This window comes from Oncorhynchus keta, unplaced genomic scaffold (assembly GCF_023373465.1).
Source record: "Oncorhynchus keta strain PuntledgeMale-10-30-2019 unplaced genomic scaffold, Oket_V2 Un_contig_142_pilon_pilon, whole genome shotgun sequence".
Classification (NCBI taxonomy): domain Eukaryota; kingdom Metazoa; phylum Chordata; class Actinopteri; order Salmoniformes; family Salmonidae; genus Oncorhynchus; species Oncorhynchus keta.
In genome coordinates, this window is record NW_026278666.1 from 4,679 (window position 1) to 76,767 (window position 72,089).

Below are 72,089 nucleotides of genomic sequence, written 5' to 3' on the forward strand. Positions count from 1 at the left end.
CTCCGGTGTCAATCAAAAAAGAACCAGCCATTTATCTATCGTCATTTAAAAGAAATCGTACAACGACAGATTGGTGATGTTCACAGATAGGTTTTTTTTTTCAACGGTTACAGATCCAGTTGCAACGTGTTCTTACGAATCTTTTTAAAGTGTGCTGCGGAGCTCTGCGAGACTTCTGTGATTTTCTATGATTTTCTGAAATAACACACACTCACTAAACCCTCCGTAAATAACTCAGTTCTTAACGTAAAGACTTAAAACTCAGGATTCCGTAAAGGCATACCCCAATCAGTATATGAGTTTATTTATAGCTTCCTGTGCCAACCGGAAGTGCCTTAAATGGTGTCACAGTGGCAGTTTCCAAGGGTTAAAAATGTCAGATCTTTTCAAAACTTCATATGTGTGATTAGGCAACCCCCATAAACTGTAAATCAGTCATTTCTCCCAACAGATGTCAAAGAAAAGCTCTCTCTCACACACACACACAGAGAAACACACACACAAAGAAACACACACACAGCAAGGATGGAGTGACAAAGTGCGGTGCTTAAAGACACACAAAGCCTACAAGGGCATTTCCATATTCTCTAGGCCGTGCCGAGTTCAACAAGATGCCCCGCTTGACCGTAGCTCGCTCGGTCTAAGCACAGCGACCATTAGAAAAGTAGGCCCAAAATGAAGGCTGGCCCTCAATGTCATTTGCTTTTGGGTGACAGTGAGAGAACCGTAAAGGTGAGAAGCACAATTCGACCTCAGGTACGTTCCCAAGGTCCTCCCGATCCGTGCAAGCCTAACCTTGACCCTGTGGCATTAACCCTTAATAGTTAAAAGAAGGTGTTTACATCAGGGAGTTTGCATTGACTTCTCTCCCCATAGGAATACATTGCCTGCACCTCTGAATTCAACCTGAAGCCTATGTGGGTTATGAATGCCTTATGAACCTGTATTCTATGACAGTCCATCAGACCACTATGAGGTCTACCTGTGTCGATTCTAAGCTTCCTGGAGCAACCGGAAGTGGTTAAATTGACCCAAAAGGTGTTTTGATGTACATAACCTTCAATGGTGAAAATGACTACATTCAACCCTGTGTAGATCGGGTAGATCAGTCAATTCTTAACTTAAAGACTTAAAACTCAGTATAAAACGAAAGATTCTGTAAGTGGCTATGTATCAATCAAGACATGTGTTTACTTATAACTTCCTGTGCCAACACGGAAGTGCCTTTAATTGGGTCACAAACTGTCTGCAAATTTTGAAGGGTTAAAAAAAATTCACATCTTTCCTAAACTTCATATGTGTGACTAGGTAACCCTCATGAACTGTAAATCAGTCATTTCTCCCAACAGATGTCAAAGAAAAGCTCTCACACGCACACACAGCAAGGATGGAGTGAAAAGTGTGGTGCTCAAAGACACAGAGAGCAGGCAACGGCATAAACATAATCTCTAGGCCGTGCCGAGTTCAACGAGATATCCCCTTACCAGCTCGCTCGGTCTAAGCGCAGCGACCATTAGAAAAGTAGGCCCAAAATAAGCCTGCCCCACAACGTCATTTGCTTTTGGGTGACAGTGAGAGAACCGTTAGGGTGAGAAGCACAATTCGACCTCAGGTATGTTCCTAAGGTCCTCCCGATCCGTGCAAGCCTAACGTTGACCGTGTGGCATTAACCCTTAATAGTTAAAAGAAGGTGTTTACTTCAAAGAGTTTGCATTGACTTCTCTCCCCATAGGAATACATTGCCTGCACCCCTAAATTCAACCTGAAGCCTATGTGGGTTATGAATGTCGTATGAACCTGTCTTCGATGACAGTCCATCAGGCCACTACGAGGTCTACCTGTGTTGATTCTAAGCTTCCTGGACCAACCGGAAGTGGTTAAAATCACCCTAAAAGTGTTTATCCATACCCTGCCTGCAGTTTGATAGACATAGTGCATTCAACCCTGTGTAAATCAGTCAATTCTTAACGTAAGGACTTAAAACTCAGGATTCTGTAAAAGCATAGCCCAGTGAGGATATGTGTTGACATATAGCTTCCTGTGCCAACCGGAAGTGCCATAATTGGTGTCTCTTGGGCTGTTTTGAGGGGTTAAAAAGTCAGATCTTTCCAAAACTTCATATATGTGATTAGGCAACCCCCATGAACTGTAAATCAGTCATTTTTCCCATAAAATTTCAAAGGAAAACTAAATCACACACACACACAGCTTGGAAGTAGGGAACCATTGGGGTGCGTAGAGACATACACTGCCTGCATGAGTTACGTGGCTCTAGACAGTTCTCGGACCGAGAAACAGCTTCGTACATTTGCAATGACTTCAATTAATTTTTGCATCACGAAAATGGCGACATTTAGAAATGTCCCAGAGTCGCAAGACTAGGTGCATTGCGACCGTCTCGGCCCATATAGACAGACCCCAACGTTTCTGTCCGATAGATCATTCAAGGACCCCGTAGCAAGTCATGGAAAAAGTGGATTTTCAGCACCAATTAGGGTTTTGCTCGGACACCAAATGACCGATCGAGCCGAAACTTGGGATTCGGGGTCGCCTCAGCTAGGCCTACACGTAACATAAGAAATGGACCCGCAGCTAAAACGTAACTACGTGTTTTATGTTTTTTTTATGGTTTGAACCGAAGGCGTTGTGAATTTTGGGCCAGCTCTGAAGTATGTGATAGTTGGCTACTAAACGAGTTGGAAAAAGTGGGTTTAGTGTCAGTTTGTATCAGTTTGGTGTCAGAATGATATCAAATGATATCTAATTGACTGATGGACGGTGACTTGCTGGTGACTCTTGTCCATTTGCAATATGTTTAAACAGTGAGGTACCACGAGCGATTGAGATGAACCAGAATCACTGCCCAGCCATCCCGAGTTCATCGGGCCAGTCAATTTCACATTCCTGCAGGATTTTTATAGCATGACAAATTTGTGATGGTACCTGCCCATTGAACCATATTGCAAATGCACAGTGACTTTGCAAAAGTAAGAAAACATAAACAACTGGACATAATGAAATCACCATATTTTTATTTTTGGGTTACCAGTTGCACAACAATGCACGTGCATTTGCAATATGATTCTATAGTGAAAAAACATCACCTAATGGACATTCTGAAATCAACCCTAACGAGCGATTGAGATGAACCAGAATCACTGCCCAGCCATCCCGAGTTCATCGGGCCAGTCAATTTTGCATTCCTGCAGGATTTTTATAGACTGATGGTCACTGAACCATATTGCAAATGCCATCCTGAAAACATAAACAAATGGACATGATTCATCAGGCCAGTCAATTTTGCATTTTTGAGCATGTCAAATTTCATATGGTAAAAATGCATATTGCCATTGAACCATATTGCAAATTTTTGAGCATGTCAAATTTCATATGGTAAACATTGTGCACTTGCAATATGATTCTATAGTGAAAAAACATCACCAAATGGACATGATGAAATCAACCCAACGAGTGATGGAAAGGAACAACTATCACTGCCCGGCCATCCTGTGTTCCCATAGCGGGCATTAATATCAGAATGACCGGTAAATGCATTCACAACCATATTTTTATTTTTGGGTTACCAGGTGCCTATTTTCAATCACCAGTTGCACAACAATGTGTATCCATCAGAATATTTTAAACAGTCCATAAAGCACTCAGGACTGCCCCCATAGATAGAGGGCCGTAGTAGGGTACTCCCATAGCGGGCATGGACAATAGGAGTGTCATGTATTGTCATATATTGTCATGTCTTGTCCCTGTGCTTTCTCTTCTATTCGTTTCCCCCTGCTGGTCTTATTAGGTTTTTTTCACTCTCTCTATCCCCCTCTCTCTCTATCGTTCCGTTCCTGCTCCCAGCTGTTCCTCATTCTCCTAACGACCTCGTTTTCTCTTTCACACCTGTCCCCTATTTTGCCCTCTGATTAAGTCTCTATTTCTCTCTCTGTTTCTGCTTCTGTCCTTGTCGGATCCTTGTTTGCTGTGCTGTGTTCTTGTTCCGTCCTGTCGTGTTTTGCCTTCATCAGATGCTGCGTGTGAGCAGGTGTCTCTGTCAGCTACGGCCTGCGCCTACCCGAAGGGACCTGCAGTCTGTGGCCGCTTATCCTGTTATTCCCCTCTACAAACTAGAGGATTTCTGTTATCCCCGTTTGGACATTTCCTGTTAAGGATTCAGGATTTGTCATTTTCTGTTTGGACTTGAATAAACTCAGTTTCTGTTAAGTCGCTTTTGGGTCCTCACTCACCTGCATAACAAGGAGTCCCGGTAAATGCATTTACAACCATATTTTTTATTTTTGGGTTACCAGTTGCACAACAATGCACGTGCATTTGCAATATGATTCTATAGTGAAAAAACACCACCAAATGGACATGATGAAATCAACACAACGAGTGATGGAAAGGAGCAACTATCACTGTCAGGCCATCCCGAGTTCATCAGGCCAGTCAATTTTGCATTTCTGCAGGATTTTTGAGCATGTCAAATTTCTTATGGCATTTGGCCCCCAAAAAAGTGACTTTTGACTTCCTATGAAATCATATTGTAAATGGACAAATCATATTCCTTATGCACAAGTAAAAAAAATAAAAAAAATAATGATAATAAAATACAACTAAAGTATGTCGATACAGTTCTCATACGTGTGTAATTGACACAAAATTTGAAAGAATTTAAAAAAACGGTCGAGAAAGCACTTTTTTAAGGGTGTGTGAAGTTTTTTACAAAATTTTGACATTTTTGACTTTTGACTTCCTATGAAATCATATTGAAAATGGACAAAACATATTACTTATGCGCATGTCAAAAAAAAAAATATGATCATAAAATTGGACAAAAGTATATTCATACAGTTCTTATACATGTGTAATTGACAAAAAAAATCGAAAGAATTTCGAAAAACGGTCCAGAAAGCACTTTTTTAAGGGGTGATAAGTTTTTGACAAAAAAAATCATTTTTTCAAAATTTTGCTTTTGGAGGTTGACTTGGGTTACATTTCCAACATGAAAAACCATGGTGGAGCGGATTCGCCACCTGTTGAATTTTTAAAGTGTTACAACTGGCAATTGCCATATGGCATTTGCAATACACTTTGCATGAATCAACGCCGAATTGGGTGGTATTGGACAATGTGTATATGGTTTGTCCGATGCCAATGACTTCCCATTCATTTTTGTCCAATACAGGGGGGTCTTCCCTTACTTTAATAAATGTATTATACCAGGTGGCACTAGGATCCTAAATAAGGCCATATATTACTTTAATAAATGTATTAAACCAGGTGGCACCAGTAGTATGATGTAAGATGTGATCCTGGTGTTCCAATGAGCTGCAAGATTATCTCTGATTCAAAATATTATTCTTATTTACAAGAGCTGTAAAATGTGGACAGTGGATTAATAGTTTATAATGGGTTGTGTATTTACTTCCAACGGCCACACGGGGGCGGTATTGGGATCTGAAAAGAAACGTTTGTGGATGACCAAGTTCGTAACACTACAATTAGGCCTAGCTGAATGAAATTATAAATACAGTATGTCTTGATAAAAAACACAAATCAATCTATATAGATTGTTCTCATGTAATATTTGTGTGTGTTTGTATCTTAAGTTTTGTTTTATGAATGTTAATAAATACACAGACGACCTTGTTCATTAGTGTGATGATTTTATTGGTTTGTGATGATTAAAGTTAAAACCAAGCAGCTGCAGGGATCATCTCAACAGACAGTAAAGATTATATTTTGGAATGACTGGACAGCAGAACACCCAGAGGAACAGAATGAGAGTACAGTTCTAGAGAACACCAGCTAGAGTTCTACATTCTAGGAGGATTCCAGCCTCCAGCCAGTAGTGTGCAGGATCCAGACATGACATCATGCCATAGATAGATAGATAGATAGATAGATAGATAGATAGATAGATAGATAGATAGATAGATAGATAGATAGATAGATAGATAGATAGGAGGCTGTTGAACAAAAATGTTTCATGAGCTGAAATAAAAGATTCCAGAAATGTTAATTAGCGGGGGAGTATTTCTGTTTGCAGTAAAGCCCTTTTGTGTGAGGGGGAGAGAGAGGGAGAGGTACTCCAAGGTAGCGTAGGGTGGGGTGCTCCTGCATTTTGTCACATTGTTGGACTCTTCAGAGTGGTGTTGCTAGGGGTGTTTCTACGGGCCTCCAGCCTCAGTTTGATTGGTCGTTTTGGCATCAGCAGACCCTGGTTGTCCATCTCCAGAGGGATCTATAGAGAATAAAATAACACAACATAACCCTGGTTGTCCATCTCCAACAGGATCTATAGAGAATAACAGACCATGTTAAACAAGGTGCTGACCATGTTAAACAGGTGGTGACCATGTTAAAACAGGTGGTGACCATGTTAAAACAGGTGGTGACCATGTTAAAACAGGTCCATGTTAAAACAGGCAGTGACCATGTTAAAACAGGTGGTGACCATGTTAAAACAGGTGGTGACCATGTTAAAACAGGTGGTGACCATGTTAAAACAGGCAGTGACCATGTTAAAACAGGTGGTGACCATGTTAAAACAGGTGGTGACCATGTTAAAACAGGTGGTGACCATGTTAAAACAGGTGGTGACCATGTTAAAACAGGTGGTGACCATGTTAAAACAGGTCCTTGTAAAAACAGGTGGTGACCATGTTAAAACAGGTGGTGACCATGTTAAAACAGGTCCATGTTAAAACAGGTGGTGACCATGTTAAAACAGGTGGTGACCATGTTAAAACAGGTGGTGACCATGTTAAAACAGGTGGTGACCATGTTAAAACAGGTGGTGACCATGTTAAAACAGGTGGTGACCATGTTAAAACAGGTGGTGACCATGTTAAAACAGGTGGTGACCATGTTAAAACAGGTGGTGACCATGTTAAAACAGGTGGTGACCATGTTAAAACAGGTGGTGACCATGTTAAAACAGGTGGTGACCATGTTAAAACAGGTGCTGACCATGTTAAAACAGGTCCATGTTAAAACAGGTGGTGACCATGTTAAAACAGGTGGTGACCATGTTAAAACAGGTGGTGACCATGTTAAAACAGGTGGTGACCATGTTAAAACAGGTGGTGACCATGTTAAAACAGGTGGTGACCATGTTAAAACAGGTGGTGACCATGTTAAAACAGGTGGTGACCATGTTAAAACAGGTGGTGACCATGTTAAAACAGGTGGTGACCATGTTAAAACAGGTCCATGTTAAAACACAGGTGGTGACCATGTTAAAACAGGTGGTGACCATGTTAAAACAGGTGGTGACCATGTTAAAACAGGTGGTGACCATGTTAAAACAGGTGGTGACCATGTTAAAACAGGTGGTGACCATGTTAAAACAGGTGGTGACCATGTTAAAACAGGTGGTGACCATGTTAAAACAGGTGGTGACCATGTTAAAACAGGTGGTGACCATGTTAAAACAGGTCCATGTTAAAACAGGTGGTGACCATGTTAAAACAGGTGGTGACCATGTTAAAACAGGTGGTGACCATGTTAAAACAGGTGGTGACCATGTTAAAACAGGTGGTGACCATGTTAAAACAGGTGGTGACCATGTTAAAACAGGTGGTGACCATGTTAAAACAGGTGGTGACCATGTTAAAACAGGTGGTGACCATGTTAAAACAGGTGGTGACCATGTTAAAACAGGTGGTGACCATGTTAAAACAGGTGGTGACCATGTTAAAACAGGTGGTGACCATGTTAAAACAGGTGGTGACCATGTTAAAACAGGTGGTGACCATGTTAAAACAGGTGGTGACCATGTTAAAACAGGTGGTGACCATGTTAAAAAACAGGTGGTGACCATGTTAAAACAGGTGGTGACCATGTTAAAACAGGTGGTGACCATGTTAAAACAGGTGGTGACCATGTTAAAACAGGTGGTGACCATGTTAAAACAGGTGGTGACCATGTTAAAACAGGTGGTGACCATGTTAAAACAGGTGGTGACCATGTTAAAACAGGTGGTGACCATGTTAAAACAGGTGGTGACCATGTTAAAACAGGTGGTGACCATGTTAAAACAGGTTTGACCATGTTAAAACAGATCCATATAAAACAGGTGTGACCATGTTAAAACAGGTGGTGACCATGTTAAAACAGGTCCATGTTAAAACAGGTGGTGACCATGTTAAAACAGGTGGTGACCATGTTAAAACAGGTGGTGACCATGTTAAAACAGGTGGTGACCATGTTAAAACAGGTGGTGACCATGTTAAAACAGGTGGTGACCATGTTAAAACAGGTGGTGACCATGTTAAAACAGGTGGTGACCATGTTAAAACAGGTGGTGACCATGTTAAAACAGGTGGTGACCATGTTAAAACAGGTGGTGACCATGTTAAAACAGGTCCATGTTAAAACAGGTGGTGACCATGTTAAAACAGGTGGTGACCATGTTAAAACAGGTGGTGACCATGTTAAAACAGGTGGTGACCATGTTAAAACAGGTGGTGACCATGTTAAAACAGGTGGTGACCATGTTAAAACAGGTGGTGACCATGTTAAAACAGGTGGTGACCATGTTAAAACAGGTGGTGACCATGTTAAAACAGGTGGTGACCATGTTAAAACAGGTGGTAACCATGTTAAAACAGGTGGTGACCATGTTAAAACAGGTGGTGACCATGTTAAAACAGGTGGTGACCATGTTAAAACAGGTGGTGACCATGTTAAAACAGGTGGTGACCATGTTAAAACAGGTGGTGACCATGTTAAAACAGGTGGTGACCATGTTAAAACAGGTGGTGACCATGTTAAAACAGGTGGTGACCATGTAAAAACAGGTGGTGACCATGTTAAAACAGGTGGTGACCATGTTAAAACAGGTGGTAACCATGTTAAAACAGGTGTGTGACCATGTTAAACAGGTGGTGACCATGTTAAAACAGGTGGTGACCATGTTAAAACAGGTCCATGTTAAAACAGGTGGTGACTATGTTAAAACAGGTCCATGTTAAAACAGGTGGTGACTATGTTAAAACAGGTCCATGTTAAAACAGGTGCTGACCATGTTAAAACAGGTGGTGACCATGTTAAACAGGTGGTGACCATGTTAAAACAGGTGGTGACCATGTTAAAACAGGTGGTGACCATGTTAAAACAGGTGGTGACCATGTTAAAACAGGTCCATGTTAAAACAGGTGGTGACCATGTTAAAACAGGTGGTGACCATGTTAAAACAGATGGTGAACATGTTAAAACAGGTGTGTGACCAGGTGTTAAAACAGGTCCATGTTAAAACAGGTGGTGACATGTTAAAACATGTTAAAACAGGTGGTGACCATGTAAAACAGGTGGTGACCATGTTAAAACAGGTGGTGACCATGTTAAAACAGGTGGTGACCATGTTAAAACAGGTGGTGACCATGTTAAAACAGATGGTGACCATGTTAAAACAGGTGGTGACCATGTTAAAACAGGTGGTGACCATGTTAAAACAGGTGGTGACCATGTTAAAACAGGTGGTGACCATGTTAAAACAGGTGCTGACGATGTTAAAACAGGTGGTGACCATGTTAAAACAGATGGTGAACATGTTAAAACAGGTGCTGACCATGTAAAAACAGGTCCATGTTAAAACAGGTGGTGACCATGTTAAAACAGGTAGTGACCATGTTAAAACAGGTGGTGACCATGCTAAAACAGGTGGTAACCATGTTAAAACAGGTGGTGACCATGTAAAAACAGGTGGTGACTATGTTAAAACAGGTGGTGACCATGTTAAAACAGGTGGTGACGATGTTAAAAAGGTGGTGACCATGTTAAAACAGGTCCATGTTAAAACAGATGGTGAACATGTTAAAACAGGTGGTGACCATGTTAAAACAGGTGGTGACCATGTTAAAACAGGTGGTGACCATGTTAAAACAGGTGGTGACCATGTTAAAACAGGTGGTGACCATGTTAAAACAGGTGGTGACCATGTTAAAACAGGTGGTGACCATGTTAAAACAGGTGGTGACCATGTTAAAAACAGGTGGTGACCATGTTAAAACAGGTAGTGACCATGTTAAAACAGATGGTGAACATGTTAAAACAGGTGGTGACCATGTTAAAACAGGTGGTGACCATGTAAAAACAGGTCCATGTTAAAACAGATGGTGAACATGTTAAAACAGGTAGTGACCATGTTAAAACAGGTGACGATGTTAAAACAGATGGTGACCATGTTAAAACAGATGGTGAACATGTTAAAACAGGTGGTGACCATGTTAAAACAGATGGTGACCATGTTAAAACAGGTGGTAACCATGTTAAAACAGGTGGTGACCATGTTAAAACAGATGGTGAACATGTTAAAACAGGTGGTGACCATGTTAAAACAGGTGCTGACCATGTAAAACAGGTCCATGTTAAAACAGGTGGTGACCATGTTAAAACAGGTGGTGACCATGTTAAAACAGGTGGTAACCATGTTAAAACAGGTGGTGACCATGTTAAAACAGGTGGTGACCATGTTAAAACAGGTGGTGACCATGTTAAAACAGGCAGTGACCATGTTAAAAAGGTGGTGACCATGTTAAAACAGGTGGTGACCATGTTAAAACAGGTGGTGACCATGTTAAAACAGGTGGTGACCATGTTAAAACAGGTGGTGACCATGTTAAAACAGGTCCATGTTAAAACAGGTGGTGACCATGTTAAAACAGGTGGTGACCATGTTAAAACAGGCAGTGACCATGTTAAAAAGGTGGTGACCATGTTAAAACAGGTGGTGACCATGTTAAAACAGGTGGTGACCATGTTAAAACAGGTGGTGACCATGTTAAAACAGGTGGTGACCATGTTAAAACAGATGGTGACCATGTTAAAACAGGTGGTGACCATGTTAAAACAGGTGGTGACCATGTTAAAACAGGTGGTGACCATGTTAAAACAGGTGGTGACCATGTTAAAACAGGTGGTGACCATGTTAAAACAGGTGGTGACCATGTTAAAACAGGTGACCATGGTGACCATGTTAAAACAGGTGGTGACCATGTTAAAACAGGTGGTGACCATGTAAAAACAGGTGGTGACCATGTAAAAACAGGTGGTGACCATGTTAAAACAGGTCCTTGTTAAAACAGGTGGTGACCATGTAAAAACAGGTGGTGACCATGTTAAAACAGGTCCTTGTTAAAACAGGTGGTGACCATGTAAAAACAGGTGCTGACCATGTTAAAACAGGTCCTTGTTAAAACAGGTGGTGACCATGTAAAAACAGGTGGTGACCATGTTAAAACAGGTGGTGATCATGTTAAAACAGGTGGTGACCATGTTAAAACAGGTGGTGACCATGTAAAAACAGGTGGTGACTATGTTAAAACAGGTGGTTGACCATGTTAAAACAGGTGCTGACCATGTAAAAACAGGTGGTGACCATGTTAAAAGGTGGTGACCATGGTGTGACCATGTTAAAACCATGTTAAAACAGGTGGTGACCATGTTAAAACAGGTGGTGACCATGTTAAAACAGGTGGTGACCATGTTAAAACAGATGGTGACATGTTAAAACAGGTGGTGACCATGTTAAAACAGGTGGTGACCATGTTAAAACAGGTGGTGACCATGTTAAAACAGGTGACCATGTTGTTGACCATGTTAAAACAGGTGGTGACCATGTTAAAACAGGTGGTGACCATGTTAAAACAGGTGGTCCATGTAAAAACAGGTGGTGACCATGTTGTTGACCAAAACAGGTGGTGACCATGTTAAAACAGGTGGTGACCATGTTAAAACAGGTGGTGACCATGTTAAAACAGGTGGTGACCATGTTAAAACAGGTGGTGACCATGTTAAAACAGGTGGTGACCATGTTAAAACAGGTGGTGACCATGTTAAAACAGGTGGTGACCAGGTGGTGACTATGTTAAAACAGGTGGTGACCATGTTAAAACAGGGTGACTATGTTAAAACAGATGCTGACCATGTTAAAAACAGGTGGTGACCATGTTAAAACAGGTGGTGACCATGTTAAAACAGTTGGTGACCATGTTAAAACAGGTGGTGACCATGTTAAAACAGGTGGTGACCATGTTAAAACAGGTGGTGACCATGTTAAAACAGGTCCATGTTAAAACAGGTGGTGACCATGTTAAAACAGGTGACCATGTTAAAACAGGTGGTGACCATGTTAAACAGGTTAAAACAGGTGGTGACCATGTTAAAACAGGTGGTGACCATGTTAAAACAGGTGGTGACCATGTTAAAACAGGTGGTGACCATGTTAAAACAGGTGGTGACCATGTTAAAACAGGTGGTGACTATGTTAAAACAGGTGGTGACCATGCTAAAACAGGTGGTGACATGTTAAAACAGGTGGTGACCATGTTAAAACAGGTGGTGACCATGTTAAAAAGGTGGTGACCAGGTGGTGACCATGTTAAAACAGGTGGTGACCATGTTAAAACAGGTGGTGACCATGTTAAAACAGGTGGTGACCATGTTAAAACAGGTGGTGACCATGTTAAAACAGGTGGTGACCATGTTAAAACATGTTAAAACAGGTGGTGACCATGTTAAAACAGGTGGTGACCATGTTAAAACAGGTGGTGACCATGTAAAAACATGTTAAAACAGGTGGTGACCATGTTAAAACAGGTTAAAACAGGTGGTGACCATGCTAAAACAGGTGTTGACCATGTTAAAACAGGTAGTGACCATGTTAAAACAGGTGGTGACCATGTTAAAACAGGTGGTGACCATGTTAAACAGGTGGTGACCATGTTAAAACAGGTGGTGACCATGTTAAAACAGGTGGTGACCATGTTAAACAGGTGGTGACCATGTTAAAACAGGTGGTGACCATGTTAAAACAGGTCCATGTTAAAACAGGTGGTGACCATGTTAAAACAGGTGGTGACCATGTTAAAACAGGTGGTGACCATGTTAAAACAGGTGGTGACCATGTTAAAACAGGTGGTGATGGTCCATGTTAAAACAGATGGTGACCATGTTAAAACAGGTGGTGACCATGTTGACCAAAACAGGTGACCATGTTAAAACAGGTGGTGACCATGTTAAAACAGGTGGTGACCATGTTAAAACAGGTTAAAACAGGTGGTGACCATGTTAAAACAGGTGGTGACATGTTAAAACATGACCATTAAAACAGGTGGTGACCATGTTAAAACAGGTGGTGACCATGTTAAAACAGGTGGTGACCATGTTAAACAGGTGACCATGTTAAAACAGGTGGTGACCATGTTAAAACAGGTGGTGACCATGTTAAAACAGTCCATGTTAAAACAGGTGGTGACCATGTTAAAACATGTTAAAACAGGTGACCATGTTAAAACAGGTGGTGACCATGTTAAAACAGGGTGACCATGTAAAAACAGGTGGTGACCATGTTAAAACAGGTGGTGACCATGTTAAAACAGGTGGTGACCATGTTAAAACAGGTGGTGACCATGTTAACAGGTGGTGACCATGTTAAAACAGGTGGTGACCATGTTAAAACATGGTGACCATTAAAACAGGTGGTGACCATGTTAAAACAGGTGGTGACCATGTTAAAACAGGTGGTGACCATGTTAAAACAGGTGGTGACCATGTTAAAACAGGTGGTGACCATGTTAAAACAGGTGTTAAACAGGTGGTGACCATGTTAAAACAGATGGTCCATGTTAAAACAGGTGGTGACCATGTTAAAACAGGTGGTGACCATGTTAAAACAGTGGTGACCATGTTAAAACAGGTGGTGACCATGTTAAAACAGGTGACCATGTTAAAACAGGTGGTGACCATGTTAAAACAGGTGGTGACCATGTTAAAAAGGTGGTGAACATGTTAAAACAGGTGGTGACCATGTTAAAACAGGTGGTGACCATGTTAAAACAGGTGGTGACCATGTTAAAACAGGTGTGACCATGTTAAAACAGGTGGTGACCATGTTAAAACAGGTAAAACAGTAAAACAGGTGGTGACCATGTTAAAACAGGTGGTGACCATGTTAAAACAGGTGGTGACCATGTTAAAACAGGTGGTGACCATGTGGTAAAACAGGTGGTGACCATAAAACAGGTTAAAACAGGTGGTGACCATGTTAAAACAGGTGGTGACCATGTTAAAACAGGTGGTGACCATGTTAAAACAGGTGGTGACCATGTTAAAACAGGTGACCATGACCATGTTAAAACAGGTGGTGACCATGTTAAAACAGGTGGTGACCATGTTAAAACAGGTGGTGACCATGTTAAAACAGGTGGTGACCATGTTAAAACAGGTGGTGACCATGTTAAAACAGGTGGTGACCATGTTAAAACAGGTGGTGACCATGTTAAAACAGGTGGTGACCATGTTAAAACAGGTGGTGACCATGTTAAAACAGGGTGACCATGTTAAAACAGGTGGTGACCATGTTAAAACATGTTAAAACAGGTGGTGACCATGTTAAAACAGGTGGTGACCATGTTAAAACAGGTGGTGACCATGTTAAAACAGTGGTGACCATGTTGGTGACCATGTTAAAACAGGTGGTGACCATGTTAAAACAGGTGGTGACCATGTTAAAACAGGTGGTGACCATGTTAAAAGGTGGTGACCATGTTAAAACAGGTGGTGACCATGTTAAAACAGGTGGTGACCATGTTAAAACAGGTGGTGACCATGTTAAAACAGGTGGTGACCATGTTAAAACAGGTGGTGACCATGTTAAAACAGGTGGTGTTAAAACAGGTGGTGATCATCTTAAAACAGGTGGTGACCATGTTAAAACAGGTGGTGACCATGTTAAAACAGGTGGTGACCATGTTAAAACAGGTGGTGACCATGTTAAAACAGGTGACCATGTTAAAACAGGTGGTGACCATGTTAAAACAGGTGGTGACCATGTTAAAACAGGTGGTGACCATGTTAAAACAGGTGGTGACCATGTTAAAACAGGTGGTGACCATGTTAAAACAGGTGTGACCATGTGACCATGTTAAAACAGGTGGTGACCATGTTAAAACAGGTGGTGACCATGTTAAAACAGGTGGTGACCATGTTAAAACAGGTGTTAAAACAGGTGGTGACCATGTTAAAACAGGTGGTGACCATGTTAAAACAGGTAGTGACCATGTTAAAACAGGTGGTGACCATGTAAAACAGGTGGTGACCATGTTAAAACAGGTGGTGACCATGTTAAAACAGGTGGTGACCATGTTAAAACAGGTGGTGACCATGTTAAAACAGGTGGTGACCATGTTAAAACAGGTCCATGTTAAAACAGGTGGTGACCATGTTAAAACAGGTGGTGACCATGTTAAAACAGGTGGTGACCATGTTAAAACAGGTGGTGACCATGTTAAAACAGGTGGTGACCATGTTAAAACAGGTGGTGACCATGTTAAAACAGGTGGTGACCATGTTAAAACAGGTGGTGACCATGTTAAAACAGGTGGTGACCATGTTAAAACAGGTGGTGACCATGTTAAAACAGGTGGTGACCATGTTAAAACAGGTGGTGACCATGTTAAAACAGGTGGTGACCATGTTAAAACAGGTGGTGACCATGTTAAAACAGGTGGTGACCATGTTAAAACATGTTAAAACAGGTGGTGACCATGTTAAAACAGGGTGACCATGTTAAAACAGGTCCATGTTAAAACAGGTGGTGACCATGTTAAAACAGGTGGTGACCATGTTAAAACAGGTGGTGACCATGTTAAAACAGGTGGTGACCATGTTAAAACAGGTGGTGACCATGTTAAAACAGGTGGTGACCATGTTAAAACAGGTGGTGACCATGTTAAAACAGGTGGTGACCATTTAAAACAGGTGGTGACCATGTTAAAACAGGTGGTGACCATGTTAAAACAGGTGGTGACCATGTTAAAACAGGTGGTGACCATGTTAAAACAGGTGGTGACCATGTTAAAACAGGTGGTGACCATGTTAAAACAGGTGGTGACCATGTTAAAACAGGTGGTGACCATGTTAAAACAGGTGGTGACCATGTTAAAACAGGTGGTGACCATGTTAAAACAGGTGGTGACCATGTTAAAACAGGTGGTGACCCATGACCATGTTAAAACAGGTGGTGACCATGTTAAAACAGGTGGTGACCATGTTAAAACAGGTGGTGACCATGTTAAAACAGGTGGTGACCATGTTAAAACAGGTGGTGACCATGTTAAAACAGGTGGTGACCATGTTAAAACAGGTGCTGACCATGTTAAAACAGGTGGTGACCATGTTAAAACAGGTGGTGACCATGTTAAAACAGGTGGTAACCATGTTAAAACAGGTAGTGACCATTCTGAAACAGATACTGATGTTTGATGATGTCATATTCTGTCTGCTCAGGTGAGAGTCTCACCTCGGTCTCGTCGCAGACGGAGAAAGTGAAACTCTGGAGGATCTCGACCATGGCCAGTTTGATCATGATCAGGGCGAAGCGCATCCCGATACAGTTCCTGGGCCCCGCCCCAAACGGCATGTACGTGTACGGATCAATAGTCTCCTTGTTCTCCTTACTGAACCTGGACAGGGGGAGGGCAGACACATTACACATTGTATTGTAGTTGATTTGTGGTTGTGGTTCAGACACATTAATTAAACATTGTATTGTAGTTGATTTGTGGTTGTGGTTCAGAAACATTTCACATTGTATGATGATATAATGATGCACTGTAGTTAAGTTGAAGCAAAATGTATTATGATGATCTTGTGTTTGTATTGTGGTTGTGTTATGGTTGGTTTGTGGTTGTCGTTCCCATAGCAACGATAAAAACATTCCCTAACCAGAAACCGTGGATTGATGGCAGCATTCGCGTGAAACTGAAAGCGCGAACCACTGCTTTTAATCAGGGCAAGGTGTCTGGCAACATGCCCGAATACAAACAGTGCAGCTATTCCCTCCGCAAGGCTATTAAACAATCTAATCGTCAGTACAGAGACAAAGTAGAATCTCAATTCAATGGCTCAGACACAAGAGGCATGTGGCAGGGTCTACAGTCAATCACGGACTACAAGAAGAAACCCAGCCCAGTCACGGACCAGGATGTCTTGCTCCCAGGCAGACTAAATAACTTTTTTGCCCGCTTTGAGGACAATACAGTGCCACTGACACGGCCAGCTGGCTGGTGTGTTTACGGACATATTCAATCAATCCCTATACCAGTCTGCTGTTCCCACATGCTTCAAGAGGGCCACCATTGTTCCTGTTCCCAAGAAAGCTAAGGTAACTGAGCTAAACGACTACCGCCCCGTAGCACTCACTTCCGTCATCATGAAGTGCTTTGAGAGACTAGTCAAGGACCATATCACCTCCACCCTACCTGACACCCAGACCCACTCCAATTTGCTTTCCGCCCAAATAGGTCCACAGACGATGCAATCTCAACCACACTGCACACTGCCCTAACCCACCTGGACAAGAGGAATACCTATGTGAGAATGCTGTTCATCGACTACAGCTCGGCATTCAACACCATAGTACCCTCCAAGCTCGTCATCAAGCTCGAGACCCTGGGTCTCGACCCCGCCCTGTGCAACTGGGTACTGGACTTCCTGACGGGCCGCCCCCAGGTGGTGAGGGTAGGCAACAACATCTCCTCCCCGCTGATCCTCAACACGGGGGCCCCACAAGGGTGCGTTCTGAGCCCTCTCCTGTACTCCCTGTTCACCCACGACTGCGTGGCCACGCATACCTCCAACTCAATCATCAAGTTTGCGGACGACACAACAGTGGTAGGCTTGATTACCAACAACGACGAGACGGCCTATAGGGAGGAGGTGAGGGCCCTCGGAGTGTGGTGTCAGGAAAATAACCTCACACTCAACGTCAACAAAACTAAGGAGATGATTGTGGACTTCAGGAAACAGCAGAGGGAACACCCCCCTATCCACATCGATGGAACAGTAGTGGAGAGGGTAGCAAGTTTTAAGTTCCTTGGCATACACATCACAGACAAACTGAATTGGTCCACTCACACTGACTGTGTCGTGAAGAAGGCGCAGCAGCGCCTCTTCAACCTCAGGAGGCTGAAGAAATTCGGCTTGTCACCAAAAGCACTCACAAACTTCTACAGATGCACAATCGAGAGCATCCTGGCGGGCTGTATCACCGCCTGGTACGGCAACTGCTCCGCCCTCAACCGTAAGGCTCTCCAGAGGGTAGTGAGGTCTGCACAACGCATCACCGGGGGCAAACTACCTGCCCTCCAGGACACCTACACCACCCGATGTTACAGGAAGGCCATAAAGATCATCAAGGACATCAACCACCCGAGCCACTGCCTGTTCACCCCGCTATCATCCAGAAGGCGAGGTCAGTACAGGTGCATCAAAGCTGGGACCGAGAGACTGAAAAACATCTTCTATCTCAAGGCCATCAGACTGTTAAACAGCCACCACTAACATTGAGTGGCTGCTGCCAACACACTGTCATTGACACTGACCCAACTCCAGCCACTTTAATAATGGAATAATGGGTATTGATGGGAAATGATGTAAATATATCACTAGCCACTTTAAACAATGCTACCTTATATAATGTTACTTACCCTACATTATTCATCTCATATGCATACGTATATACTGTACTCTACATCATCGACTGCATCCTTATGTAATACATGTATCACTAGCCACTTTAACTATGCCACTTTGTTTACTTTGTCTACATACTCATCTCATATGTATATACTGTACTCGATACCATCTACCGTATGCTGCTCTGTACCATCACTCATTCATATATCCTTATATACATATTCTTTATCCCCTTACACTGTGTATAAGACAGTAGTTTTGGAATTGTTAGTTAGATTACTTGTTGGTTATCACTGCATTGTCGGAACTAGAAGCACAAGCATTTAGCTACACTCGCATTAACATCTGCTAACCATGTGTATGTGACAAATAAAATTTGATTTGATTGATTTGATTTGGCTACGGTGCGGTCCAGTACCTCTCTGGTTTGAACTCCTCAGGGTCGGACCAGATCTCTGGGTCACGGTGGAGGGTCCACGTGGGAACCAGGACAATGCAGTCTTTGGGGATGACGATGCCGTTAATCTCCACCGTCTTCTTGGCGACCCTCTCCAGTCGCGGGGCGATGGGGTACAGTCTCAGAGACTCGTTCAACACACAGTCCAAATAGTCCATCTGCATCAGAGCTTCGTACTGGATTGGAGCCTGCACCGTGGTTACATACACATCAGTACCTCACCTCATCTGACACCGGGGATACACACACATCAGTACCTCACCCCATCTGACACCGGGGTTACACACACATCAGTACCTCACCCCATCTGACACCGGGGATACATACACATCAGTACCTCACCCCATCTGACACCGGAGTTACACACACATCAGTACCTCACCCCATCTGACACCGGGGATACACACACATCAGTACCTCACCCCATCTGACACCGGGGTTACACACACATCAGTACCTCACCCCATCTGGCACCCAAACAGGATCTATCTTCATCTGACACCAGGGCAACACACAAATCACAATATCTATCACCACACAGTATCTATCTCCTCCTGCAGTTTGGTCATGGTGTGGGGGTTACCTTGTTGGGGAACACAGTATCTATCTCCTAATGCAGTTTGGTCATGGTGTGGGGGTTACCTTGTTGGGGAACACAGTATCTATCTCCTAATGCAGTTTGGTCAGTTTGTTGGGGAACACAGTATCTATCTCCTCCTGCAGTTTGGTCATGGTGTGGGGGTTACCTTGTTGGGGAACACAGTATCTATCTCCTCCTGCAGTTTGGTCATGACATGGGGGTTGGTTGCCAGGTTGTAGGCCAGGAAACTCATAGTACTGCTGCTGGTTTCGTAGCCAGCGAAGATGAAGATCATGGCCTGAGACAAGATCTCATGATCAGTCAGTCCTGTTGAGGGAGAGAGAGAGAGGAAAGGAGAGAGAGAGATTCCAGGTGTGTGTAACAGTAGTTTACAGGCGTGTGTTGGTAACAGTAGTTTCCAGGTGTGTGTTTGTAACAGGTGTGTGTTTGTAACAGTAGGTTACAGGTGTGTGTTTGTAACAGTAGTTTACAGGTGTGTGTTTGTAACAGTAGATTACAGGTGTGTGTTTGTAACAGTAGATTACAGGTGTGTGTTTGTAACAGTAGATTACAGGTGTTTGTTCGGCAGGTACCTTTAGTCTGTTCCTCTCCTGTCTTCGTGTCGTTGCCTTTCTGAGAGTCGATCATCAGCTGTAAGAAATCCACCCGATTCTGGAAGCAGAAAGACATGAGGTCAAATCCGTCCAATCACATCCAACACAAACAGATTCTAATTGATCTGGACCAATCACAACCAACACAAACAGATTCTAATGGATCTGGACCAATCACAACCAACACAAACAGATTCTAATTGATCTGGACCAATCACAACCAACACAAACAGATTCTAATGGATCTGGACCAATCACAACCAACACAAACAGATTCTAATATGAATGTAGATATTTGGGTCCCAATAATAGTCGTTTTAAATTCCAACAAGATATCGATATGGACGTTTCATATTGATGTCCATCACTAGTTACATCACATAGTTCCATAGTTATATAAATAATAAATACAGAATATTCCAATACAAATATAAATGTACAGATGAAAATATCAACATAATCAAATATAAATATAAAACATGTTTACAGTTGAGTTCCCAGAGTCACGTCCAGATTTGATCTTCGCCAGCGAGGCGTAAAAGAAGTCTGTCACCGCAGTCGGGAAGAAAGAAAACTTCATCTTCTCCAAGATCGGACCAGTGAAGGGAAACAAAGCTGGAGAAGGAGAGGAGAGGAGGGGAGGAGGAGAGGAGGGGAGAAGGAGAGGAGGGGAGGAGAAGAGGAGGGGAATGGAGGGGAGGGTGGGAGAGGAGGAGAGGAACGTTTTACAGAAAGTTTTAGTTTAGTTCATTAATTCGACCATTTTAAAAAACAAGCACACATAAAACTTGAAAAAGCCATACATGCACATGAGTAAAATCATGGAGGATAAGAGACAATACAGTCTGGGACTTGTTTCCATTGTGTTCCTCTTGAGACAAGATGGCTGGACAAGATCAAACACAGTTCAGCACAGTATGGCAGTGAAATAATAAAACCAAAACAGAGACGAAGAACATCTATCTCATCAAATACAGAGACGAAGAACATCTATCTCATCAAAAACAGAGAAGAAGAACATCTATCTCATCAACAACAGAGAAGAAGAACATCTATCTCATCAAAAACAGAGAAGAAGAACATCTATCTCGTCAAAAACAGAGACGAAGAACATCATCTTTAAAAAACAATCTCTTCAAAAACAGAGAAGAAGAACATCTATCAAAAACAGAGAAGAAGAACATCTATCTGTCAAAAACAGAGAAGAAGAACATCTATCTCATCAAAAACAGAGAGGATAAGAACATCTCAAAAACAGAGACGAAGAGTTATCTATCTTGTCAAAAACAGAGAAGAAGAAATCATGGAGGATAAGAGAACATCTATCTGGGTCAAAAACAGAGACGAAGAACTTATTATCTGTTAAATCATGGAGGATCAAAAACAGAAGAAGAACATCTATACGAAGAACATCTATCTCGTCAAAAACAGAGGAAGAACTTGTTTCTATTGTGTTCAAAAACAGAGACGAAGAACATCTATCTTCAAAAACAGAGACAAGATGGCTGAAGAACATCTAGATCAAAAACAGACGAAGAACATCTATCTTCAAAAACAGCAAGAAGAACATATGGAGAGCAGAAGAACATCTAATCAAAAACAGACCGAAGAACATCTAGTCAAAAACAGAAGAAGAACATCTATCTCGTCAAAAACAGAGAAGAACATCTAAGAACATCTATCTCATCGAAGAACATCTAGAAAACGAAGAACATCTATCAAAAAAACAGAGTCAAAAACGAAGAACATCTATATCGTCAAAAACATAAAAGAAGAACATCTATCTCGTCAAAAACAGAGAAGAACATCTATCTCGTCAAAAACAGAGAAGAACATCTATCTCATCAAAAACAGAGACGAAGAACATCTATCTCGTCAAAAACAGAGAAGAAGAACATCTATCTCGTCAAAAACAGAGACGAAGAACATCTATCTCATCAAAAACAGAGAAGAAGAACATCTATCTCGTCAAAAACAGAGACGAAGAACATCTATCTCGTCAAAAACAGAGACGAAGAACATCTATCTCGTCAAAAACAGAGACGAAGAACATCTATCTCGTCAAAAACAGAGACGAAGAACATCTAGTCAAAAACAGACGAAGAACATCTATCTCAAAAACAGAGACGAAGAACATCTATCGTCAAAAACAGAGACGAAGAACATCTATCTCAAAAACAGAGACGAAGAACATCATCTCGTCAAAAACAGAGACGAAGAACATCTATCTCGTCAAAAACAGAGACGAAGAACATCTATCTCTCAAAAACAGAGACGAAGTCAAAAAAACGAAGAACATCTAGTCAAAAACGAAGAACATCTATCTCATCAAAAACAGAGACGAAGAACATCTATCTCGTCAAAAACAGAGACGAAGAACATCTATCTCGTCAAAAACAGAGACGAAGAACATCTATCTCGTCAAAAACAGAGACGAAGAACATCTATCTCATCAAAAACAGAGACGAAGAACATCTATCTCATCAAAAACAGAGACGAAGAACATCTATCTCGTCAAAAACAGAGACGAAGAACATCTATCTCGTCAAAAACAGAGACGAAGAACATCTATCTCGTCAAAAACAGAGACGAAGAACATCTATCTCGTCAAAAACAGAGACGAAGAACATCTATCTCGTCAAAAACAGAGACGAAGAACATCTATCTCATCAAAAACAGAGACGAAGAACATCTATCTCGTCAAAAACAGAGACGAAGAACATCTATCTCGTCAAAAACAGAGAAGAAGAACATCTATCTCGTCAAAAACAGAGACGAAGAACATCTATCTCGTCAAAAACAGAGACGAAGAACATCTATCTCATCAAAAACAGAGACGAAGAACATCTATCTCGTCAAAAACAGAGACGAAGAACATCTATCTCATCAAAAACAGAGACGAAGAACATCTATCTCGTCAAAAACAGAGACGAAGAACATCTATCTCATCAAAAACAAAGACGAAGAACATCTATCTCGTCAAAAACAGAGAACATCTATCTCATCAAAAACAGAGACGAAGAACATCTATCTCGTCAAAAACAGAGATGAAGAACATCTATCGCGTCAAAAACAGAGACGAAGAACATCTATCTCGTCAAAAACATAAAAGAAGAACATCTATCTCGACATTCCAGTTACATCATAGCGGTTATTCATATGGGCACAGAAGACAAACATATTTTTACTTTATTTTTAAAGTTGCCCAGAGAGGATGTTGTATTTATAGGCAGAGACAACTCATTCCATTCTGAGGCTCCAGTATACAAGAAAGTACCCAGCATTACTCCTGAACCTGTATAAGCACACATCAGCAACAACTGATCTGGTGTGCATCCACGAGGAAAATAGTCACTTAGATATCTGGGCCCAGGACCATAAATACTTCTGTAAACCAAACCAAGTCTAATCTGGGCAACCCTAGCCTCAACAGGCAGCCAGTTTTGTTCCTGAAAGCAGCTCCTGCCTAAGTGAGTATGTTGACTCACCTTCAATACTACCCTGATCAGCTTATTATGGGCTATCTGGAGCTTCCCCTTCATACGTTTAGATAAGCCCCCAAACCAGGAAGTACTAGCATAGTCAAAATGGCATTGAATGAGAGCAGTAGCTAGCACTTTCATGGAGTCCTTATCAAGCAGCTTGGACTTTCTAGCCAAAAACTTAGTCCTGGCATTAACCTTCCCTAGAACCTTATTGGCCATGCTCACACCTCCCAAACTTCCATCAAGGATACATCCCAAGTAGCTAACAGAGGTTTGAGTAGTCAGCACCTCACCCCCCTCACTCCACTCTGATTTTAGAGGACCTACTCAATTTAGGTCTGGATCCAAAAATATTTGCTTCAGGTTTTCCCTAAGTGCAGAGATAGCTCATTATCTCCAAGCTATTTGCTAATGTTAGTAAGCTCTGTGCTAAGTACTCTCTCCAACATAGTTTTACTTTTGTGAGACACCAGAAGTGTAGTCATCCGCATAAAGACAAAGACGGCAAGAACAAGCATCTTTCATATCATTAATATACAATAAAAACAGCAGAGGCCCAAGCACGCTTCCCTGCGGAACACCACCACTAATTGGTTTTGCCTGAGGCAGTGGACCATTAACCTCTACTACTTGCTCCCTTCCTGATGAATAGAACTTTACCCAGCCGAGCGGGATACTGCTTAACCCCAGTGCCTCCAGTTTGGAGATTAGGAGACAAGTGGTTGACTGTATCAAAGACCTTCTGTAGGTCAAGCAGTCCACACAAATTTCCCTCATCAATCTCTTTCCTGATGAAGTCAGTCAAGTAAAGTAGACATGAATCTGTGTTTTTCAAAAACACGACTGAAAATCATACATTAGAACCTGTTTGGGAAAGGCGTGCCGTGCCGCTAGCACCTCGACAACATCCGCTGAAATTGCAGAGCGCCAAATTCAAATTAAATTACTATAAATATTTAACTTTCATAAAATCACAAGTGTAACACATCAAAATAAAGCTTAACTTCTAATCCAGCCACCGTGTCAGATTTCCAAAAGGCTTTACGGCAAAAGCAAACCATGCGATTATCTGAGGACAGCGCCCCGCAAACCAACACATGAAAAACATATTTCAACCAGGCAGGAGCGACACGAAAGTCAGAAATAGCGATATAAAAAATGCCTTACCTTTGATGATCTTCTTCTGTTGGCACTCTAAAAGGTCCTTAGTTACATCACAAACGGTCCCTTTGTTAGATAATGTCCTTCTTTATATCCATAAATACTCAGTTTAGCTGGCGCGCTTCAGTCAATAATCCATACAGTTTTCCTCCATCAAAATGCATACAAAATGAATCCCAAAAGTTACTAATAAACTTTTCCAAACAAGTCAATCAACATTTAAAATCAAAGCTTAGGTACCCTAATATGCAAATAAATACTACAATTTAAGACGGAGATTATGTATAGTATGTTAATTACCGGCGATAAATAAGAAAGAACGCGTTTTCTTCCAAACGCTTGCAAAACACTACAGCCAAAATGGGAGCCACCTGGAAAAACTACAATTTCTGTGCCCTTTTTCCAAAAACCAGCATGAAACCCTTTCTAAAGACTATTGACATCTAGTGGAAGTCCTAGGAACTGCAATCTGGGAGGACTTGGGCTTATAATTATAGTACTAGCCATTGAAAATAGTGGTAAATTGAACATCTTTTTGGGGGGATGGTTTGTCCTCGGGGCTTTGCCTGCCATATCATTTAACAGTTTTAGAAACTTTAGAGTGTTTTCTATCTACATCTACCAATTATATGCATATTCTAGCTTCTGGGCAGGTAGCAGGTAGTTTACTTTGGGGACGCTTCTCATCCGGAGGAGACAGTACTGCCCCCTTTCCCAAACAGGTTTAACATATTCATACATTTGCTCATGTACAATTCTCTCCACGATTTTGATGTTGCATAGAGGATAGATACAGGCGTATAAATCCCAGGGTCAGACTTTATACCCTTCTTATACAGAGCTATACAACTTTATCGGATTCAAAAGTAAACTTTGCGTCCGTGTGTGTCTGCGCATGCGTGTGTGTGTGGTCTCACCGACTAGGAGGAACAGTGGGTTGAACAGGTCGAACTTGAGCATCTTCTTGACGTTGGAGACAAAGGGGTCTGAAGGGTTGTTCAGAGAGTCAATGTCCACACTGAAAGCTGTGCTGGTGACCACGTCCATACTGTAGGGCCCAAAGAACCTGCAACACAACCACAATTACACACCACAAAGCTACTGACCACCCAACTACTGATCACACCTACTGACCACCCAACTACTGACCACAACCACACAACTACTGACCACCCAACTACTGATCACACCTACTGACCACAACTACTGACCACCCAACTACTGATCACACCTACTGACCACCCAACTACTGATCACAACTACTGACCACCCAACTACTGACCACAACTACTGACCACCCAACTACTGACCACAACTACTGACCACCCAACTACTGACCACAACTACTGACCACCCAACTACTGACCACAACTACTGACCACCCAACTACTGACCACAACTACTGACCACAACTACTGACCATGTAGTGGCCAATAGATTCAAACATGACACGACCAATAATTTTTTGAATTCAATGATAGACTTACACCCCCGTATCAGAAGCCCGGAGAGCCCCACGGGACCCACAGGACTCACCCTTTTTCCAGAGCCCTGTTCCAGTATTTATCCACATATTGCATATGAGCCCATCCCATCTGTAAATGACGTTACATCCCAATCCGTGCATCCTGCTTGTTCAGCCCAGTAATGCCCATACCTGCTTTCCGTCAGATTATAATGATGACAAGACCTTTGCTTTGTTCCTGCACTTAACTAAATGCATTCTTTTGTTTGTGTATTATCTAAGATCAGTAGACTGTGTCTCCTCAGTTTCTAGCGTGTCCAGCTATACTAAAAATAGTTTACATTCCTCTATTTTACAGCCCTATGCTTTGGCTCTGCACTTAGCTCAATATGTTCCTTTGTATGTGTGTCTTTATCTCAGAGCAACAGACTATGTGTCTTCTCTGTCATTCCTTCTGCATCTCTACGTCCTAAAAATATGCAAACTATGTCTATTGGTCATCAGTTAGTCATTTGACTGACCCCCTCCTTTGTTATATCCCTCTGGCCTTGGTATGTCCAGCTATCCTGGCAGCTATGTCACCTTTCCTTCATGTAGTCTGTTTTTAGTGTTCAGCTATTTTATACATGTTATGCATTTATCTATGTGTTATATTTGCAACCACAACCACAACCACACAACTACAGACCACACAACTATTGACCACACTCACACGACTACTGACCACAACCACACAGTTACTGACCACACAACTACTGACCACAACCACACAGTTACTGACCACAACTACTAACCACAACCAAACAGTTTCTGACCACACAACTACTGACCACAACCACACAGTTACTGACCACAACTACTAACCACAACCACACAGTTACTGACCACAACTACTGACCACTCAACTATTGACCACAACTACTGACCACAACCACACAATTCCTGACCGCAATCACAAAGTTACTGACCACACAACTACTGACCACAATCAATCACACAGTTACTGACCACAACCACACAACTACTGACCACAATCACACACCTACTGACCACACAACTACTGACCACAATCACACATTTACTGACTACACAACTACTGACCACAAACACACAACTATTGACCACAACCACACAGTTACTGACCACACAACTACTGACCACAACCACACAACTACTGACCACAACCACACAACTGTTGACCACAACCACACACTTATTGACCACAACCACACAGTTACTGACCACAACTACCAACCACAACTACTAACCACAAAACAACTGACCGCAACCACACAACTATTCACCACAACTACTGACCACAAATCTACTGACCACACAACTACATTGGCAAGACAAAGTATGTGAACCCTTTGGAATTACCTGGATTTCTGCATAAATTAGTTATACAATTTGATCTGATCTTCATCTGTCACAACAATAGACAAACACAGTCTTCTTAAACTAATAACACAAATTATTGTATTTTTCTTGTCTATTTTGAATACATAATTTAAACATTCAAAAGTATGTGAACCCCCCTAGGCTAATGACTTGTCCAAAAACGAATTGGAGTCAGGAGTCAGGTAACCTGGAGTCCAATCAATAAGACGAGATTGGGGATGTTGTTTTGAGCTGCCCTGCCCTATAAAAAAACACACAAAATGTGAGTTTGCTATTCACAAGAACACTATGTGTGGAAAAAAAAGGCACAGCACACCAACATAAAAACCTCTTTCCAACTGTAAAGTCTGGTGGTGCATCATGGTTTGGGGCTACTTTGATGCCTCAGGGCCTGGACAGCTTGCTGTCATCAACGGAAAAATCTATTCCCAAGTTTATCAAGACATTTTGCAGGAGAATGGAAGGCTATCTGTCTGGCCAATTGAAGGTCAACAGAAGTTGGGTGATGCAACAAGGAAAACGACCCAAAACACAGAAGTAAATTAACAACAGAATTGTCGTGACTTAGATGAGGATCAGATCAAATTCGATGACCATTTATGCAGAAAGAAAGAGTTCACATACTTTTTCTTGCCACTGTATGTATGTGTATTACAATTAAGACTCAGAGGTGTAAGTTGAAATGTCAGAGGAAAGAGGTTAGAGGTCAGGACTCACTCCTTCAGTTCAATGGTCTGGTCTTTATCTGCCTGCTTCTTCATTCCGCTCAGCAGGGTAGAAGAGTGCTGCTTCATGATACCAAACATCTACAGAGAGAGAGATAGAGAGAGAGAGGTAGAGAGACAGAGAAAAAAGAGAGAGAGACAGAGAGAGAGAGAGAGAGAGAGAGAGAGAGAGAGAGAGAGAGAGAGAGAGAGAGAGAGAGAGAGAGAGAGAGAGAGAGAGTGCTGCTTCATGATTAGGGTTGAATGGCCATAACCCGGTTACCGAGATTAACGCACAAAACCACTCCCTTTTCCCGGGATAAATAACTAAAAGAAACCAGTCAATTACATTCCTTATCACGGGTAGTTTGAAAGAAGAGTGAACGCGCAATGGTGGTAGACTATAGCAGTTATTAATTCAGACCCATAACCATTCAGATGGTGGTAGACTATAGCAGTTATTAATTCAGACCCATTAACCATTCAGATGGTGGTAAGCTAATGCAGTTATTTATTCAGACCCATAACCATTCAGACCCATAACCATTCAGATGGTGGTAGACTATAGCAGTTATTAATTCAGACCCATAACCATTCAGACCCATAACCATTCAGATGGTGGTAGACTATAGCAGTTATTAATTCAGACCCATAACCATTCAGACCCATAACCATTCAGATGGTGGTAGACTATAGCAGTTATTAATTCAGACCCATAACCATTCAGATGGTGGTAGACTATAGCAGTTATTAATTCAGACCCATAACCATTCAGATGGTGGTAGCTATAGCAGTTATTTATTCAGACCCATAACCATTCAGACCCATAACCATTCAGATGGAGGTAGACTATAGCAGTTATTAATTCTGACCCATAACCATTCAGACCCATAACCATTCAGACCCATAACCATTCAGACCCATAACCATTCAGACCCATAACCATTCAGATGGTGGTAGACTATAGCAGTTATTAATTCAGACCCAAATAAGAATGAAATCTTTGTGAAGAGAAGTGAAAGCCATCAGCATGTAATTCTAGTCCTATATGAAGAAGATCTGGGTCCTGGGTGATGCAGCGGTCAATAGCACTGCAGAGCGACAATACAGCCTGGTGTTCGATCCCAGGCTGTGTCACAACCGACCGGGAACCAAATAGGATGGCACACAATTGTCCCAGCGCCATCCGGGACCTTGTCTTATCGTGCTCTAGCGACTCCTTGTGCCTGCAAGCTGACTCGGGTTGTCAGTCGAACGGTGTTTCACATTAGTGTTGTTGACATCTGGGTCAAGCAGGAAGTAGGTGGTCATGTCTCACATAAGTGCTGCTGACATCCAGGTTTAACAGGAAGTAGGTGGTCAGGTGGGTCATGTTTCAAAGGACGCATGACTCCATCTTTGAGTAATAACGTAAATAAGCTATCTATAATAAGGTTAGAATGAGTAGATAACAAGCTATACTGAGTTTATAAAGAGTTTATAACAAGCTATAATGAGTTTATAAAGAGTTTATAACAAGCTATAATGAATTTATAGAGTTTATAACAAGCTATAATGAGTTAATAGAGTTTATAGAGTTTATAACAAGCTATAATGAATTTATAGAGTTTATAACAAGCTATAATGAGTTAATAGAGTTTATAGAGTTTATAACAAGCTATAATGAGTTAATAGAGTTTATAACAAGCTATATTGAGTTTATAGAGTTTATAACAAGCTATAATGAGTTTATAACAAGCTATAAAGAGTTTATAACAAGCTATAATGAGTTTATAACAAGCTATAATGAGTTTATAACAAGCTATAATTAGTTTATAAAGAATTTATAACAAGCTATAAAGAGTTTATAACAAGTTATAATGAGTTTATAAAGAATTTATAACAAGCTATAAAGAGTTTATAACAATATGAGTTTATAATGAGTTTATAACAAGCTGTAATGAGTTTATAGAGTTTATAACAAGCTATAATGAGTTTATAAAGAGTTTATAACAAGCTGTAATGAGTTTATAACAAGCTATAAAGAGTTTATAACAAGCTATATTGAGTTTATAGAGTTTATAACAAGCTATATTGAGTTTAGAGTTTATAACAAGCTATATTGAGTTTATAACAAGCTATAATGAGTTTATAAAGAGTTTATAAAGAGTTGAGTTTATAACAAGCTATAATGAGTTTATAGAGTTTATAACAAGCTATAATGAGTTTATAGAGTTTATAACAAGCTATATTGAGTTTATAACAAGCTATAATGAGTTTATAAAGAGTTTATAAAGAGTTTATAACAAGCTATAATGAGTTTATAGAGTTTATAACAAGCTATAATGAGTTTATAACAAGCTATATCGAGTTTATAAAGAGTTTATAACAAGCTAGAATGAGTTTATAGAGTTTATAACAAGCTATAATGAGTTTATAGAGTTGATAACAAGCTAATATGAGATTATAGCGTTTATAACAAGCTATAATGAGTTTATAACAAGCTATAATGAATTTATAACAAGCTATAATGAGCTTATAGAGTTTATAATAAGCTATAATGAGTTTATAGAGTTTATAACAAGCTATAATGAGTTTATAAGAGTTTATAACAAGCTATGAGTTTATAGAGTTTATAACAAGCTATAATGAGTTTATAGACTTTATAACAAGCTATAATGAGTTTATAAAGAGTTTTAGAGTTTATAACAAGCTATATTGAGTTGATAGAGTTTATAACAAGCTATAATGAGTTTATAGAGTTTATAACAAGCTATAATGAGTTTATAGAGTTTATAACAAGCTAATATGAGTTTATAGAGTTTATAACAAGCTATAATGAGTTTATAACAAGCTATAATGAGCTTATAGAGTTTATAACAAGCTATAATGAGTTTGTATAGATTTTATAATAAGCTATAAAGTGTTTATAACAAGCTATAATGAGTTTATATAGTTATAACAAGCTATAATGAGTTTATAACAAGCTATAATGAGTTTATAGAGTTTATAATAAGCTATAATGAGTTTATAGAGTTTATAACAAGCTATAATGAGTTTATAGAGTTTATAACAAGCTATAATGAGTTTATAGAGTTTATAACAAGCTATAATGAGTTTATAGAGTTTATAACAAGCTATGAGTTTATAGAGTTTATAACAAGCTATGTGTTTACAGAGTTTATAACAAGCTATAATGAGTTTATAGAGTTTATAACAAGCTATAATGAGTTTATAGAGTTTATAACAAGCTATAATGAGTTTATAGAGTTTATAACAAGCTATAATGAGTTTATAGAGTTTATAACAAGCTATAATGAGTTTATAGACTTTATAACAAGCTATAATGAGTTTATAAAGAGTTTATAAAGAGTTTATAACAAGCTATAATGAGTTTATAGAGTTTATAACAAGCTATAATCCAGAGGTAAAGGAAGGTGAGAGGACACAAGCGGATCCGTCTCCATTATCGTTTATAACAAGCTATAATGAGTTTATAACAGCTATCAATGGAAGTTATAAAACATGGATGACAGTTTATTAATTTTATCAAACAGATCACCATTCAGATGGAAGTTATAAGAACTATGGAGGACAGTTTATAATTATCAAACAGATCACCATTCAGATGGAAGTTTAGAACATGGAGGCTAGTTGTATTAAGATCAAACAGATCACCATTCAGTTTATAGAGTTTATAAGAACATAATGAGTTTATAAGTTTATCAAACAGATCTATAATTCAGTTTATAGAGTTTATAACAAGGATAACAGTTTATTAAGTTTATCAAACAGATCACCATTCAGATGGAAGTTTATAAACATGGAGAACAGTTGTATTAATTATCAAACAGATCACCATTCAGATAGAGTTTAGAACATGGAGCTATACAGTTTATTAAGTTTATCAAACAGATCACCATTCAGATGGAAGTTTATAACATGGAGGACAGTTGTATTAATTATCAAACAGATGAGTTTCAGATGGAAGTTTATAAAACATGGAGGACAGTTGTATTAATGAAGTTCAAACAGATCACCATTCAGATGGAAGTTCTAAAACATGGAGGACAGTTGTATTAATTATCAAACAGATCACCATTCAGATGGAAGTTCTAAAACATGGAGGACAGTTGTATTAATTATCAAACAGATCACCATTCAGATGGAAGTTCTAAAACATGGAGAACAGTTGTATTAATTATCAAACAGATCACCATTCAGATGGAAGTTCTAAAACATGGAGGACAGTTGTATTAATTATCAAACAGATCACCATTCAGATGGAAGTTCTAAAACATGGAGGACAGTTGTATTAATGATCAAACAGATCACCATTCAGAATTATGTTCTTAAACAACAGTTGTATTAATTATATGATTTAATAATGATCATAGTATTTAGACAATATTCACCCTACTTTAAAATGTATGAATAATGAACGACACAAATAATGTATTAATAATATCAGTCATAATGTTAGGATTATTATTATTCAGATTATTATTGGGGGATGCGTGTGTGTGTGTGTATGTAATTATCAAACAGTCACCATTCAGTGTGTGTGTGTGTGTAGAACATGGAGGACAGTTGTATTAATTATCAAACAGATCACCATTGAAGATGCTGTAACACTTTAATCAGGACGGTCTTGATCATGCTTTTGTCCATCAAACAGAACACCCTCCCATCATAGATCCTTCACAGAGGAGAAACACACCTGGTTTAATTAGATCAAACAGATCACCATTCAGACTGCGTCCCATCATAGAACAGAGGAGAAACACACTGGTTTAACCACTATCAATACACATCTACATTACAGACTGAAGTTCATAGAACAGAGGAGAAACACACCTTGCTTTAACCATATATACATGGAGGACAGTTGTATTAATTATCAAATTAACCTACATGGTACAGACTGCCTCCCATCATAGATCCTTAACAGATGGAGAAACAGTTGTATTAATTATAAACAGATCACCTACATTACAGACTGCCTCCAATCATAGATCCTTCACAGAGGAATTCAGGAGACAGTTCAGAAAGAGGAGAAACCCACTGATTACATTAAGAAGATAGATTTTTTTTTATCAAACAGATCACCATTCAGATTTCAGATATTTTCTAAAACATGGAGACAGTTGTATTAATTATCAAACAGATCACCATTCAGAAGGAAGTTCTAAAACATATATCTTTGACAGTTGTATTAATTATCAAACAGATCACCATTCAGATGGAAGTTCTAAAACATGGAGAACAGTTGTATTAATTATCAAACAGATCACCATTCAGATGGAAGTTCTAGAACATGACAGTTGTATTAATTATCAAACAGATCACCATTCAGATGGAAGTTCTATGGTTCATGTTTTGTCAGGATATGTTAATTATCAAACAGATCACCATTCAGATGGACAGTTCTGTACCAGTCACATGTATTAATTATCAAACAGATCACCATTCAGATGGACAGTTCTAAAACACAACAGTTGTATTAATGTAATCAGATACATATGTCATACAGGTAAAACTAGTCAAACTGATCCCATTCAGATTGGTATGAGTTTAAAAATGAGGACAGTTGTAAACTAGTAACTGAATGTAATCAGACCATTCAGTTTGGGGTGTTAAAACATGGTAAACAGTAATGAATTGTAATCAGATTCACCATTCAGATGGGGTTCTAAGGACAGGTAAACAGTAGATTAATGTGTCAGAACCATTGAGTTTGGGGTTGTAACAGGTAAACTAGTAACTGAATGTAATCAGATTACGGTACTGAGTTTGGGAATAATGTGTAAACTAGTAACTGAATGTAATCCCATTCAGTACTGAGTTTGGGGTAATGTTGGTGTGCAGGTAAAACTAGTAACTGAATGTAACCAGATTACGGTACAGTTTGGGGTACATGGTACAGGTAAACTAGTAACTGAATCATAGATTCCTTACAGTTTGGGAGAAACAGGTAACCTGTAACTTTAATCCACGGTATAGTTTACACACCTACAGGTAAACAGTAACTGCCTCCCATCATAGATCCTTCACAGAGGAGAAACACACCTGGCTTTAAACTATATATACACACCTACATGGTACAGACTGCCTCCCATCATAGATCCTTCACAGAGGAGAAACACACCTGAATTTAACCACTATATATACACACCTACATGGTACAGGCTGCCTCCCATCATAGATCCTTCACAGAGGAGAAACACACCTGGCTTTAACCACTTTAACACAATGTAATCAGATTACAGTACTGAGTTTGGGGTACAGACTGCCTCCCATCATAGATCCTTAACAGAGGAAAACACACCTGGCTTTAACCACTATATATACACCTACATGGTACACTGAATCCCATAATCAGATCCTCCAATCATGAGATCCTTCACAGACAGGTAAACTTAATGGAATCAGATTAGACTGAGTTTCATAAAGACAGGGAGAAACTAGTAACTGAATGTAATCAGATTATAGAGTTTTTAATGTAACAGTAAACTTTTAACTTAAAAGCAATCAGATTACAATCAGTTTGGGGATATTTTTCAAAACTAGTAACTGAATGTAATCAGAGGAGTTTTTTTTAACGTTGGAAAGGTAAATTTAACTGAAAAAAATAATCATATTACAATCTGAGTTTGGGGTAATTTTGACAGGTAAACTAGTAACTGAATGTAATCAGATTGAGGATTACTGAGTTTGGGGTAATGTAGGACAGGTAAACAGTAACTGAATGTAATCACGGTACCTGAGTTTGGGGTAATGTTGGACAGTTTAAACTAGTAACTGAATTAATCAGATTATAGTACTGAGTGTTGGGCTCTGATTTCTTGACCCTATGAAATATATCCAGTCACTGAGGGAAATTATAATGTTTATGTTCCTGTTTTGTCAGGATATGTTATCGTTATCAGGGATCCTATTGGAGGAGAAGAGACACAGTCTGGTACCAGTCACCATGACAACCGGGAACACATTACTGTGTTTGGGGTAATGTTGGACAGGTAAAACTAGTAACTGAATGTAATCAGATTAAAGTACTGAGTTTGGGGTAATGTTGGACAGGTAAAACTAGTAACTGAATGAATTGAGGAAAGAGCATAGTACAGTTGTGAGTCATCCTAGTACGGTACAGTCGACTGAACTCACCCCCAGATTCTCCCGTACTTCTGAAAGCACTCTGTGTCAAAGTTAGTGAAGCCCTGCAGAGAGACAGAGAGAGAGAGAGAGAAACAGCTGATTCATGCCCTAGGAGGTCGTGTAGGTGTGTCCTACAGCTGAACAGGTGAGGGTTGAGGAGGGTTTGTTATTTTATATGGTCCCCCAGGGTCAATAATACAACTTCTAGACTGATCATGTCTCATATTACCTTGTATTTATCTATTGTTAAAACAACCGGCTCGTCCTCTTTTTCCTTCTCAATGTATTGTTTTACATGGGGGGGAAATAACACTATTGTTTAAAATATGAGAGAGATATTTATTCTGAATGGGTACTAACCTTTTTATACTCCATCATTGTGCCAAAGTAAGGTAGGGGTTTGGGACCAGGGATACCCATCTTAGTGAATACACCATAGGGCCAGTACCCGTACCTGTACACACACACACGCGCGCGCGCACACACGCACGCACACGTTAACTATCAGTATGTTCTTGAGAATTATACAATATATATCTTATCTAGCATTGTTGGAAATGGACCCCTAACTAAGCATTTCACTGTTAGTCTACACCGGTTAACTACGATAAATGTGACAAATAACATTTGATTTGATGTAAGTCCTTACACTACAATGAGGGTGATGACGAGGGCCAGGAGGGTCCAGGTCTCAGCGGAGAAGTATGGCAGAAAACTCATAATCTTTTCCTCCGGTTCGGCTCCCTGCTGCTTCTGAAAACAAAGGCTCCGTTTTCTCTCAGTCTCGTTCGAGTTCACTTCTCGTTTTGAGTTGTTTTTTTCTGTTCAGGTTCGAGTGTGATTCTTCTGTGACGCTGCAGATCTCGACGAACGACCGCTGCTCTTCTCCGTACTCTGTTAGAGACAGTGCGATTATTGTACTCCGTCGGAAAAGCACCTGTGTGATGCTAGCTAGAATAATGTTGAGCAAAAATGGAATTTGCGGTTCGACTTCAAAATAAAAGTCCATTACTGAAACTGATGCAAACGGATAAAAATGGTGGAATAATGCCATATTTGGATTAGATAATGCTGAACAGATTTAGAATGTTGTTACATGAATTAACCAAAATACAATAATTAGTTAATTTGACACACAAAAATAGTTGAAGTCCCACTGTGGCTGTATTAGAATTGCATTGGGGCAGACTTCTATTGCACTGTACAGCGTTACCTCTGGATCTTGGGACCACGAAATGTGAAGAGTTTACATTACCCCGGCCTACCCACGGCCAATCCCAGATGATGCTGGGACAATTGTGCGCCGCCCTATGAGACTCCCAATCACATTCGGATGTGATACAGCCTGCATTCGTTTCAGGGACTGCAGTGACAGATTACAATTGTAAAGAGTTTACACAGATATTAGCATCGTAGCTCTTATTGCGGGACTGTGGGAAAGCACCTGACCGTTCAGACCGCTGTGCCACTCGGGAGCCCTGTACTTTGCAATATGAATGTTCAACAGGCTGAATGAATTGTGAGGTGATTTTCCCTTAAAGTTAAAGTCCTGCCAATATTTGTGGAAACTCTTTAGAATTGTATCATTGTAATCTGTGGGTGTCAATGAGTAGGCTGGTACCTCCTGTCATGAACCCAAGACCCATAAGGCTGTACATTGACGTTATGTTGCAGTCCTAAAAACATGCACAGTGCCATTTTAACATATTTTATTTGGTGTCAAATGAACTAATTATTATTTTTTTTGTTGAATTTATATAACAATATTCCAACCTTGTTTTCAAATGATCTCGTCCAAATGTAGCATGATCCGTTTGCATCAGATTCAATGGGAAACTTTTATTTTGAAAAACGAACCGCCGATTCTACTATTCTTGCTCCGGCAAATGTTGTTCACGACACACACACACACACACACACACACACACACAATAAAGAGATTAGAGGGAGACTGTGTGAGAGGTGAATGTGAAGCAGGGATATTTATTCTCCCTTTTGTACTTGAACTATTTGCACATCATTACAACATTGTGTGTAGACATAATACCACATTTGAAATCTGGATGTGGAAAAGTGTTCATCTGGATATTTACTTTGGTCGAAAAGGACGGTTAAAATCACAAACACAATAACAAGCTAACTCACTTTCTCGTTACATTAGGAGACTCGCATGCACACACACACACACACACACACGTTATCGCCGCCTGACCCGACACAGTCACTCACCTGTAATCATCAGTCCTGGTGCCGTGCCAACAGTAACAACACAACAGAAATCACAGATTGAACAACGAGCCAGATGTTTCACCTGAAGCATCCGGTTGGTATTTCCGTGGCCAAATATAGTGATGAGAGGAAGTCCAGTGGCCGTCAGTGGGAGAAGACGGAGCGAGATTCTCATTGACGAAACATAATATCTCAGTCGGTTTTCTGTTTCCCAAGCTAGAATCTGTTGTCGACTTTAGCCTTTGCCAAATTTACAAAAAAAAAATGGCGTTGTTTAGGATGAGTGCAAGGGCGAATTGAGTCAATGCACACATTAACCTCACAGAGTAGGTGTCCCCTAACGGAAATCAAATCAAATCAAATTGTATTAGTCACATGCGCCGAATACAACAGGTGTAGACCTAACAGTGAAATGCTGAATACAACAGGTGTATGTATATACCTTATATTTAAATGCTTATTTACGAGCCCCTAACCAACAATGCAGTTTTAAAAAATACAATAGTGAGACTATATACAGGCGGGTACCGATACAGAGTCAATGTGCACCGGTTATTTGAGGTGGTATGTACATGTAGATAGAGTTATTAAAGTAACTATACATAGATGACCACAGAGAGTAGCAGCGGTGTAAAGAGGGGTGAAGGGGGGCACTGCAAATAGTCTGGGTAGCCAGTTGACGAGATGCTCAGGAGTCTTATGGCTTAGGGGTAGAAGCTGTTTAGAAGCCTCTTGGACCTAGACTTGGCGCTCCAGTACCACTTGCCGTGCGGTAGCAGAGAGAACAGTCTATGACTAGGGTGGCTGGAGTCTTCAACAATTTTTAAGGCCTTCCTCTGACACCGCCTGGTACAGAGGTCGTGGATGGCAGGAAGCTTGGTCCCAGTGATGTACTGGGACATTCGCACTACCCTCTGTAGTGCCTTGCGGTCAGAGGCTGAGCAGTTGCCATAAAAGGCAGTGATGCAACCAGTCAGGATGCTCTCGAGGGTGCAGCTGTAAAACCTTTTGAGGATCTGAGGACCCATGCCAAATCTTTTCAGTGTCCTGAGGGGGAATAGGTTTTGTCGTGCCCCCTTCACAACTGTCTTGGTGTGCTTGGACCATGTTAGTTTGTTGATGATGATTACCTCCTTTGTCTTGATCACGCTGAGGGAGAGGTTGTTGTCCTGGCACCACATGCTCAGGTCTCTGACCTCCTCCCTATAGGCTGTCTCGTCGTTGATCACGCCTGCCACTGTTGTCATCAGCAAATGTAATGATGGTGTTGGAGTCATGCCTGGCCGTGCAGTCTTGAGTGAACAGGGAGTACAGGAGGGGACTGAACACGCAACCCTGAGGGGCCCCAGTGTTGAGGATCAGCATGGTGCATGTGTTGTTACCTACCCTTACCACCAGGGGGTGGCTCATCCGGAAGTCCTGGATCCAGTTGCAGAGGGAGGTATTTAGTCCCAGGGTCCTGAGCTTATTGATGAGCTTTGAGGGCACTATAGTGTTGAATCCTGAGTTCCTTTTGTCCAGGTGGGAAAGGGCGGTGTGGAGTGCAATGGAATTTGCATCATCTGTTGAACTGTTGGGGCGGTATGCGAATTGGAGTGGGTCTAGGGTTTCTGGGATGATGGTGTTGAGGCATGACCAGCCTTTTTAAGCACTTCATGGCTACAGACGTCTGTACTATGGGTCAGTATTTGTTTAGGAAGGTTACCCTACTGTTCTTGGGCACAGGGATTACGTTGGTCTGCTTAAACATATTGTTATTACAGACTCGGACAGGGAGAGGTTGAAAATGTCAGAGAAGACACTTGCCAGTTGGTCAGCGCATGCACACAGTACACGTCAAATCATATCAAATCACATTGTATTTGTCACATACACATGGTTAGCAGATGCTAATGCGAGTGTAGCGAAATGCTTGTGCTTCTAGTTCCGACAATGCAGTAATAACCAACAAGTAATCTAAACTAACAATTCCAAAATGACTACCTTATAGACACAAGTGTAAAGGGATAAAGTACATATGTACATAAAGATATATGAATGAGTGGTGGTACAGGGCAGCATAGGCAAGATACAGTAGATGGTATCGAGTACAGTATATACATATGAGATGAGTATGTAAACAAAGTGGCATAGTTAAAGTGGCTAGTGATACATTTATTACATAAGGATGCAGTAGATGATATAGACTACAGTATATACATATACATATGAGATGAGTAATGTAGGGTATGTAAACATTATATTAAGTAGCATTGTTTAAAGTGGCTAGTGATATCTTTTACATAATTTCCCATTATTAAAATGGCTGGAGTTGAGTCAGTGTGTTGGCAGCAGCCACTCAATGTTAGTGGTGGCTGTTTAACAGTCTGATGGCCTTGAGATAGAAGCTGTTTTTCAGTCTCTCGGTCCCTGCTTTGATGCACCTGTACTGATCGCGCCTTCTGGATGATAGTGGAGTGAACAGGCAGTGGCTCGGGTGGTTGTTGTCCTTGATGATCTTATTGGCCTACCTGTGACATCAGGTGGTGTAGGTGTCCTGGAGGGCAGGTAGTTTGCCCCTGGTGATGCGTTGTGCAGACCTCACTACCCTCTGGAGAGCCTTACGGTTGTGGGCCGTACCAGGTGGTGATACAGCCCGACAGGATGCTCTCGATTGTGCATCTGTAGAAGTTTGTGAGTGCTTTTGGTGACAAGCCAAATTTCTTCAGCCTCCTGAGGATGAAGAGGCGCTGCTGCGCCTTCTCCACAATGCTGTCTGTGTGGGTGGACCAATTCAGTTTGTCCGTGATGTGTAAGCCGAGGAACTTAAAACTTACTACCCTCTCCACTACTGTTCCATCGATGTGGATAGGGGGGTGTTCCCTCTGCTCTTTCCTGAAGTCCACAATCATCTCCTTTGTTTTGTTGACGTTGAGTGTGAGGTTATTTTCCTGACAACACTCTCCGAGAGCCCTCACCTCCTCCCTGTAGGCCGTCTCATCGTTGTTGGTAATAGTGTCGTCCGAAAAACTTGATGATTGAGTTGATGATTGAGTTGATGATTGAGTTGGAGGAGTGCATGGCCACGCAGTTGTGGGTGAACAGTGAGTACAGGAGAGGGCTCAGAACGCACCCTTGTGGGGCCCCAGTGTTGAGGATCAGCGGGGTGGAGATGTTGTTACCTACCCTCACCACCTGGGGGCGGCCCATCAGGAAGTCCAGTACCCAGTTGCACAGGGCGGGGTCGAGACCCAGGGTCTCGAGCTTGATGACGAGTTTGGAGGTGTTAAATGCTGAGCTGTCCTCGATGAACAGCATTCTCACATTTTTTATTTATTTTTCTATTTCACCTTTATTTAACCAGGTTGAGAACAAGTTCTCATTTGCAACTGCGACCTGGCCAAGATAAAGCAAAGCAGTTCGACACATACAACAACACAGAGTTACACATGGAATGAATAAAACATACAGTCAATAATACAGTAGAAAAAGAGAAAAAGTTAGTGCAAATTAGGTAAAATAAGGCAATAAATAGGCCATGGTGGCGAAGTAATTACAATATGGCAATTAAACACTGGAATGGTAGAATGTGCAGAAGATTATTGTGCAAGTAGAGATACTGGGGTGCAAAGGAGCAAGATAAATAAATACAGTATGGGGAGGTAGTTGGATGGGCTGTTTACAGATGGACTATGAACAGGTGCAGTGATCTGTGAGCTGCTCTGACAGCTGGTGCTTAAAGCTAGTGAGGGAGATGGGAATCTCCAGCTTCAGTGATTTTTGCAGTTCGTTCCAGTCAGTGGCAGCAGAGAACTGGAAGGAAAGGCGACCAAAGAGGAATTGGCTTTGGGGGTGACCAGTGAGATATACCTGCTGGAGCGCATGCTACGGGTGGGTGTTGCCATGGTGACAAGTGAGCTGAGTTAAGGCGGAGCTTTACCTAGCAAAGACTTATAGATGACCTAGAGCCAATGGGTTTGGCGACAAATATGTAGCGAGGGCCAGCCAACAAGAGCATACAGGTGGCAGTGCTACGAGTGGGTGCTGCTATGGTGACCAGCGAGCTGAGATAGAGCGGAGCTTTACCTAGCAGAGACTTGTAGATAACCTGTAGCCAGTGGGTTTGGCGACGAGTAGGAAGCGAGGGCCAGCCAACGAGAGCGTACAGGTCGCAGTGGTCAGTAGTGTATGGGGCTTTGGTGGCAAAACGGATGGCACTGTGATAGACTACATCCAGTTTGCTGAGTAGAGTGTTGGAGGCTATTTTATAGATGACATCATCGAAGTCAAGGATTGGTAGAATGGTCAGTTTTACGAGAGTATTTTTGGCAGCATGAGTGAAGGAAGATTTGTTGCGAAATAGGAAGCCAATTCTAGATTTAACTTTGGATTGGAGATGTTTGATATGGGTCTGGAAGATTGGAGATGCTTTACTACTTCTTTTGACTCCCGGGTCCGGGAGAGTAATCATCGCCTGACAATAATTAGCATAACGCAACGGACATAAATCTTCCTAGAAAATCTTCCTATTCATGAAAATCACAAGTGAAATATATTGGAACACAGCTTAGCCTTTTGTTAACCAGTTATGCATTAGGGGGCGCTATTAGAATTTTTTGGGTGAAAAACGTTCCTGTTTTAAACAAGATATTTTGTCACGAAAAGATGCTCGACTATGCATATAATTGACAGCTTTGGAAAGAAGACACTTTGACGTTTCCAAAACTGCGACGATATTGTCTATGAGTGCCAGGCGAAACCCAGATAAAAATCCAACCAGGAAGTGACTCCTTATATGGCTGTGAATGAGCTAGGAATGAGCTTACGTTTTGGCTGCAAGGGACCATATATAGCATGTGGTCACATGGTGTCTCCCGCAGAAAATCTCACGTAAAAAACTGAGGTAGCCATTTTTTCAATCGCTTCTTATGAGAAACCAATTGCCTCGACGGATATATTATTGAATATATATGTTAAAAAAACCTTGAGGATGGATCTAAACAACGTTTGCCGTGTTTCTGTCGATATTAGGGAGCAAATTTTGAAAAAAGTTTGGCGTTATAGTTGCAGCATTTTCCGGTCAATTTCTCAGCCAAGGATGATGAAGAAACGGGAGCTATCTCGCCTACAAAAATAATATTTTCGGAAAAAAAGCATCTGAAAGCATCTGAAGTTCTTCAAAGGTAAATTATTTAATTTGGTTGCTTTTCTTATTTTTGTGAAAATGTTGCCTGCTGCCAGCAAAGCCTAGCATAGCATTATGCCATGATAAATTTACACAAATGCTTGTCTAGCGTTGGCTGTAACGCATATTTTGAAAATCTGAGATGACAGTGTTGTTAACAAAAGGCTAAGCTTGTGTTTGAATATATTTATTTCATTTTCGATTTTTTCTGTATTTATGTCCGCTGCGTTATGCTAATGCATTTGAGGCCAAGATTACGCTCCCGGATACGGGTTAACCTCCTGTCATATCAGATTTTCAAAATATGCTTTACAGCCAAAGCTAGACAAGCATTTGTGTACGTTTATCATAGACTAGCATAGCATTATGCCTTGCTAGCAGCAGGCAACCTTGTCACGAAAATCAGGAAAGCAATCAAATTAAATGGTTTACTTTTGATGAACTTCGGATGTTTTCACTCACGAGACTCCCAGGTAGATAGCCAAAGTTCATTTTTTCCCAAAATATTATTTTTGTAGGCGAAATAGCTCCGTTTGTTCTTCACGTTTAGCTGAGAAATCGCCCGGAAATTGCAGTCACGAAAACGGCGAAATATATTCCAAATTAGCTCCATAATACCCACAGAAACATGGCAAACGTTGTTTATAATCAATCATCAAGGTGTTTTTCTAATATCTATTCGATAATATATCTGTCGGGACAATTCGTTTTTCAGTAGGACCGATTGGAGTAATGGCTACCTCTGTATTTTACGGGAGAATCTCTCTAGGAGCCACCATGTGATCACTTGCGCAATGTGCCCGCATACGTCTGTTCTTCAACACAAATGCGTAAAACTACATCACAATGCTGTAGACACATTGGGGAATACGTAGAAAGCGTAAGCTGGTTGATAGGGCATTCATAGCTCAATAGGGACTCATTGGAATGCAGCGCTTTCAAAATATGGGGCACTTCCGGATTGGATTTTTCTCAGGCTTTCACCTGCAACATCAGTTCTGTTATAATCACAGACAATATCTTTACAGTTCTGGAAACGTTAGAGTGTTTTCTATCCAAAGCTGTCAATTAAATCCATATTCTAGCATCTTATCCTGACAAAATATCCCATTTAAAACGGGAATGCTTTTTTTCCAAAAATGAAAATACTGCCCCTAGAGTCGCAACAGTTATTAATGTGAGTCTGGAAGGAGAGTTTACAGTCAGACACCTAGGTAATTGTAGTTATCCACGTATTCTAAGTCAGAGCCGCCCAGAGTAGTGATGCTGGATGGGTGGGCAGGTGCGGGCAATGATCGGTTGAATAGCATGCATTTAGTTTTATTTGTGTTTAAGAGCAGTTGGAGGCCATGGAAGGAGTGTTGTCTGGCATTGAAGCTCGTCTGGAGGATAGTTAACACAGTGTCCAAAGAAGGACCAGAAGTATACAGAATGGTGTCGTCTGCGTAGAGGTGGATCAGAGAATCACCAGCAGCAAGAGCGACATCATTGATGTATACAGAGAAGAGAGTCGGCCTGAGAATTGAACCCTGTGGCACCCCCATAGAGACTGCCAGAGGTCCAGACAACAGGCCCTCCGATTTGACACACTGAACTCTATCAGAGAAGTAATTGGTGAACCAGGCGATGCAATCATTTGAGATACCAAGGCTGTTGAGTCTGCCAATAAGAATATGGTGATTGACAGAGTCGAAAGCCTTGGCCAGGTCGATGAATACGGCTGCACAGTAATGTCTCTTATCGATGGCGGTTATGATATTGTTAAGGACCTTAAGCGTGGCTGAGGCTGCATAGCGGAGAAGGTACAATGTGATTCGAAATGGTCAGTAATCTCTTTGTTAACTTGGCTTTCGAAGACCTTAGAAAGGAAAGATAGGACAGATATAGGTCTGTAGCAGTTTGGGTCTAGAGTGTCTCCCCCTTTGAAGAGGGGGATGACCGCGGCAGCTTTCCAATCTTTGGGAATCTCAGACGATACGAAAGAGTCTTGAAGCGTGGAATCAGATTGGTCGGACCAGCGTTGAACAGATTTGGGCGTGGAGCTTCTTGTTTTAGTTTCTGTCTGTAGGCAGGGAGCAACAAAATTCAGTCGTGGTCAGCTTTTCCCGAAAGGGGGGCGGGGAAGGGCCTTATAAACGTTGTGGAAGTTAGAATAACAATGATCCAGGGTTTTACCAGCCCTGGTTGCGCAATCGATATGCTGATAGAATTTAGGGAGTCTTCTTTGCAGATTAGCCTTGTTAAAATCCACAGCTACAATGAATGCAGCCTCAGGATATGTGTTTTCCAGTTTACATAGAGTCAAATAAAGTTAGTTCAGGGCCATCGATGTGTCTGCTTGGGGGGGGAATATATACGGCTGTGAATATAATCAAAGAGAATTCCCTTGGTAGATAATGCGGTCGACATTTGATTGTGACGAATTCTAAATCAGGTGAACAGAAGGACTTGAGTACCTGTATGTTGTTATGATCACACCACGTCTCATTAATCCTAAAGCATACCACTCCTCCATCTTCTTACCAGAAATATGGTCGTTTCTGTCAGAGCGATGCGTGAAGAAACCAGCTGGCTGTACCGACTCCGTTAGCTTCTCTCGAGTGAGCCATGTTTCCGTGAAGCAAAGAACGTTACAGAGTCTGATGTCTCTCTGAAATGCTACCCTTGCTCGGATTTCATCAACCTTGTTGTCAAGAGACTGGACATTGGCCAGTAGTATGCTAGGGAGTGGTGCGCGATGTGCCCGTCTCCGGAGCCTGACCAGAAGACCGCTTCGTTTGCCGCTTTTACGACGTCGTTGTTTTGGGTCGCTGGCTGGGATCCGATCCGCCGATCCTAGGTGGAAGGTAGAAGACAGGATCCGCTTCGCGAAAGTCATATTCCTGGTCGTAATGATGGTGAGTTGACGTTGCTCTTATATTCAGTAGTTCCTCCCGACTGTATGTAATGAAACCTAAGATTACCTGGTAAGAAATAACATGTAAAAAAACAAAATACTGCATAGTTTCCTAGGAACGCGAAGCGAGGCGGCCATCTCTGTCGGTGCCGGAAGTAGTAATCTGTCTGTGAAGGTCTTACTCACATCAGAGTGTGATCCCACAGTCTTGTGGAACAGCTGGTGCTGTTTCAGTGTTATTTGCCTTGACAAGAGCATAGAAGTAGTTTTGCTCGTCTGGGATGCTTGTGTCACTGGGCAGCGCATCCCCTTGTAGTCTGTAATGGTTTGCAAGCCCTGCCACATCTGACGAGTGTCAGAGCCGCTGTAATACGATTTGATGTCAGTCCTGTATTGATGCTTTGCCTGTTTGATGGTTCCTCGGGGGCATAGAGGGGTTTGGCAACACAACTACCGACTGAATCTACTAACAACACAACAACCAATAACACAACTATCGACCACAACAACTGACCACACAACTACTGACCGCAACTACACATCTACTGACCACACAACTATTGACCACACAACTATTGACCACACAACTATCGACCACAACAACTGACCACACAACTACTGACCGCAACTACACATCTACTGACCACACAACTATTGACCACACAACTATTGACCACACAACTATCGACCACAACAACTGACCACACAACTACTGACCGCAACTACTGACCGCAACTACTGACCACATCTAATGACCACACAACTACTGACCACACAACTACAGACCACAACCACGCAACTACCGACTGAAACTACTAACAACACAACAACCAATCACACAACTACCGACCACAACGACTGACCACACAACTACGGACCGCAACTACCGACCACAAATACTGACCACACAACTACTGACCACACCTGCTGACCACACCCATCGACCGCACCGAATGACCACACCTACAGACCAACATCTGATCCCAACTACTGACCACAACCACTGACCACACAACAAATGACCACAGCAACTGCCCACACCTACTGACTACACAACAACTGACCACAACGACTTGCATCGCAACAACTGACCAAACAACTATTGACTACACAACTACTGACCACACAACTACTGACCACAAAACTATTGACCACACAACTACCAACTACTCAACCACTGACCACAACTACTGAGCTTTACAACTGACCACAACTACTGACCGCAACTACCGGTCACACAACCACCGACCCCACAACCACTGACCGCAACTACAGACCACACATATCGACTACACCACTTCCGACCACAGCTACTGACCACACAACAACTGACCACAACTACTGAAAACACCTACTGACCACACCCACTGACTAACCTGACCACAACTACTGACCACACAACTACTGACCACACACAACTACTGACCACACAACTACTGACCACACAACTACTGACCAAACAACTGCCTTCCACAACTACCGAGCACAACAACGGACGACAACGACTGACAGCAACTACTGACCACAATCACACATCTACTGACCAGAACTACTGACCAGAACTACTAACCAGAACTACTGACTAGAACTACTGACCACACAACCACTGGCCACAATCACACAACTACTGACCAGAACTACTGACCAGAACTACTGACCAGAACTCACTCTGCCAAACTACTGATCGCAAAACGTTTAATAAACTATAAAAATGTTTGCTTCCATTTAGTTCTTAAACACGGTTTCCATAATGAATATACCCCTGCTCTCTCTTGTCGATCATTCACCAATTTAAATTCAATTTAAGGGGCTTTATTGGCCATGGGAAACATATGTTTACATTGCCAAAGCAAGTGAAATAGATCATCAACACAAGTGAAATCAACAATTACAAACATTTCAAATGTCGTATTATGTCTACACACAGTGTTGTCATGATGTGCAAATAGTTAAAGTACAAAAGGGAGAATAAATATCCCTGCTTCGCATTCACCTCTCACACAGTCTCCCTCTGATCTCTTTATTGCGTGTGTGTGTGTGTCGAAAACAACATTTTGCCGGAGCAACAATAGTAAAATCGGCGGTTCGGTTTTCAAAATAAAAGTTACCCATTGAATCAGATGCAAACGGGATAAAAATTGTGGAATCATGCAACAAATCCTGGAGGGCCTTTATGTTGCTAAACATATATAATACATTCAACAAAAGACAATAATGACCACACAACCTAGCATTTGACACCAAATAAAATACTGTTAAAATTGCTACTGTTTAGTACCAAAAGGACAACATACCTTCAACCACTGCAGCATTATGGGTCTGGGTTCATGAACTACTGACCAGAACTATGGGTCTTGGGTTCATGAGAACTACTGACCAGCCTACTGACCAGAACTACTGACCACATACCACTGTACCAGCCTTATGGGTCTGGGAACTACTGACATATCGTACCAGAACTATGACCAGAACTACTGACCACATAACCACTGGCCACATACACAAGCCTTATGGTCCACAACTACTGACATATCACCACTTACTGACCTCCTGGGTTCATGACACAATCACACCTTATGGATCCTGGGTTCATGACACAACTACTGACACACAACTTATGGGGGTCTTGGGTTCATGACAGAATCTGTACCAGCCTTATGGATCCTGGGTTCATGACACAACTACTGACCAGCCTTATAGATCCTGGTTCAACATGACAACTATCGTACCAGCCTTATAGATCCTGGGTTCATGACATATCGTACCAGCCTTATGGATCCTGGGTTCATGACATATCATACCACCAACTCCTGTTCATGACAATATGACCACCAAGCCTTATGGGTCTGGTTCATGACAACTACTGAACACACAACTACTGAACACATGACATATCTACCAGCCTCATGGGTCTGGGTTCATGACATACTGAACACCAACTTATGGGTCTGGGTTCATGAACACACAACTACTACCAGCCAACTACTGGGTCTCACAACTACTGACATATCGAACACCAGCATTATGGGTCACAACTACTGAACATACAACTACCAGCCTTATGGGTCTTGGGTTCACAACATATGAACACACAGCCTTATGGGTCTGGGTTCATGACATACGTACCAGCCTTATGGGTCACACAATGACATATCGTACCAGCCTTATGGATCCTGGGTTCTGACATACAACTACTGAACACACCTTACTGGATCCTGGGTTCATGACATGACCTCAATACTGACCAACTTATGGATCCTGGGTTCATGACACTGATCACCAGCCTTATGGATCCTGGGTTCATGACTACTGTACCAGCCTTATGGGTCTGTTCATGACAACTACTGACCTCAGCCTTATGGATCCTGGGTTCACACAACTACTGAACCAGCCTTATGGATCCTGGGTTCATGACAACTACCAGCCTTATGGGTCTGTTCTCACATATGAACCACAACTTATGGGTCTGGGTTCATGACATATCGTACCAGCCTTATGGGAACTGGGTTCATGACTATGTACCAGCCTTATGGGTCCTGGGTTCATGACAACTACTGTACCAGCCTTATGGGTCTGGGTTCATTACACTATGACCAGCCTTATGGGTCTGGGTTCATGACATATCGTACCAGCCTTATGAACCTGGGTTCTGACATATCACCAGCCTTATGGATCCTGGGTTCATGACATACACGTACCAGCCTTTGGATCCTGGGTTCATGACATATCGTACCAGCCTTATGGATCCTGGGTTCATGACATATCGTACCAGCCTTATGGATCCTGGGTTCATGACATAGAGTACCAGCCTTATGGATCCTGGGTTCATGACATATTGTACCAGCCTTATGGGGGTCTTGGGTTCATGACATATCGTACCAGCCTTATAGATCCTGGGTTCATGACATATCGTACCAGCCTTATGGGTTTGGGTTCATGACATATCGTACCAGCCTTATGGGTCTGGGTTCATGACATATCGTACCAGCCTTATGGGTCTATAATGAAATATTTGCTTCAGCATTATGGATCCTGGGTTTATGACATATCGTACCAGCCTTATGGGTCTTGGGTTCATTGACAATCGTACCAGCCTTATGGGTCTTGGGTTCATGACATAACGTACCATTGCCTTATGGGTCTGGGTTCATGACATATCGTACCAGCCTTATGAAATCTTGGGTTCATGACAAACATTATGGGTCTTGGGTTCATGACATATCGTACCAGCCTTATGGGTCTGGGTTCATGAAATATCCCCTGCATTCACCTGACACTATCGTACCAGCCTTATGGGTCTGGGTTCATGACATATCGTACCAGCCTTATGGGTCTGGGTTCATGACAAACCAGCCTTATGGATCTTGGGTTCATGACATATCGTAAAGCCTTATGGGTCTGGGTTTTGAAATATCGTACCAGCCTTATGGGTCTGGGTTCATGAAATATCGTACCAGCCTTATGGGTCTGGGTTCATGACATATCCTACCAGCCTTATGGGTCTGGGTTCATGACATATCGTACCAGCCTTATGGGTCTGGGTTCATGACATATCGTACCAGCCTTATGGGGGTCTGGGTTCATGACATATCGTACCAGCCTTATGGGTCTTGGGTTCATGACATATCGTACCAGCCTTATGGATCCTGGGTTCACTGTATCGTACCAGCCTTATGGGTCTTGGGTTCATGACATATCAATGTACCAGCCTTATGGGTCTTGGGTTCATGACATATCGTACCAGCCTTATGGGTCTTGGGTTCATGACATATCATACCAGCCTTATGGGTCTGGGTTCATGACATATCCTACCAGCCTTATGGGTCTTGGGTTCATGACATATCGTACCAGCCTTATGGATCCTGGGTTCATGACATATCGTACCAGCCTTATGGGTCTGGGTTCATGACATATCGTACCAGCCTTATGGGGTTCTGGGTTCATGACATATCATACCAGCCTTATGGGTCTTGGGTTCATGACATATCATACCAGCCTTATGGGTCTGGGTTCATGACATATCGTTCCAGCCTTATGGGTCTGGGTTCATGACATATCATACCAGCCTTATGGGTCTGGGTTCATGACATATCGTACCAGCCTTATGGATCTTGGGTTCATGACATGGGGTACCAGCCTTCCCATTGACACCCACAGATTACAGTTCTAAAAAGATTTCCACAGTTAAAGTCCTTTAAAGTCCTGTAATAAGAGCTAAAAAGCTAATATTTGCGTAATCTCTTCATATTTCGTGGACCCAAGATCCAGAGGTAACGCTGTACAGTGCAATAGAAGTCTGCCCCAATGCAATTCTAATACAGCCACAGTGGGACTTCAACTATTTTTTGTGCGTCAAATTAACTTCTTACTGTATTTTGGTTAATTCATATAACAACATTCCAACCCTGTTCAGCATTATCTAATCCAAATATGGCATTATTCCACCATTTTTATCCGTTTGCATCAGTTTCAGTATGGGACTCTTATTTTGAAGTCGAACCGCAAAGTCCATTGTGGTTCATCATTATTCTAGCATCACACATGTGCTTTTCAGACGGGATACAATAATCATTACACTGGGTAAAAGAGTAACTTCTGACCTGCACGGTCTCAAACAGAGTACGGAGAAGAGCAGCGGTCGTTCGTCGAGATCTGCAGCGTCACAGAAGAACGACACTAGAACCTGACAGAAAAAAAAACAACTCAAAACGAGAAGTGAACTCGAACGAACCTGAGAGAAAACGGAGCCTTTGTTTTCAGAAGCAGCAGGGAGCCGAACCGGAGGAAAAGATGATGAGTTTTCTGCCATACTTCTCCGCTGAGACCTGGACCCTCCTGGCCCTCCTCATCACCCTCATTGTAGTGTAAGGACTTACATCAAGTCAAATGTTATTTGTCACATTTATCATAGTTAACCGGTGTAGACTAACAGTGAAATGCTTAGTTAGGGGTCCTTTTCCAACAATGCAAGATATGATATATATATATATGTAGTATATGTGTGTGTGTGTGTGTGTGTGTGTGTGTGTGTGTGTGTGTGTGTGTGTGTGTGTGTGTGTGTGTGTGTGTGTGTGTGTGTGTGTGTGTGTGTGTGTGTGTGTGTGTGTGTGTGTGTGTGTGTGTGTGTGTGTGTGTGTGTACAGGTACGGGTACGGGCCCTATGGTGTATTCACTAAGATGGGTATCCCTGGTCCCAAACCCCTACCTTACTTTGGCACAATGATGGAGTATAGAAAGGTTAGTACCCATTCAGAATAAACATCTCTCTCATCTTTTAAACAATAGTGTTATTTCCCCCCCATGTAAAACATTACATTGAGAAGGAAAAAGAGGACTAGACGGTTGTTTTAACAATAGATAAATTGCTTTAACAATAAATAGAAGGTAATATTGATCAGCCTAGAAGTTGTGTTCCTTGGGGGACCATAGAGAATAACAAACCCTCCTCAACTCTCACCTCAACTCTCAGGTGTAAGACACACCTACGTGTCCTCCTATGGCATGAATCAGCTGTTTCTTCTCTCTCTCTCTCTCTCTCTCTCTCTCTCTCTCTCTCTCTCTCTCTCTCTCTCTCTCTCTCTCTCTCTCTCTCTCTCTCTCTCTCTCTCTCTCTCTCTCTCTCTCTCTCTCTGTCTCTCTCTCTACAGGGCATCACTAACTTTGACACAGAGTGCTTTCAGAAGTACGGGAGAATCTGGGGGTGAGTTCAGTTGGCCGTACCATACTAGGATGACTCACAACTGTACCATGCTCTTTCCTTTCAGTTCATCACCTGCTGATGTGAAAAATAGTAATAATATCAACCACGATCAGAATAATGTTTTCTATGTAGTTTTATAAGAGGTGGTTTTAAATGTGTCGGTTTCCATGGTTTCTTCCTAAATGTAATCAGTTACTATTCTTACCTGTCCAACATTACCCCAAACTCAGTACCATAATCTGATTACATTCAGTTACTAGTTTACCTGTCCTACATTACCCCAAACTCAGTACTTTAATCTGATTATATTCAGTTACTAGTTTACCTGTCCAACATTACCCCAAACTCAGTACCGTAATCTGATTACATTCAGTTACTAGTTTACCTGTCCTACATTACCCCAAACTCAGTACCGTAATCTGATTACATTCAGTTACTAGTTTTACCTGTCCAACATTACCCCAAACTCAGTACTGTAATCTGATTACATTCAGTTACTAGTTTACCTGTCCAACATTACCCCAAACTCAGTACCGTAATCTGATTACATTCAGTTACTAGTTTACCTGTCCAACATTACCCCAAACTCAGTACTGTAATCTGATTACATTCAGTTACTAGTTTACCTGTCCAACATTACCCCAAACTCAGTTCTGTAATCTGATTACATTCAGTTACTAGTTTACCTGTCCAACATTACCCCAAACTCAGTACTGTAATCTGATTACATTCAGTTACTAGTTTACCTGTCCAACATTACCCCAAACTCAGTACCGTAATCTGATTACATTCAGTTACTAGTTTACCTGTCCAACATTACCCCAAACTCAGTACCGTAATCTGATTACATTCAGTTACTAGTTTACCTGTCCAACATTACCCCAAACTCAGTACTGTAATCTGATTACATTCAGTTACTAGTTTAAATGTCCAACATTACCCCAAACTCAACACTGTAATCTGATTACATTCAGTTACTAGTTTACCTGTCCAACATTACCCCAAACTCAGTACCGTAATCTGATTACATTCAGTTACTAGTTTACCTGTCCAACATTACCCAAACTCAGTACCGTAATCTGATTACATTCAGTTACTAGTTTACCTGTCCAACATTACCCCAAACTCAGTACCGTAATCTGATTCCATTCAGTTACTAGTTTACCTGTCCAACATTACCCCAAACTCAGTCCTGTAATCTGATTCCATTCAGTTACTAGTTTACCTGTCCAACATTACCCCAAACTCAGTACCGTAATCTGATTCCATTCAGTTACTAGTTTACCTGTCCAACATTACCCCAAACTCAGTACATGTAATCTGATTACATTCAGTTACTAGTTTACCTGTCCAACATTACCCCAAACTCAGTACCGTAATCTGATTACATTCAGTTACTAGTTTACCTGTCCAACATTACCCCAAACTCAGTACCGTAATCTGATTACATTCAGTTACTAGTTTACCTGTCCAACATTACCCCAAACTCAGTACCGTAATCTGATTACATTCAGTTACTAGTTTACCTGTCCAACATTACCCCAAACTCAGTACTGTAATCTGATTACATTCAGTTACTAGTTTACCTGTCCAACATTACCCCAAACTCAGTACCGTAATCTGATTACATTCAGTTACTAGTTTACCTGTCCAACATTACCCCAAACTCAGTACCGTAATCTGATTACATTCAGTTACTAGTTTACCTGTCCTACATTACCCCAAACTCAGTAACGTAATCTGAGGCAATATATATATATTATTTTTATTTTACTTTACTTATGTATGCTTCTTCTAACCCATCTCTTTCTACTGTTTGCCTCTAAATGAACCTAGTAAAACTCACAGACGAGTAGTAAAGCTCAAATCAAGTTTATTCTTCCCATCAGGGTCAATGCAGCTGCATGAGACATATTCACATCAGCACTGATAGTTAACCCTTTCTGCTACGCTGAGTCTCCTCCTACACATCTGACCAGACAATACAGCTGCATCAGACAATACAGCCAATACAACCCTGTGTGTTTCTCCTACGCTGAGTCTCCTCCTACACATCTGAACAGACAATACAGCCAATACAACCCTGTGTGTTTCTCCTACGCTGAGTCTCCTCCTACACATCTGACCAGACAATACAGCCAATACAACCCTGTGTGTTTCTCCTACGCTGAGTCTCCTCCTACACATCTGACCAGACAATACAGCCAATACAACCCTGTGTGTTTCTCCTACGCTGAGTCTCCTCCTACACATCTGACCAGACAATACAGCCAATACAACCCTGTGTGTTTCTCCTCTGTGAAGGATCTATGGTGGGAGGGAGTCTGTACCATGTAGGTGTGTATATATAGTGGTTAAAGCCAGGTGTGTTTCTCCTCTGTGAAGGATCTATGATGGGAGGCAGCCTGTTCTGTGCATCATGGACAAAAGCATTATCAAGACCGTCCTGATTAAAGAGTGTTACAACATCTTTATCAACCGCAGGGTGAGACACGCACACACACACACACACACACACACACACACACACACACACACACACACACACACACACACACACACACACACACACACACACACACACACACACACACACACACACACACACACACACACACACATCCTCCCAATAATAATCAGAATAATAATAATCCTAACATTATGACTGATATTATTAATACATTATTTGTGTCGTTCATTATTCATACATTTTAAAGTAGTGTGGATATTGTGTAAATACTATGATCATTATTAAATCATATAATTAATACAACTGTTGTTTAAGAACATCATTCTGAATGGTGAGCTGTTTGATCATTAATACAACTGTCCTCCATGTTCTAGAACTTCCATCAGAATTGTGATCTGTTTGATAATTAATACAACTGTCCTCCATGTTTTAGAACTTCCATCTGAATGGTGATCTGTTTGATAATTATTACAACTGTCCTCCATGTTCTAGAACTTCCATCTGAATGGTGATCTGTTTGATAATTACTACAACTGTCCTCCATGTTCTAGAACTTCCATCTGAATGGTGATCTGTTTGATAATTAATACAACTGTCCTCCATGTTCTAGAACTTCCATCAGAATTGTGATCTGTTTGATAATTATTACAACTGTCCTCCATGTTCTAGAACTTCCATCTGAATGGTGATCTGTTTGATAATTACTACAACTGTCCTCCATGTTCTAGAACTTCCATCTGAATGGTGATCTGTTTGATAATTAATACAACTGTCCTCCATGTTCTAGAACGTCTGTCTGAATGGTGATCTGTTTGATAATTAATACAACTGTCCTCAATGTTCTAGAACTTCCATCTGAATGGTGATCTGTTTGATAATTAATACAACTGTCCTCCATGTTTTAGAACTTTCATCTGAATGGTGATCTGTTTGATAATTAATACAACTGTCCTCCATGTTTTAGAACGTCTGTGTGAATGGTGATCTGTTTGATAATTAATACAACTGTCCTCCATGTTCTAGAACGTCTGTCTGAATGGTGAACTGTTTGATAATTAATTCAACTGTCCTCCATGTTTTAGAACGTCTGTGTGAATGGTGATCTGTTTGATAATTAATACAACTGTCCTCCATGTTCTAGAACTTCCATCTGAATGGTGATCTGTTTGATCATTAATACAACTGTCCTCCATGTTCTAGAACTTCTGTCTGAATGGTGATCTGTTTGATCATTAATACAACTGTCCTCCATGTTCTAGAACTTCCATCTGAATGGTGATCTGTTTGATCATTAATACAACTGTCCTCCATGTTTTAGGACTTCCATCTGAATGGTGAGATGTTCGATGCGTTGTCCGTTGCCGAGGACGATACATGGAGACGGATCCGCAGTGTCCTCTCACCTTCCTTTACCTCTGGACGACTGAAAGAGGTAGAACCATCCCTCCATCTCTCCCTTTCTATGTTTTATCAACTTGTTATAAACTCTATAGCTTGTTATGAACTCTTTACCAATACTACTTAAAAACACTTTATTAAATCATTATAGCTTGTTATAAACTCTATAAACTCATTTTAGCTCGTTATAAACTATATAAACTCATTATAGCTTGTTATAAACTGTATTAACTCATTATAGCTTGTTATAAACTCTATTAACTCATTATATATTGTTATAAACACTTAATTAACTCATTAAAGCTTGTTATAAACACTTAATTAACTCATTATAGCTTGTTATAAACTCTATAAACTCATTATAGCTTGTTATAAACTCTATTAACTCATTATAGCTCGTTATAAACTCTATAAACTCATTATAGCTTGTTATAAACTCTATAAACTCATTATAGCTTGTTATAAACTCTATTAACTCATTATAGCTCGTTATAAACACTTAATTAACTCATTATAGCTTGTTATAAACAACTTACAAACGCATTGTCCCAGTTCTCACTGTGGATGACCACATGTATGCCGCTGAATACTCTTGATGGGGCCGTAGAATGGCATCCATGAGGTGTTGGAAAGTTGCACGCAGTCCGAAGGGCATCCTCACATACTGGGCGATCCTCCGGAGCACAGACACTTGCCAATAGACAATTGCCAATATCCCTCCAGGATGGTGATGAACTTGGCCTTTCCTAAGCGCTCCAAGAGTTAATCCACGCGGGGCATGGGATACGCGTTGAATGTAGAGATGGCGTTCACCCTTCTAAAGTCGAGTCTCATACTACCACCGGGTTTGGGGACCAGGACTATGGGACTGGACCACTCACTCGTAGATGGCTCGATCACACCCATCCTCAGCATCTCCCTTCACCTCGTTCTTAGCGATGACTCGGCGGGCCTCAAGATTCCTGTAAGGCCGGATATGCCAGGTTCAGTGTGGATATGGTGAAACAGGACAACTGTTTTTGAGAACACCCTGCCGAATTGCATAATCAGCGTGTCAAGCAATCTCGACTGCTCCGGCAGGAGAGTTCGGCCACGGCGCACCTGTGGTAAGGCCTCCTATTTTTCCTTTGCCCTCCAGGGCCATCAAAGCCACCTCCTCCTCTCTTCTTCAACAGGTTTATGTGATAGAGTTGGACCTTCTTCCTCCTGTCAGGTTGCTTGATGAGGTAATTGACCGGTGAGACCCTTTCCGTTACCTCGTAGGGGCCCCCTCCACTGCGCTAGCAAGCGGTGTTCAGCCGTGGGCACAAGCACCATCACTTTCTCTCACGTGGTGTCGCTGACTTATCGTAGGCCCGGCCTTGGGTCCGTTGCGTCTTCTCCATATGCTCCTTTATTATGGGCCACACTGCCGACAGGCGGTCTCTCATTAGAGTAATGTGTTCCATCGTGGACTGGAATGGGCATGGTTGGGCCTCCCAGGTCTCCTTGACTAAATCGAGGATCCCTCGACAGGGCAGTAGAGCAATTCAAATGGGGAAAACCCAGAAGGGTTATATATGACACAGGAAGGAAGGAGCAACCAGGGGCTAAGCGAAACATTTGAAGCCCCATCCGATGAGGGAACATGGAAAGTATTCTCCTGTCTCTGAGGTACTTCTCGCAGGGCAAACATTAAGTCGAGGGAGAAGCATGTCCCAGTTTGTCCCATCTCTGGACATCACTCTTCTCAACATGCTTTTAATCGTTTTGTTCAGGCATTCACACAACCCGTCTGTTTGAGGGTGGAATATGCTTGTGCATTGCATTCCTTCCATGTTCCCTTCAAATTTATCGCTTAGCCCCTGGTTGCTCCTTCCTTCCTGCGTCGTATATAACCCTTCGCAGGTGTCTTCACCGGTGGTTTGCTGTCGGAGACGTTGGATCGCTATTTCTTCCTCTGCTGCAGAGGACGAGGTCGAGGCTACGTTTCCTTGTAAGGGCTACTACCTCGGGCTTGGATTTGTTTTAGCGTTCCTGTCCCCCTTCGGTGGCCCGGCTCTTGCCGTGTGATAGAGAGACCTGATCCCCTTTTTCCTGTGTGTAACGTCATCTGCCAAAGCTCCTTATATAGGGGGCAGTCTCTCCCAGTCAATAATGGCACCTTCAGCTGGGGTACTTTCCCTGCCCTGACTGTACACCTTCCTTGTGGTGTCCACCTAATGCCCGCATTCTCCACAATATATATATATATATATATGTTTGGTATCATAAAGCAGCACTCTGTTAACCTCTCTCTCTCTGTTTCTCTTTGTCTCTGTCTATGTCTCTCTCTCTCTCTCTGTCTCTGTCTCTCTCTGTCTCTCTCTGTCTCTCTCTGTCTCTCTCTCTCTCTGTCTCTCTCTCTCTCTCTGTCTCTCTCTGTCTCTGTTTCTCTCTCTGTCTCTGTCTCTCTCTGTCTCTCTCTCTCTCTCTCTCTCTCTCTCTCTCTCTCTCTCTCTCTCTCTCTCTCTCTGTCTCTCTGTATACATATAGATGTTTGGTATCATGAAGCAGCACTCTGCTAACCTGCTGAACGGAATGAAGAAGCAGGCAGATAAAGACCAGACCATCGAAGTGAAGGAGTGAGTCCTGACCTCTAACCTCTAACCTCTAACCTCTAACCTCTACACCTTACACCCCTGAGTCTTCATTGTAATACACATACATAGATATTTAAATTCGCATTCGCACTTCGGTCCGCAGGTAGTATTACTTTTCATTACTTTTCATTACATTTCATTATAGTACAACGGTTTGATTTGTCTAATCTTAGCCATTTCTTCTTAGCTAGCTACATAGCCATCTTTGTATGAAAGATAATTGCGTAATTATCGTATTTCGTCGTCCTAACGTAGTCTACTGCCCAGCAGCTAGCCACATAGCTAACGTCCACCGTATAGCAGCACCGTAGAAACTATTACACTCAACTGAATGACTTGATTAGTGTAGTGTTAGCTAGCTACATAGTTGTCTTTGCTGTCTTCGTATCCAAGATAATTGTGTAGTTTAGAGTGTGTAGTCTTAGAGTGATTATCTTAATTTACCGAGGTTAGCTAGCCAGCTATTTGTCGTCCTTAACGTAGGAGACACTGCTAGCTAGCTAACAGCTAACAACTAACAGCTAGCCAACGTCTACCGAATTAACTTCCCACTCAACAACCCGGTCGCATTCCGCTTCGCTCCACAGGTAGTATCACATTTTCATTTCATTTCATTACAGCACAACGGTTTGATTTGCTTGATCGTAGCTAGCTACATAGCTAGCTACATAGCTAGCTACATAGCCGTCCTTGTATCAAAGATAATTGTGTAGTCTAGAGCGATTTTCTACGTTAGCTAGCCAGCTATTGTCGTTCTTTTAACGCAACGTAACGTAATCAACACTGCTAGCTAGCCAGCTAGCCCCCGAATAGCTGCACTGTAGAAACTATTACACTCAACGGAACGACTTGATTAGTGTAGTGTCAACAACGCAGCCACTGCCAGCTAGCCTACTTCAGCAGTACTGTATCATTTTAATCATTTTAGTCAATAAGATTCTTGCTACGTAAGCTTAACTTTCTGAACATTCGAGACGTGTAGTCCACTTGTCATTCCAATCTCCTTGCATTAGCGTAGCCTCTTCTGTAGCCTGTCAACTATGTGTCTGTCTATCCCTGTTCTCTCCTCTCTGCACAGACCATACAAACGCTCCACACCGCGTGGCCGCGGCCACCCTAATCTGGTGGTCCCAGCGCGCACGACCCACGTGGAGTTCCAGGTCTCCGGTAGCCTCTGGAACTGCCGATCTGCGGCCAACAAGGCAGAGTTCATCTCAGCCTATGCCTCCCTCCAGTCCCGCGACTTCTTGGCACTGACGGAAACATGGATCACCACAGATAACACTGCTACTCCTACTGCTCTCTCCTCGTCCGCCCACGTGTTCTCGCACACCCCGAGAGCTTCTGGTCAGCGGGGTGGTGGCACCGGGATCCTCATCTCTCCCAAGTGGTCATTCTCTCTTTCTCCCCTTACCCATCTGTCTATCGCCTCCTTTGAATTCCATGCTGTCACAGTTACCAGCCCTTTCAAGCTTAACATCCTTATCATTTATCGCCCTCCAGGTTCCCTCGGAGAGTTCATCAATGAGCTTGATGCCTTGATAAGCTCCTTTCCTGAGGACGGCTCACCTCTCACAGTTCTGGGCGACTTTAACCTCCCCACGTCTACCTTTGACTCATTCCTCTCTGCCTCCTTCTTTCCACTCCTCTCCTCTTTTGACCTCACCCTCTCACCTTCCCCCCCTACTCACAAGGCAGGCAATACGCTCGACCTCATCTTTACTAGATGCTGTTCTTCCACTAACCCCATTGCAACTCCCCTCCAAGTCTCCGACCACTACCTTGTATCCTTTTCCCTCTCGCTCTCATCCAACACTTCCCACACGGCCCCTACTCGGATGGTATCGCGCCGTCCCAACCTTCGCTCTCTCTCCCCCGCTACTCTCTCCTCTTCCATCCTATCATCTCTTCCCTCTGCTCAAACCTTCTCCAACCTATCTCCTGATTCTGCCTCCTCAACCCTCCTCTCCTCCCTTTCTGCATCCTTTGACTCTCTATGTCCCCTATCCTCCAGGCCGGCTCGGTCCTCCCCTCCCGCTCCGTGGCTCGACGACTCATATTGCGAGCTCACAGAACAGGGCTCCGGGCAGCCGAGCGGAAATGGAGGAAAACTCGCCTCCCTGCGGACCTGGCATCCTTTCACTCCCTCCTCTCTACATTTTCCTCCTCTGTCTCTGCTGCTAAAGCCACTTTCTACCACTCTACATTCCAAGCATCTGCCTCTAACCCTAGGAAGCTCTTTGCCACCTTCTCCTCCCTCCTGAATCCTCCTCCCCTCCCCCTCCTCCCTCTCTGCAGATGACTTCGTCAACCATTTTGAAAAGAAGGTCGACGACATCCGATCCTCGTTTGCTAAGTCAAACGACACCGCTGGTTCTGCTCACACTGCCCTACCCTGTGCTCTGACCTCTTTCTCCCTCTCTCTCCAGATGAAATCTCGCGTCTTGTGACGGCCGGCCGCCCAACAACCTGCCCGCTTGACCCTATCCCCTCCTCTCTTCTCCAGACCATTTCCGGAGACCTTCTCCCTTACCTCACCTCGCTCATCAACTCATCCCTGACCGCTGGCTACGTCCCTTCCGTCTTCAAGAGAGCGAGAGTTGCACCCCTTCTGAAAAAACCTACACTCGATCCCTCCGATGTCAACAACTACAGACCGGTATCCCTTCTTTCTTTTCTCTCCAAAACTCTTGAACGTGCCGTCCTTGGCCAGCTCTACCGCTATCTCTCTCAGAATGACCTTCTTGATCCAAATCAGTCAGGTTTCAAGACTAGTCATTCAACTGAGACTGCTCTTCTCTGCATCACGGAGGCGCTCCGCACTGCTAAAGCTAACTCTCTCTCCTCTGCTCTCATCCTTCTAGACCTATCGGCTGCCTTCGATACTGTGAACCATCAGATCCTCCTCTCCACCCTCTCCGAGTTGGGCATCTCCGGCGCGGCCCACGCTTGGATTGCGTCCTACCTGACAGGTCGCTCCTACCAGGTGGCGTGGCGAGAATCTGTCTCCTCACCACGCGCTCTCACCACTGGTGTCCCCCAGGGCTCTGTTCTAGGCCCTCTCCTATTCTCGCTATACACCAAGTCACTTGGCTCTGTCATAACCTCACATGGTCTCTCCTATCATTGCTATGCAGACGACACACAATGAATCTTCTCCTTGCCCCCTTCTGATGACCAGGTGGCGAATCGCATCTCTGCATGTCTGGCAGACATATCAGTGTGGATGACGGATCACCACCTCAAGCTGAACCTCGGCAAGACGGAGCTGCTCTTCCTCCCGGGGAAGGACTACCCGTTCCACGATCTCGCCATCATTGTTGACAACTCCATTGTGTCCTCCTCCCAGAGCGCTAAGAACCTTGGCGTGATCCTGGACAACACCCTGTCGTTCTCAACTAACATCAAGGCGGTGGCCCGTTCCTGTAGGTTCATGCTCTACAACATCCGCAGAGTACGACCCTGCCTCACACAGGAAGCGGCGCAGGTCCTAATCCAGGCACTTGTCATCTCCCGTCTGGATTACTGCAACTCGCTGTTGGCTGGGCTCCCTGCCTGTGCCATTAAACCCCTACAACTCATCCAGAACGCCGCAGCCCGTCTGGTGTTCAACCTTCCCAAGTTCTCTCACGTCAACCCGCTCCTCCGCTCTCTCCACTGGCTTCCAGTTGAAGCTCGCATCCGCTACAAGACCATGGTGCTTGCCTACGGAGCTGTGAGGGGAACGGCACCTCAGTACCTCCAGGCTCTGATCAGGCCCTACACCCAAACAAGGGCACTGCGTTCATCCACCTCTGGCCTGCTCGCCTCCCTACCACTGAGGAAGTACAGTTCCCGCTCAGCCCAGTCAAAACTGTTCACTGCTCTGGCCCCCCAATGGTGGAACAAACTCCCTCACGACGCCAGGACAGTGGAGTCAATCACCACCTTCCGGAGACACCTGAAACCCCACCTCTTTAAGGAATACCTAGGATAGGATAAGTAATCCTTCTCACCCCCCCCCCTAAAAGATTTAGATGCACTATTGTAAAGTGGCTGTTCCACTGGATGTCATAAGGTGAATGCACCAATTTGTAAGTCGCTCTGGATAAGAGCGTCTGCTAAATGACTTAAATGTAAATGTTAAATGTAAATATTAGAACATATAAATATATATATCATATACAGTGCCGTTCAAAAGTTTGGGGTCACTTAGAAATGTTTTTGAAAGAAATGCACATTTTGTTCACCATTTAAATAATGTCAAATTGATCAGAAATTCAGTGTAGACATTGTTAATGTTGTAAATGACTATTGTAGCTGAAAACGGACGATTTTTCATGGAATATCTACATAGGCGTACAGAGGCTCATTATCAGCAACCATCACTCCTGTGTTCCAATGGCACGTTGTGTTAGCTAATCCAAGTTTATCAGTTTAAAAGGCTAATTGATCCTTAGAAAACCCTTCTGCAATTATGTTAGCACAGCTGAAAACTGAAAACTATGGCTCTGATTAAAGAAGCAATAAAACCTGGCCTTCTTTAGACTAGTTGAGTATCTGGAGCATCCGCATTTGTGGGTTCAATTACAGGCTCAAAATGTCCAGAAACAAATAACTTTCTCCTGAAACTAGTCAGTCTACTCTTGTTCTGAGAAATGAAGGCTATTCCTTGCGAGAAATTGCCAAAGAAACTAAAGCTCGTACAACGATGTGTACTACTCCCTTCACAGAACAGCGCAAACTGGCTCCAACCAGAATAGAAAGAGGAGTGGGAGGCCCCGGTGCACAACTGAGCAAGAGGACATTAGAGTGTCTAGTTTGAGAAACAGACGCCTCACAAGTACTCAACTGGCAGCTTCATTAATTAAATAGTAACCACAAAACACCAGTCTCAACATCAACAGTGAAGAGGCGACTCCTGGATGCTGGCCTTCTAGGCAGAGTTGCAAAGAAAAAGCTATATCTCAGACTGGCCAACAAAAAGTAAAGATGGGCAAAAGAACACAGACACTGGACAGAGGAACTCTGCCTAGAAGGCTAGAATCCCGGAGTCTCCTCTTCACTGTTGACGTTGAGACTGGTGTTTTGCGGGTACTATTTGATTACAGCAAGCTGCAAACAGCAAGCAGGCCTTGAGGCCCCAAACTGTGATGCTCTACCATACTTCACAGTTGGGATGAGGTTTTGTTGGTTTGCTGTGCCTTTAAGAAATCCAGGTAATTCACATACTTAGTTGTGTGGTTGCGGTCAGTAGTTGTATGGTCAGTAGTTGTGTGGTTGTGGTCAGTAATTATGTTCAGTCTATAGTTGTGTGATTGCGGTCAGTGGTTGTGGTCGGTAGTTGTGTGGTCAGTAAATGTCTGGTTGTGGTCAGTAGTTGTGGTTGGTAGTTGTGTGGCTGTGGCCTGTAGTTGTGGTCAGTCGGTGTGTGGTCAGTAGTTGTGTGGTTGTGGTCGGTAGTTATGGTCAGTAGTTGCGGTCCGTAGCTGTGCTCAGTAGTTGTGTGGTCATGGTCAGTAGTTGTGTGGTCAGTAGTTGTATAGTCAGTATTGTAATCATATATTGAAGATAAATACACATTGCAGAGTTTGAGAGGATGAGAGGACTAGAGTACTAGAATACAAATGGTCAATCGTTGTCAGGACCCGGTTACGAACCCGGGTCTCCGGAGTGAGAAACAGTCACTTAATCAACTGAGCCACGAATAGTTGGCAGAACCCAGAAGATGAGGCAGACACAGCAGTACTTGAGACGGTGTATTTAATGAAGTAAAAAGTGAAGTTCTTCAGGAAAACATGTAACTCCACAACCTCAAAAGGAATTCCACAAGAACAAAGGTAATCCTCCAAGACAAAAAGGTAAATCCACAAGGTGGAAGGTATAGCACAAAAAGCCTAAAAAAATACTCAAAAACAAACAAACAAGAACAAAAAACAGAATTCCACAAGAGAGACCACCGGGATCAACAAGAGTTCACAGAGTACTAGGGCTGGGTGCTAACATACAAACACAGAGCAAAGGACTGAGGAAAACTAAGGGTTTAAATACAATCAGGGGAAATGAGGCACAGGTGCAAATAATAATGGGGATCAAGGGAAAACAAAAGGTCAAAAGGCACAATGGGGGCATCTAGTGACCAAAAACCGGAACAACCCTGGCCAAATCCTGACAATCGTGAATTGTAAATAGGAGTTGGGTTTCAGTTCAACATCTGTTCATGTAAGGAAATAGCCCCCTGAAATGGACAAAAATGAATGGGAACTTATTGGCACCGTACGAAACATATACACGATGTACAATACCACTCAAATGGACGCCATTTAATTCAAAACGTATTGCAAATGTCATATGGCCAAGTGTCACACAGCGAAAATCCAATAGATGGCAAGCGCGCTCCACTGTAAATTTTCATATTGCAAATGCACATCAAGTCAAGCCCCAAGAGTCAAATTTAGAAAATGTATCACCCCCTTAAAACCTGTTGGGGATAGGGCTGTCTACTGCCCCCACTGGAGTAATTGCGTGCCCATAGTAAACATACATTTTTTTTGGCAAAAGTTGCTAATATATGCAAATAAAAAATATTATTGAATAGAAAACACTCTAAAGCTTCTAAAACCGTTTAAATTATGTCTGTATGTAAAGCAGAACTCTCAGGGCAGTCATTCTCCCAAACTCTCTCTTGTCATCAGAAAAGTTGGCCCAACTTTGACGTCATCGCCTAACCCAACCCTAACCCACCCCAAGCACTTACAGGTCCGGGAACAGTCTCTCTGTCTTCAGCGCGATCTCAGCTTTCAATGGGGCTTCTCATTGTGAGAATCGCGCACTCATGAGAGTTTTGGCAGGCCGAAACCTTTCGGTCACGCGAAAAAACAGGTCAGTTTTATGCGCGCTCTGCTCCGGTCCTGTCTTTTTTCCAAGATCGATTATACAATGCATGCGTTTCTGTTCGTCCTCACGATTGCTGTACACCTTTATAACATGTTAAAGCTTGATTATGAACTTAGTTTGATAAGTTTAGTCGACATATAATATGTAAGTTTGACGTTTTGGTGCGCATCCACTTGACTTTTGGCTACATTTCAACCGAAATGTGTTGTGTTTGAGAACCGAAAGACACAGACTGCAAAACTAAACTCTGTTTAGTATGAACATACTTTTGTCATATTTTATTGTCATATTTTTTTTACTTGTCCATAAAGCATATGTTTTTTGTCCATTTGCAATATAATTTCATAGGAATTCAAAAGTTGCAGTCAAAAGTCTGTGAATCATTGCCACATGCCATAAGAAATGTCCAAATGCAATATGAAAGTATTGAAAGTGCCAATTCAGGATATTATGTCCATTTGCCATGTACGATCATAGGAAGTCTGTTTCCAAACCCACAAGTCTGTGAATCATGTCCAAATGGTATTTGTACTGCCAAAATGATATCTAGCACTATGTTAAGCCATGAATCAACCTAGATGGTCTATTTGTCATGTATACTGAGGGAGAAGTTGGACTCTGTTTTTTAATTATTTTTTGAAAAACGTCCAAAATGAATAGTGGCTCCACGCCACGGGTGGGGGGTGCTCCATACCCAACCGTAGACCCTTTGCACCCTCCTAAAGGCTTTAGAGACTATTTTTTTAATTAGCTCCTGGTAACCAATTCCAATCACCAGGCGCACGGCTGTCCATTTGCAATATGTTTCAATGGGCATTTAAAATCACAAATTTGACATGCTCAAAAATACTGCAGAAATGCAAAATTGACTGGCTCAATGAACTCGGGATAGCCGGACAGTGATAGTGGTTCCTCTCCATCACTCGTTGTGTTGATTTCATCATGTTCATTTGGTGATGTTTTTTCACTGTTGAATCTTATTGCAAATGTACTGTCCATTTGCAATATGTTTCAATGGGCAATTACCATCACGAATTTGAAATGCTCAAAAAAACTGCAGGAATGTGAAATTGACTGGCCCAATGAACTCGGGATAGCCGGGCAGTGATAGGGGTTCCTCTCTATTGCTCGTTGGTGTTGATTTCAGATTGTCAATTTGGTGATGGTCTATCACTGTTTAGACATATTGCAAATGGTCATTTTCGTGATGGTCAAAATTAATCGAAGTTATTGCAAATGTATGAGGCTGTTACTCAGTCTGATAACCTTCTAGAGCCACATAACTCACCGTGCACTATTGACTTTAGCTCTAGAACAGGTTTCCAATCTTTCAGAGCTCTAGGTCTGACGGTTCTTTGATTGTTCGAACGAAGGTAACTATTGCAGGCTCTGTGTGACTGTAAGCCCCACCCTGTGTCACTCCATCCCTGCTGTGTGTGTGTGAGTTTTTGTTTTTGTCTGATGGGAGAAATGACTGATTTACAGTTCATGAGGGTTGCCTTTTTACACTTATGAAGTTTTGGAAAGATCTGACTCTTTCAACCCTTCGAAACATCCCCTATGACCTATGACCTATGACCTATGATTCCGTTGACACAGGAAGCTGAAAGTGAACACATATCTTCCTTACAGAATTTTGAGTTTTAAGTCTTTACATTAAGAACTGACTTATTTACAAAGGGTTGAATGATTGAGTGTTATTTCAGAAAATCACATAAAATATCAGAAATCACGAATTCCGAAAACCCACCTTTAACGGATTCGTCTGAACATTCTGGATCAAAAACGTTAAAAAAATATATACATATATTTGAACATCACCAATTGTACATTGTACAATCTCTCTTAAATGATGATATGATGGTTATTTTTTCCTGACACCGTAGGTTCATGTACTTTGACATGAAGCGGTCAAATTAGCGCTCTATTTTCATTTTTGACTTTTAATCCCAGAAAATTGGCCTTAACTCAAAAAGCGTTGAGGCCTCGACGCCATCTTGTTTCGGTGCTGCCCATTAGTCCAAACCTATGCTCACCAAGTTTCGTCTTCGAAGTCTTTTCCGTTTAGGAGAAATGGTCATGTAGTGATTGGTGATGTTTTGTACATTTGCAATAAGAGTCCATTCGCCATCTGGTGGAATTTCCGAGAGACTTCGTTCGATGACTTCACAGAAGATCACAGCCCGCCGCCGTCTGCAAATTTTGCGGATATTCGGAAACGTCTAGTAAGGGACGGAACATTAGCAATATGGAGTTTCTCATCGATTATACAGCAAATGCCAAAAAGTTTTATATATAAGGGAGAGTATAACAGCTGCAGGGAAGTCAGGCGCAGGAGAGCAGAAATGGGTCAGTAGTTGTGTAGTTGTGATCAGTAGTTGTGTAATTGTGGTTGTGTTGCAGGTTCTTTGGGCCCTACAGTATGGACGTGGTCACCAGCACAGCCTTCAGTGTGGACATTGACTCTCTGAACAACCCTTCAGACCCCTTCGTCTCCAACGTCAAGAAGATGATCAAGTTTGACCTTTTAAACCCACTGTTCCTCCTAGTCGGTGAGACAACACACGCACAGACACACACGGACGCAGAATTGTACTTTTTAATCATATGAAGTTGTACACCTTTCAATAAATTGTTCCTCTCCTCTCCTCCTCTCCTCCTCTCCTCCTCTCCTCCTCTTCTCCTCCCCTCTCCCGCCTCTCCTCTCCTCTCCTCTGCTTTTCTCCTCTCCTCTCCCTCTCTCTCCTCTTCTCCTCCTCCCTCTCCTCTCCTCTCCTCTCCCGTCCTCCTCTCTCCTCTCCTCCTCTCCTCTCCTCTCCTCTCCTCCTCTCCTCTCCCTCCTCTCCTCTCCCTCTCCTCTCCTCTCCTCTCCCTCCTCCTCTCCTCTCCTCTCCCGTCCCCCTCCTCTCCTCTCCCTCCTCCCCTCTCCTCCTCTCCTCTCCTCTCCTCTCCTCTCCTCTCCTCTCCTCTCCTCTCTCCTCTCCCTCCTCTCTCCTCTCCTCTCCTCTCCTCTCCTCTCCCCTCTCCTCTCCTCCTCCTCTCCCTCCTCCCCTCTCCTCTCCTCTCCTCTCCTCTCTCTCCCTCCTCCTCCTCTCCCTCCCCTCTCCTCCTCTCCTCTCCTCTCCTCTCTCCTCTCCTCTCCCTCTCCTCCTCCTCTCCTCTCCTCTCCTCTCCTCCCCTCCCTCCTCCTCTCCTCTCCTCCTCTCCTCCCTCCTCTCCTCTTCTCCTCTCCGTCCTCCCCTCCTCTCCTCCTCTCCTCTCCTCTCCTCCTCTCCCTCTCCTCCCCTCTCCCTCCTCTCCTCTCTCCCTCCTCCTCTCCCTCCCCTCCTCTCCTCTCCTCCCCTCTCCCTCTCCTCCTCTCCTCTCCTCCTCCTCTCCTCTCCCTCTCCTCTCCTCCCTCTCCTCCGTCCTCTCTCCTCCTCTCCTCTCCCCTCCTCTCCTCCTCCCTCCTCCTCCCTCCTCTCCTCCTCTCCCTCCCTCTCCTCTCCTCTCCTCTCCTCTCCCCCTCCCTCTCTCCCTCTCCTTCTCCTCTTCTCCTCTCCCTCCTCCCCTCCTCTCCTCTCCTCCTCCCCTCCCTCTCCTCTCCTCTCCTCCTCTCTCCCCTCCCCTCTCCCCTCCTCTCCTCTTCTCCTCTCCTCTCCTCTCCTCTCCCCTCCCTCCTCTCCTCTCCTCTTCTCCTCTCCTGTCCTCCCCTCACCTCCTCTCCTCTTCTCCTCCCCTCCTCTCCTTCTCCAGCTTTGTTTCCCTTCACTGGTCCTATCTTGGAGAAGATGAAGTTTTCTTTCTTCCCGACTGCGGTGACAGACTTCTTTTACGCCTCGCTGATTAAGATCAAATCTGGACGTGACACTGGGAACTCAACTGTAAACATGTTTTATATTTATATTTGATTATGTTGTTTGTTTATGTTTGTGATGGTTGTGATTGGACCAGATCCATAAGAATATGTTGGTGATGGTTGTGATTGGACCAGATCCATAAGAATATGTTTGTGATGGTTGTGATTGGACCAGATCCATAAGAATATGTTTGTGATGGTTGTGATTGGACCAGATCCATAAGAATATGTTTGTGATGGTTGTGATTGGACCAGATTCATAAGAATATGTTTGTGATGGTTGTGATTGGACCAGATCCATAAGAATATGTTTGTGTTGGTTGTGATTGGACCGGATCCATAAGAATATGTTTGTGTTGGTTGTGATTGGACCGGATCCATAAGAATATGTTTGTGTTGGTTGTGATTGGACCAGATCCATAAGAATATGTTTGTGTTGGTTGTGATTGGACCAGATCCATAAGAATATGTTTGTGATGGTTGTGATTGGACCAGATCCATAAGAATCTGTTTGTGATGGTTGTGATTGGACCAGATCCAGTGGAATCTGTTTGTGTTGGATGTGATTGGACGGATTTGACCTCATGTCTTCTGCTTCCAGAGTCGGGTGGATTTCTTACAGCTGATGATCGACTCTCAGAAAGGCAGCGACACAAAGACAGGAGGGGAACAGACTAAAGGTACCTGGCGAACAAACACCTGGAAACTACTGTTACAAACACACACCTGTAAACTACTGTTACAAACACACACCTGTTACCAACACACACCTGAAACTACTGTTACAAACACACACCTGGAAACTACTGTTACAAACACACACACCTGAAACCTACTACTGTTACAAACACACACCTGGAAACTACTGTTACAAACACACACCTGGAAACTACTGTTACAAACACACACCTGGAAACTACTGTTACAAACACACACCTGGAAACTACTGTTACAAACACACACCTGTAATCTACTGTTACAAACACACACCTGGAAACTACTGTTACAAACACACACCTGGAAACTACTGTTACAAACACACACCTGGAAACTACTGTTACAAACACACACCTGGAAACTACTGTTACAAACACACACCTGTAAACTACTGTTACAAACACACACCTGTAAACTACTGTTACAAACACACACCTGGAAACTACTGTTACAAACACACACCTGTAAACTACTGTTACAAACACACACCTGGAAACTACTGTTACAAACACACACCTGGAAACTACTGTTACAAACACACACCTGTAAACTACTGTTACAAACACACACCTACAAACACGCACCTGGAAACTACTGTTACAAACACACACCTGGAAACTACTGTTACAAACACACACCTGTAAACTACTGTTACAAACACACACCTGGAAACTACTGTTACAAACACACACCTGAAACTACTGTTACAAACACACACCTGGAAACTACTGTTACAAACACACACCTGTAAACTACTGTTACAAACACACACCTGTAAACTACTGTTACAAACACACACCTGTAAACTACTGTTACAAACACACACTACTGTTACAAACACAAACTACTGTTACAAACACACACCTGAAACTACTGTTACAAACACACACCTGTAAACTACTGTTACAAACACACACCTGGAAACTACTGTTACAAACACACACCTGTAAACTACTGTTACAAACACACACCTGGAAACTACTGTTACAAACACACACCTGGAAACTACTGTTACAAACACACACCTGGAAACTACTGTTACAAACACACACCTGAAACTACTGTTACAAACAACACCTAAACTACTGTTACAAACACACACCTGTTAACTACTGTTACAAACACACACCTGTTACAAACACACACCTGGAAACTGTTACAAACACACACCTGTTAACTACTGTTACAAACACACACCTGCTACTGTTACAAACACACACCTGGAAACTACTGTTACAAACACACACCTGTTACAAACACACACCTGAAACTACTGTTACAAACACACACCTGTAAACTACTGTTACAAACACACACCTGGAAACTACTGTTACAAACACACACCTGTAAACTACTGTTACAAACACACACCTGAAACCTGTTACAAACACACACCTTAAACTATTGTTACAAACACACACCTGGAAACTACTGTTACAAACACACACCTGTTACAAAACACACCTGTTACAAACACACACCTGGAAACTACTGTAACAAACACACACCTGGAAACTACTGTTACAAACACACACCTGTTACAAACACACACCTGGAAACTACTGTTACAAACACACACCTGTAAACTACTGTTACAAACACACACCTGTAACCTACTGTTACAAACACACACCTGGAAACTACTGTTACAAACACACACCTGTAACTACTGTTACAAACACACACCTGAAAC

The 72,089-nt window shown here is 42.3% G+C and overlaps 2 protein-coding genes and 1 pseudogene across 51 annotated transcripts in view; 2 read left to right on the forward strand and 1 right to left on the reverse strand.

Annotated features, from left to right (window-relative positions):
* Window positions 1–5,649: 5,649 nt before the first annotated feature.
* LOC127918483 (cytochrome P450 3A27-like) lies at window positions 5,650–36,420 on the reverse strand (annotated as a pseudogene).
* Window positions 6,254–16,300, forward strand: LOC127918482 (keratin, type I cytoskeletal 9-like). Of its 50 annotated transcripts, none has more exons than XR_008100166.1 (15): window positions 6,254–6,715; window positions 6,884–6,988; window positions 7,317–7,521; window positions 8,104–8,140; window positions 8,288–8,618; window positions 8,703–8,849; window positions 9,045–9,185; window positions 9,318–9,443; window positions 10,224–10,265; window positions 10,574–10,652; window positions 10,994–11,114; window positions 11,152–11,314; window positions 12,010–12,088; window positions 15,121–15,262; window positions 16,028–16,300. XR_008100166.1 is itself a non-coding variant. In XM_052501757.1 (11 exons), the coding sequence occupies exons 4-11, from the start codon at window positions 8,376–8,378 to the stop codon at window positions 16,270–16,272; spliced, it is 924 nt and encodes a 307-aa protein (XP_052357717.1). In that variant the 5' UTR covers window positions 6,807–6,988; window positions 7,317–7,521; window positions 8,104–8,140; window positions 8,288–8,375; the 3' UTR covers window positions 16,273–16,300. The 50 variants fall into 50 exon arrangements, 6 of the variants coding, with proteins under 6 accessions (XP_052357717.1, XP_052357719.1, XP_052357716.1 ...); XR_008100178.1 differs by having other exon boundaries at window positions 6,262–6,715; window positions 7,401–7,521; XR_008100169.1 differs by having other exon boundaries at window positions 6,262–6,715; window positions 6,905–7,004; window positions 7,359–7,521.
* A 14,922-nt stretch (window positions 36,421–51,342) lies between the features above and the next one.
* LOC118381063 (cytochrome P450 3A27-like) overlaps window positions 51,343–72,089 on the forward strand; it is a 28,606-nt gene continuing 7,859 nt past the window's right edge. Inside the window, exons 1-9 of the mRNA XM_052501762.1 lie at window positions 51,343–51,640; window positions 51,920–52,013; window positions 52,424–52,476; window positions 54,862–54,961; window positions 56,265–56,378; window positions 58,859–58,947; window positions 68,245–68,393; window positions 69,577–69,704; window positions 70,281–70,359. Coding sequence (XP_052357722.1) covers window positions 51,567–51,640; window positions 51,920–52,013; window positions 52,424–52,476; window positions 54,862–54,961; window positions 56,265–56,378; window positions 58,859–58,947; window positions 68,245–68,393; window positions 69,577–69,704; window positions 70,281–70,359 — 880 coding nt within the window. The 5' untranslated portion in view covers window positions 51,343–51,566. The remainder of the gene's footprint in view (window positions 51,641–51,919; window positions 52,014–52,423; window positions 52,477–54,861; window positions 54,962–56,264; window positions 56,379–58,858; window positions 58,948–68,244; window positions 68,394–69,576; window positions 69,705–70,280; window positions 70,360–72,089) is intronic.

What these genes read in the sequence shown, in the direction of transcription:
- LOC127918482 (XM_052501754.1), top strand. Translation starts at nt 6,809, where the DNA reads ATGTTAAAACAGGTGGTGACCATGTTAAAACAGGTGGTGACCATGTTA. An exon ending in TGCTGACCATGTTAAAACAG is followed by an intron (nt 6,989 to 8,245) that starts GTCCATGTTAAA and finishes ATGTTAAAACAG; the next exon opens with GTGGTGACCATGTTAAAACA. An exon ending in TGGTGACCATGTTAAAACAG is followed by an intron (nt 10,841 to 12,741) that starts GTGGTGACCATG and finishes ATGTTAAAACAG; the next exon opens with GTGGTGACCATGTTAAAACA.